Here is a 65,832-nt window from a genome sequence, read left to right on the forward strand (position 1 = left end):
GGAGCATTACAAATAAAGGCTTTAACACTCTCAAAAGCTGTCTGGCACTCTGAGGACCAAACATATTTGGCCTTAACCTTCAAAAGATTTCTGAGTGGCGTAACAACAGTGGAAAAATTCCCACAGACACACCGGTAATAACCAACTAGCTCAAAAAATGCAGGAGTCATCCATAGCCTGCACCTTTTCACACACCAGACACACTTTGCCTTGACCCCAATAAGAAACTATGGCCTTTGCAAACTCATGATCGATTAATAGTCAGATGTGCCAAGCTGCCAAACTTTTCAATGTGCTCAAGATGGACATCCCAATCATTAGGGGTAAATTACCACATTATCCAGATACATTAAGCAAATCTTCAACAACCCTGTTCATAAGGAGTTGAAAGGTTTGCTCGCGCTGTCCCCTAACCAAAGGGCATCACATTATAGGAATACAACCCTGTGGGTGTAATGCATGCAGTAATCTCTTGTGCTTTTGCAGACAATGGAACTTGCCAATAGCTTTTCAGAAAATGTTGTCTGAAATGGAGAGGTAACAATGGGAAACAGAGCAAACACTTGATCTCCTGGGGAAAAAAATATGATACCTGGCGATCATACAGGTTTTTCATCTTGCCCTCTATAGATGCTGACTTACTCTTAGCAACTGCCCGGGCTTTATAAAGTCTATACCTAAACAGCTGACATACTCAGCTAGGTTTTGTGGTGGTTTTGCCTGTTTCCAATTGTCCTGCAAAAGTGACAAGGGACCTCGCTCAGTACAGCCAAACATGAGGTTGTTAGGGCTAAATCCTGGACAACCTCCCCTGCAGCTAACAACAGCCTTTTATCGTGGTACCAGTGAGAGTGTCCTGACAGGTTGTATCACAGTGTGGTTTGGCTCAGGACTGCAGACTACTACAAAAGACTTTAAACCACCACAACTTCATAACATTCACACCATTCACTGCAAAAGGAAATCCCAAAACATCATTAAGGGCACCAGCCGTCCCGCTCGTGTTCTGTTCTCACTCCTTTCATCTAGAAAATGTTACCGGAGCATCAAATCACACACCACCCGTCTCAGTAACAGCTTCTTTTCACAGGCAGTCAGGCTGCTGAACAGCCTACGCTCATGCAAATGCACCTCACGTTGTTATTGTAATGTCACTGTGTACTGTATATTGTGTTTATAATGTATACATATGAATGCACTGTGTACATAGTCTTTGTAGGTCTGTAGTGTTTTCTGTTGTTGTTTTTTTTGGATAATGTGTAATTTATGTAAGGGGCAGGTGGAGCCAGAACACAGAGCACAACTATTCCATTGTATTTTTAATATACATGACAATAAAGTTGAACTTGAACATTTACTGCATATGGTGTCAATGTAGAGTATTTTTAACCCACACTCAACCAACTGTATTTCAATCAGGAGAGACAAGTAAATAGAAAGATATTTATTGTAAATTTATAATGAACAAAATCTTAGTAATGAAAAAGTCTTTGGCGCTTGAACTCCATGAGGAATCATCTCTGAACGGCTGCATATATATATGTAGATCCCCCATGAAGTCCAGACACTGGTGATGGTGATTGCTAATGAGACTGAAGAGAAGATGGCAGATGGGAATAGACTGCAGATCCTGTAGAGAATGGCGGAGATGGGGAGGTGGTGGGGCGCAGGAACAGCTGTATGACTGGACTGAAGCAAAGGGAGAGAGGCACATTTAAACGGACCGCTACAGGATGATAGGCTAAGGCTGAAGTGTGGCGATTTGCTATTGGTTACTGAGATTGACAGGTGACTAGCAACAATTGAAATAACGCCGTAGACATAGAAATCTAGGTAATAGATGAGCATGCTTGAAGGAGGCAGAAGTTACCAGTTATGCCTGTATGTTTAAGAGTCTTCTGACTGAACTTTCGCTAAGCTTCATGAGTGTGATGTGAATGCTTTTGTGATCTCTACCATTCATCCCATATGATGTGAACACAGTAGAGGTCTAATCAGCCCGAATAATTGAAGAAACTTTTTCCATCTTTATTAACAACATATTTTATTGGAATCAAATTGTTATGCTGTATGTTAATGGATTGTAATGGATGTTTTATTTTAGCAGTTTGGTAAAAAAATCAAGAGAGACAAAAAAATTGCAAAATTAAGAACATTTCAATAAATGATGCATCCTGATAAAGTCGTACTTTTTTGTTGGATTTTTTGTAACTTCAATTAAGTAAAAAGTATTGGTACATGCATTCAAGAATATCAGAAAAATGTAGTACAGACATATATGGTACATTTATTTTTATTTTTTTTTTTTCGCACTTTAAGACCATATTGAAAAGGCACCTTTGGATGTGATACAGTGACATACCTCAAACATCTAAGATATCTGTATCAGGACTGCTGCCCAAATCTGACTGACCTGTTGTAATGTCACATGAAAGGTTGCTGGGATTTAATTACCTCTAATCTTTTTCTTGAAGCTAATTTGGCAAAGCTTGTAAACAGTAGAGTAGTTGTGTTTATGGCTGGATTTTAGATGTCATGTGTCAAGTGTTGCTGTCCAACACTGTGACTGATTACCCTTACTGCTACCCTATTATGGATCCATCGCCGTGACTGAATGATAATGACCCTGATAAACAATTAAAATCTGTATTTGCAGCAAGAACACAACAGACGTCAATGACAGTGAAGGTTAGCTTATATTATTATGCTGGTGAAACTCTATAAAAGGACTCAATAAAGGATGAGCCAACAACTACCTCGGCTCGGGATATGTTATAAAATTAGGGTTACTCAGACGTCTTTCTGTAAATCAGCTCTACAGGTTTATGTTGTGAAGCCAATCATTGATACACACCCTTGCCAAGAAGACTCACGGAAGCCGATCATCACTATAGCAGAGGGTGAGCAAGAACACACACTTCCCGTCAAGCCTGATTGACTGATTAACTGACTGACCTGTAGGACAATCACCCAGAACTACCATTAAATCCTCATCCATCATTGTCTGCAGTTCAAAAAGGTGGTTAGTGAAATTGCAGACACAAGCTAAGACTAAAACATTCCTCATACAGGTCTCACTTGATGCCTGATGCTGATGAATTTGGCACCAGCCATCAGTAATCCACTGACCTTGACTGCAATGCAGCAGGTAAACATTACAGCTGAACGCCGCCATGCCACAGCGCAGCGTGACACAGGCTGGTATCTCAACACGACAGGTGTTTTCTGAGTGCTAAGCAGGGACTAAGCAGGGAGATACTGAGCCTCATATAACGTAATGTAGCCTCTCGAGAGCTGCATCCCTTCTACTGAAACACTGCATATCAAGTCTTTCACACAGTGCAGGAAAGAGATGCAGGGGGACCACAGTGCGCTGCAGGGGGGATGGGGGATTCCTCTCAGCGTTCAAATGAGGGTTGGCATCTTTCAGGTGAACCAATTCCCTGACTAAACCAAGTCAAAGTAATTCTTCAAGGTGAGATTATAAAAAACAGCATCTATTCTGTGCAGTGTTTGTATTAACTGGACACAGATCCAGGATGGCTCTCATATACTATTTTTTGGCTTCAGGAGATAGCACAGGAGCCACGAACTTGCTCCTGATTTTTTTTTCTTAGTTTTTTTTGTCCCATTTTCTCTGAAAACATTTTCCGCTCAAACTACAATGTTGCCCTCTCTGTGGAATGATCCCTCTCTCCCAAAGCAACCAGATCAGGAGCAACAGGAAGCCGGGGATGAAACCGGTTGAAATTCCCATGATGGCCAAACTCTTTTGAAGCTCCCTTATCTGCCTTGAAGGAGCTTCACCAACCGGAACTGTTCATGATGAAAACAATGACACTCGAGTAACATCTGTTTTAACCAATGCTGAATAAATTACACTGATGGTTCATGATCAGCTTTATCTTCAGTGCTTAGTTTGTTTGCATGCACTCTTCTTGTCCTATAAAATCAGGCGGGGAGTTCTGGTCCTCTGAAATGAGGCGAACGCGGAAGTAACTTAAAACTGCATTCTATCAAAAGGCCACCAGGGGGCGACCGTTTTGGTGTCAAAAGGACTTCCATCTCTATACAAGTCAATGGAGAATTCACCAACTTCTCACTTGATTTCTAACCTCAGTAAACATTTTCAAAATGTGTTTATGGTCTCAATCGCTAGTTTAAAGCCTTCTTCAATGCAGTATGATGTTCATTTGGGACATTTTGGCCTCCCTGATTTTATATTTGACAATAAAGCAGGGTCTGCATTAGGGCGTGGCTACGTCGTGATTGACAGGTTGATTGGTTCACAGATTAAGTAGAATCCGTGTTTTTATTTTTCCCAGCATGCACCTGAAATTTTAAAGATGGCGCTGCCCAGATCCGAAACTATTGGCTTCCGAGCAGCAGTCCACAAACCAATTGGTTTGGTTTACTTCACTGTATAATCTATTCTCAGTTTATGTGCACTTGAGGCTTCACGTTTCCACACCCCATTTCTGTAAATTGTTCACCGAAACTTTCCACTTTTAGCAGATCAATATGAAAACAGCCTTCTAGTAACAAACTCTGCACATACATAATTCTGCACTGTGAAGCTCAAACATACACCAACACCGTTTTGAGTCAAGGAGGACTTTAATCGAGGCTAAAAAAAAGAGGCACTGCCCTATTTTGCAACACTACACATACAAATAATTCATATTTGCATTTTTGTTACAGGTGTTACTAATCACATTAATGATAGCTCTGCTCTAATCAAGTAGCCCAGTAAGCCATGACAGTGTGACAGTTTGCCAGCATGCGCAATACCAGGACCCTCAAAGTGAAGCAGCTATGGACCAAAACCTTTTATTGTTTATGCCTGTGCTTTTTCTACTGTGATATGTCAAAATGTCTTATGTTAAAAAGTCTTATGTTGAGTCATAAGTTTGAGTCATTTCTTAGTATTCTTAAAATATTCACCCTGTTTTCCATTTGACTTTAGTCACATCAGACCAGAGAAGGCCTGAGGTGCAAGGACCATTTTAAAAAAAACGTTGGCCTCATTTAAAATCAGTAATCAAATCAGGACTCTCAGGGGCGGCATAACCTGTACCAGATGGGGCGACAGAAATTCATAATTACAGGTTCCTGTGCTCCATCCAATCATCACATAGTCTTCTGCAGTATTAAGGGTACCACCTCTGTGACGCCCCGCATCTACTCAATATTCTCTCTTTAAAGGTTTTAAACAGCTGTCCTTGCTTTCAAAACATATGCATATCACGTACTATATCTACTGAGTGAAATATTAAAAGCCAAGATGCCAGTTTTTTTAGCTCTCTCATTCTTCCAAATGGAAAAATCTTCATCTGTCATCATCATTTTATGCTTACTTATCTCTAATTTATTGCAACATATTTTGCTTTGCTGTGATTTTTATTTATTTATTTAAGCGCACTGAGCTTGTATAAAGCTTGAGCAGATAACATGCATTTCTAACAATCAACCTACTGAGGGGTCAGTGAAGTCGAATAGGTTAAAACCCCACTTACTCTTAATTTAAAATCAAAGCAAGTAGTTAAGATATTGGCATTCAGAAGCTACGGGGCGTAAATGTCCATTATTGTCTGATTACATCTAAGGTCAAAGCACTGGACCTGAATCCTTGAGATCTGCAACTCCAGAATATACAATATGGTTCTTATTGTCAGCAATCCCATGTATGACCTTTCCACTTTATTATTATTCATTCACCATGAAATCAATGGAAACTCTCCATTAACATTATAGGGTGTAAAACATTTCCTGCACTTTGTATTCAGATAACAAATAATTCTGATTGACAAATAAGACATTACTGTGCATTGTAGATTAAAGCTCATGGGCACAACTTTCACACACTGGCTATGAGCTGCCTGCTTAACAACAAGGCCAACATACCCTTCACCAGTATGCTTTAGAAGAGAGATAGCAGCCAATAAGGCAATCCATTAAGCCACAGGATCAGCACACTTATATTTTCTTGAGGGTTGCAGGAGGAGCAGGCTAACTGCAAATGTCATACAGTCAGTGACAGAATAAACCCAGCTCAGCCTCTACTCTTGTTTGCTGTAGCTTCAAGGAAACACTGCAGGTATACATATGTTTAATTTTGTTTCCTTCAATTTAAAGCTAACATATTTGGGGGAATTTTGAAGGGGACATATTTAGTCGGTTCTCTAAATACACAACAAAGGCAAATAGTGTTTTTTTGCTGATGATGTTCCCCCTCCAGCTTCATCAGATTGTGACCCTCGATGTTCACTTTGAAGCTGAATCTGAGTGTGTGGCTCAGTGTAAACGAGAAGGGACCAGGTGCCACAAGTGCAGGGGTTCAGGTGAAGTATCGTAAAGCAATGATACAAAGGATTGTGAGACTGATGATCAGTTAAAGGCATCGACCGGCGGGGCAGACTCTAGTGGGGAAGTGAAAGCTGAGCCATGAAGCAAAACTCTCAATTTATAAGACATTCATATCATTCATATTCTCTATGATACTATCAAAAGCTTTGAATAGCGACAAAAAGAATGAGATCACAGATATGTGTGACTGTAATGAGGTTTCTCTGCAGTTAAAGAGAGCTCAGTGATTCTGGAAAATGGATTCTAACGTTTGCTCCTTTGCATTGCGAAAAGCCTGCCGAGGTAAATCATGCTTCTCATGAAAATGTCAGAAGCTATTTAAAAGTGTCTTCAGGCATGACCAACTGGGAAGACACTCCAGAACATACAAACCCTGGACATGCTCGAGGGATTACATCTCTGATCTGGCCACCCCCAACCCTCCAAGAGGAGCTGAAGGAAGTCATGGGTTTGCCATTGTGTGAAAATGACTAAAAATCTAATTTAAAAGATAGGTTTACTATTTCTCTGTGCCCAAATGACGTTTGAAAAAGGTTTTTTCTTGCTGTTATCATTCCTCCTGTTCATACTGACCATTAGAAGATCCCCTTCAAAATGTACTTTCAATGGAAGCGATTGGGGACAAAATCCACAGCCAAAAGGTTTATCTGAAGATAACACTGTATGAGGATTTAGCTGTCTCAGTTAGTCAAATAAAGGGGATATCTACCACAGTTACAGTCTTAGTCTTAGTAAAAAAAAATCCTTCTTTGTATCTTGACTGACAGTGTTTTGCTTTTCAGCTGCAGTGAAAGAACCGTAACAAAAAGAGGCAGTTTGGCACTAAAAAGACAGTAACTTTGAAAGATTGACTTCATTTGAATAATTTGGTAGGCTGAGGCTTCATGTTAGCTTCAAATAAATATTAAAATACATTTTTGCTCAGAGGGAAGGCTGTGGATTTCATCCCCTATCACTGAACAGGAGGAATGATTACAGCAAGAAAAAAACATGTGCCAGTGTTCATCTGGACACCTGACTATTGTTTTACAAGAGACTTTGAAAAATTGTGAAACCTATCCTTTGAGTCTGTTGATCATGATATAATGACTTTTATGTTTCTAAAACTTTACTAACAAACTTTTAAACCTTTCACCTTATCACTTTAAACTGTAAATTAGCTTCGTCTTTGTCTTCCTGTACACGGCTTGTACCCTGAAATTGATTTTTTCTGTCTGGAGATCAGAGCCCTGTCCATGCCTCTCTGCAATCCCCTCTCTCTCCTTTTTCTATATTGACAAACCAAGGGCAAAAAAACCCCCCCACACATCTCTGTCCTTTTATGTGCTATCATTATTTATTTATTGCACTGGAATGAGTAACAGGATTAAGACGACTCCAGAAACATTGTCATTCAAAGGGTCCTCCTCACAGTTGGACACAGAATCTAAATTAAAATATTTTTTCTTTTTAGCGATACAGGCAGAGGGAATATTCAGCTCGAATCCTTCTCATGAGATACTGTAATTATTTCTCACTCAATTTTCAGCACCCCACCCACGCTTTCTGGATGTTTTCACTTTAGAACTGGGTCATCTCTAAAGTGATGAAAGTAATTAACAATACCCAAACGAAAAACTGGCTACTGAATCTTATTTCAGATCCTTTAATATTCATGTATAACATGCCATGTGAATGTGGAATGGCTATTCATACATTTGTCATGCACTTATTTAGGAATTTCTGTAAAGTTTTAATGTGAAACAAATAAACATTTGAGGTAACACAGATTGTTGCCTCATCATCAGATTCTTTCTTTTTGTCTGTAAAAGTGTAAAAAGCAATTGTACAATGTTATTATCACATACAGAGGCATCTCTCTTACACAAGTTATGGTGACAATAGAAGTAAAAAATCTTATATTGTGTGATTCCCAGGCTGTGAATAAAATTATTAATCGGATATTTGTTTTTTCTATCCTTTGCTCGGGGGTGGAACGGATCGACAGCTTTCACATAAATTTCATAAGTAACCAAATTACACCAATGCAAATTTTAAAAATTGGGTTTTTTTACACAAAAGGCTTGTCTTCTCATATTTCTGTCATCATCAACAGGGGAAAAGAAAAGAGGAAGAACATGACATTACCATTGAAACGCTGATAATTATTCATCAGGAATGCCTTTCCGAGTAGAGAGCAAACAACAGATTCCATCATACATCGAGCAATACCTGGTTTATTTTGAGTGTTTTGTTTGAGCACAGGCAGCCTGCCAATTTCTTATGAATCTTGCAACCCACATGCCCTGAGGTGTGTGTGTCATTGAGAAAGAAATGTGTGTGTGTGTGTGTGTGTGTGTGTGTGTGTGTGTGTGTGTGTGTGTGTGTGTGTGTGAGTGAGTGAGTGCAGGGAAGGCGGTGTGTTGCACAGCTTATTTCTCTCTCAGTGAAAGGAAGAGGCAGACAGGTGAAAAGAGAGATGGAGAAAGAGCGAGACATGTCGCAGCACCCTCAGGATGTCTCCTCTTTCTGAGCAGCTGTTGTCTGAGAGCTGGAAGCAGCACTGCGGCGCCCTGTCAACTCCTTCTCCCACAGAAGCCCCTGTGCATGCAAAACAGGCACAGTCTGCCCTCTCTCCTTGGCCGTGCTTTTCCGCCCCTTTTTTTGTCTCTGTATATAACAAACACCTCCTTATTTTCTCCCCCCCTCTCCCTGAAGCAGAGCCTTTATTCAAATCAATTTCAAGCCATCAAACGTGGTGGATTCAATAACAGTTACAACACCCACAACACGCAGCAAGTGAGACAATTGTAAGGGGAAAGAACATTTGAAGGGCAGAAACTGATAAAGAAAAGAAAATGTATTGGGTTTTTTCAGACATGATTGATTCCATACTACGAGGTGCATCAATTCCCCTCCTGCACAGAGAAAATAAATGAAGACAATGATTTGGTTGGCCTCTTTCGACCACGAACATCTACGTTTACTCTCAGCTGTCAGAGGCAAGTGGCTTTACAGGAAATTCAGTCATTTTAAACTATTTTTAAGCTTTGAGATTTTATTATTGAGAGTGGTTGAAAATAGTCCAAAATTGAACAAAAACAGACCAAAAGAAAGTCAAGAATACATATGAGATAGTCAATTATCAGCAGTGACTATAAAGCATCACCTATGACTCTGTTCATAACCCTATTTGAGCTAAATTCAAAGATATTATCACATACGTAATTATCTGTGTTTTCTGTTATTGTGCAAGACAAGCCAGGATTACCAACTGGGCAAATTGGGCAACTGCCCGAGGGCCACAAACCCATAGAGGCCACACAAGCCCTATAGATTCACTGTGTGTTGATTGGTTGTTGAGTCATTCTGCTGACTTACACATAGAAATAATGGGGCCAGGTAATGCTCCAGCAAAGGTGTGATTGGTTTCTGGGTCTCTGGATTTGATGGTGTGGGGACCTCGGAGCCCTTACCGCTTTAACCCAGTCATGGTGCAAGAACTAATGTTTGACACAGCATGCATCCTTATCAGATTCACACACTCTTGGCCCAGAAAAGTAAAAGCAGCTCTCACATATATGAACTTGAAGGAGGGACTGTTATTAACCAAGTTGTATCTTAACAAGTAACTTCCCAAAGCTCTACATATAGTGCCATTCTATTACTGCGTCTTCTTTAAGTTTAATAATTCATTAGTGTCACACCGGGCATCCACATTCACAGTATAGACTGTTAATAAGGACACAGGAAGGTGGGAAGATCTGTTGAGTGCTTGAGCCTCAAACATGATGAATTTCCTACAGCCTTCGAGTGTGGATACAGTATTTTATAGGAGAGAACTAAAGCTTTAATAGTTTTTTGGTTGATTTGTGAGATCTACCTGGATAATGATGTCTGGAAGGAGTGCAGACCATTTCAGGAGGCTAGTCTCTATTTTACATCACTGTCAGTTAACATATCAAGTGTGCAATGGGAGATAGCTGAGGATAAATTGCGTTATTAATAACTGACATTTCTCTATAAACTGGTGTTATATTACACACTTGATGAAATGCTGCCACCATGTGGTGCACATTAGTACTACATAGTTTTAATGTTACTTGTTGCTGGAGCTCTTTTCAGTTCCTCCTGCAGGATATCTGGATAACAGATAACAACACTCCCTACATGTTGTGTTTGAGTTACTATAAAGCAAGTGTTCATGCTCTCAACAATGACTCACAAAAGTCGGTACCTGCTACTGGCTGATTTGTGGTTGCAAATATTCAAACACGATGAACCTCAGGCCACACCCCATGCAAAACCGATGGTGCCAACCAGCGACTTCCTGCGTTAGGTTTTCATCTTTAATAACTGAAGATATAAATGTGTGAAATGGCTCAAAAAAATTTAGAGAAGGAGGGAGTCCATTTTTGGTCTGGTTTGACAAAAAATACCATTCATTTCTAAATATTAACTATAATATAATATGACCGTACATGTAACCTGGGTGTATGAAAACAATCATGCAATTGTTAGTTTGCTTCACCATCTTTATGTTACAATTATTAATCTTACATAGTCACAAACAGATGCATGACCTCATCGAGCTATGTATAAAAAAGAACACAAAATAGTATCAAAAGTAAGTGACTCTTTCTTCCACTCACTTCCAAAAACACATGCTGGCCAAGATCTTTACAACACGATGCAGAAGTGGTCTTCATCCCAAAAAAACACTACCACTTTTGTCCACAGGGGGCGTTAAATCAACACAAAATGAAATTACCTTGTGCCAACTTTAAGAGCACTAATGCATTCTGTATATTTTCTGTGAATAGCAGAACGTGGCAGGTGTACGTGTCTCCATTAAAAACTCACATGTAGCTTGTATTTTAGTATTTCCAGTATTAAGATAGGAGGGCCCTAAATAAGTGGGTGGAAAAAAATTCATTTATTTTTTTTTCAAACACTATTTAGACCTTCAATTTGGAAAATAAAATTTAATTGCACAGTTAACTGACAGAACAATATGAAAAAAAGGTTTGCAGAAGAAAAACAAATTACAACATTACTTTATTTTACTAATTTAAAACAGTTTAAATCATCACGTAACCAAAATGTCTGTCACGAGAACTGCTCCATCCTGCACAAAGGTCCCAGTCAATAGTGGCAGCCTCTGAATGAAAAATAAAAAATAAAATAAATAAAAAAGTCTAAATGAATAATTGAAACTGCAGCCTGTTGTGTGTCGTCATCAGCAGTCTGTAGTTGCGGAAATAGAGTGCGTTGTGTGCGTTGTGTGCGGAGGATGATGAGAGCAGCCTGGTGATCGCACAGGGAGCCTGCATCTTGCTGCACAAACACTCAGGTGGAGATGGATGATTCCGGAACATAATATTGTGAGATCCGGTGCAGTTTTAACAGTTTGTACCTGTCTGGGGGGCTACCCCGGTTTAAACTGGACTTGTCGTGCTTTTTTTTCTTTTTAGAGGTATGGGCGCCTTACAGTCCTTACCTGGCCATCAGGAGTACATTGATCTGGCGGAGAGGACGGGCTGTGAGTAGTCATTGCTGTTGTTTTTGTGTTGGCTTTGTAAGCGTTTCTGTTGAAATGACATCAGACACCCAGGATGTGTGTAAACATGAGCTCACTGCACCGGAAATAAAGTGTAGTTCAGTCTAATTTTATTGATCTTAAAGGGGAAACCCGACCTTTTCAGTCATGCGTAAGCAAAGAGATGACAATTATTTGCCCACAGTCATAAATACGCATGTATCTACATCTCTGATTCGAAGGAAAACCGGTCTGTTTGGTGCAGTAGCAATAAATAATTTAAACTGCAAGTTAATGGAAGAGTAACTTCTCGGTTTACAGAGAGGTGCAGTAAATAATAGATTAGACGTTGTTGGCCTGTAGTTGAAAGAGGAGGTTGTAATATTGCACTTTCATGATTATTGATTTTTAACATTAAACTATAGTTAAATTTCACCTGTAGCCTCTTGTGAAAGAGATGAATGTGATAATAAACCAAAGTGTTTTACATGAAATATGAATATCCAAATCTGAGGCCTTGAAAGCTTCTAACACTTGTGAAGGAAAAATGAGTTGTTACTATCAGAGTCAACAATGTATTTATAGGAATTGTAAAAATGATTAATTCCTATTTGATTTTAAGTGTTTACTCAAGTGTCTACTTTGTCTGCCGGTTAATGTTTGTTTGCATATGGTTCAGTTGGAATTTATTTTGATCTTATGATGCTTAAATTGTCTTCAGATTGTCTTTTTACTGTTTTCAGTTTCATGTGAACAGATCGGAGTCCTCCATAAAAGATTCAAGCAGTTGAGTCACAATGAAGAAACTCTGCAGTAAGTAGATTTTTGAACTTTTCAGTGTCACTTTAAGGTTTCTGTTTCAATGTGATTTATTGTTTTGAAGCTCCTGACAATCAGCACTCAGCCTGACATTTCACCAACTTTTTTATGGAAATGCAAACCTGCTTAACAGGTCATGTCAACAGTTTGCAACCTGTGACAGTTAAGTATTATATGACACAATGTGCCGTGCCTTAAAATCCTTTCTGTTCTTCCAGGAGAGATCACTTCAACGAGATCCCAGATCTGGCGTGCAATCCCATCCGTTCCCAGATTATAGGGGCCTTCTTTGACAGAAGGTGCAGTGATGATATCTGAATGTCTGAAATGTTTTAACAATAATAATGCATTATATTTAAAGGCTCCTTTCAAAGCACTCAATGACACCTTACAAGGCACATAAAACACGACAACAGTACATCAAACAAAGATAAAGAATAAATATGAATGTGACTATAAAGTGCATCAGTACAATAAATAAACAAGAACGTGATGCATAGTTAGTGTGAGACAGAGTATGCCACTCTGAATAGGAGCGTTTTCAGGCGGGATTTAAAGGTGGAAACAGAGTCAGAAGTGCAAATGTCTGGTGGGAGAGAGTTCCTGAGGCGGGGGGGCAGATCGGCTGAAAGCTCTTGACCCCATGATGGTAGTTAAGTTGGCAGATGGGGCAAAGAGCTGGTTGGCAGAGGAGGATCGGAGAGTTCGGGAGGGTGTGTAGATGTGAATCAGTTCCGAGAGACATGATGGTGCCAGGTTGTGTTTTTAACTTAGTATATGTAGCTGTATCTCAAACAACTTTCTTAATTTAATTATGTGTGGGATGACATCTAAGAATTTCATTTATTATAAAGTTTGCTTTGTGTGTATTTGTTCAGAAACTTTCGGCAGAATGGGGAGGGGACCATCGAGGAGATCAACTTTGAGGAGTTCTTGGTGGTCATGTCCCACTTCAGGCCCCCTTCACTAAACATGACGGAAGAGCAGCGTGAGAGCGTCAGGAGGGAGAAACTGAGATGTGTGTCTCACAGTAAATATCACATGATTACATGCTTGACATTATCTATGGCTGACACACTGCTGTTAAACTGACGGTTCTTTTGTCTCCGCAGTTTTGTTCAACATGCATGACACAAACAACGATGGAACAATAACTCTCGAAGAATACAGACATGTAAGCTTCTGCTCACCTCTACAGACAAAACAATTCTCCATCTTTTTATAACTGGTGAAGATTACAGTCATCTTTACTCACAATATGGGCAAATCATGATTGAGTCTTGAACACATCACAAAATTCTCATGTTTGTGGTTTGGCTTTTATCAGTTTATCAGCATCATTTGAGCATTTTAAAGGTGATTTAAAATGAATATTTTGCATAGAGGAAGAGTCAGCTGCCTTACTGAAACCATAGACTGTATATAAAATGGACGTAACATCCGTGACGTCACCCATTGGTTTGTGGACTGCTGCTTGGAAGCGAATAGTTTCGGATCTGGGCAGCGGCATCTTTAAAATTTCCGGTGCATGCTGGGTAAAAAAAAAACACGGATTCTACTTATATGGGCATCAGGAGGAGCAAGAGGCGCCCTCCTGAACCTGTGAACCAATCAACCTGTCAATCACGACGTAGCCACACCCTAATGCATACCCTGCTTTATCGTCAAATATAAAATCAGGGAGGCCAAAATGTCCCAAATGAACATCATACTGCATTGAAGAAGGCTTTAAACTAGCGTTTGAGACCATAAACACATTTTGAAAACGTTTACTGAGGTTAGAAATCAAGTGAGAAGTTGGTGAATTCTCCATTGACTTGTATAGAGACGGAAGTCCTTTTGACACCAAAACGGTCGCCCCCTGGTGGCCTTTTGATAGAATGCAGTTTTAAGTTACTTCCACGTTGGCATCATTTCAGAGGACTGGAACTCCCTGCCTGACTGAAACACATTTAATTTAATAATGAGGGAAGGAAGGAGGCATTAAAAGTACATCAAGCCTTTTAGTCATCGTAGTAATATTTTATTTGTCTGTCTAGGTTGTGGAGGAGCTGTTATCTCGCAGTGGGGCCCTGGGGAAGGATACAGCCAAAAGCATTGCTGATGCAGCCATGTTGGAGGTGGCCGGTATTTCAATGGGCCACATGGTATGTAAGCGATAATATCTCAAGATAAAATTAACTTTAATTCTTTGACAGCCTCAGGGATTTCACTTTTTTTACACACAGGAACCTGATGAATTCTATGAAGGCATCACATTTGAGCATTTCCTCAAGGTGGGTCTACGGAATAAGCACCATAGTATACAGTATATACTGTATTTTGAAAGTACATTGTGCCAAATAAATGATATAAAATTTTCTTCTGCAGTTACTGAATGGCTTCGAAATTGAGTCGAAAATGAACATTCGTTTTCTGAATATGGACACACCAAGTCTATGCAAGTAAGGTTGGTACACTGAATGATGTAGCGGGGAAACTCTGAGGACACATACTCATGCTTTCACAGCAGCAATAACTATCTTTTGTTTCCTACTAGGGCCTGACCAATACTAGATTTTTGGGGCCGATACTTATATCATGGAGTAAAAAAAATTCTAATATCGATATATCAGCCGATAAACGGTCGCCCATAAAGTTGGAATAAAATATTTTTTACCTCTTTCCATATGATGATTGTGACAATGTGATTTATTCTTGATAGATAAAGTGTTTATATTCTCAAAATTGTATTGATGAATCTCATTGCACCTGGTCAAAGGTGATTACTGATGTGTATAAATAGAAAATAAAAAGAGGAATGTGTCTGAAAACAAAATTATTCCAACTTTATGGGCGACCGTGTATATACAGATATAAACCAAAACACACATTTTTTGCAGTCAAACACACATTTGGTCCCTTAAATGTGGTTATATAATACTTGTGACAAAGATATGTAATGGAGGCATGATATGTTACAGTTTATGCACTTATATAGTAAAGGTGAATAAATAATAAAAAGGAACAAATGATACATAAAATGCTTCCAATATGAATTCAAACATAAAAAATACACATATAGTAAAATATACAACATTGACACTGATATATCTGTGATATATATATCTGGCTGAATATCGTCCAGGCTCTATTTCCTACACCAATGTTTGTCGCTTATATGGAATATATGCCTTGCTCATGTTTGAATAACTATGCAAATTCAGAGAAAATACATGTGGATACTGTGGATGTGTTAGTCGCACTTTATTTGATTGTAAGCAATAATATGAGATAATCAGTTAAAGAACAATCAGCCTGTAAGTAGTTTGACAAAGCAATAATAAAATGACTCCATGCATGCAGATATGTATGCCGGAATAACCTTTAAAACTGTTAATGCCATAAATCAATAATCAGGGATATAACTGACTTTGAAATGTATGTAGATGTGTCTAATAATCAAGGTTTGTAAGTACATAAAGAATACAACTGTGACACATTGCAGCATATTTAACATGGTGCATGCTCTGCACACTACACGCACAATGAAAGACCTCATGGAGCAGAAATCTGACAGGAGTTTCATGACGAGTACTTCTGATAAAAAAGGAAATGGGAGTGCTGTCATGCAAGATTAAATGCCTAAAGGCGGTATCTGATTAGTTCTAATTTGAGAAGAAGGGGACATTTTACCGTAAAGCATAAGTCTACTTCACCTCCCAATGGCCATAACCTTTTAAAACATTCACAAATATGAATTTAGTCATAGAGACAAAAGTATAAATACACTTTAGCACCCACAGAGAGTAAATGACTCTCATTCACATCATGGAAAAAACCTTAATGAACTACTTTGTTTGTTGACAATCGCAGTCCAATAAGTTTATATTCAGGAGCTTCTCTTTAATAATGTAAGGATATCATGACATGTTTGTTATTAGAATATGTAGTTCATTTAGTTTCCCATTAGAAGCTAAAATGACTATTTAACAGCCTTCAGTGTATCATAAAATGTGTATTATGTCTAAAAAAACCACAAATCCTATTATTCTCATTGAAGATAAAACTGAGAACAAAAAAAAGATTTTACAGTTTCATATCAGGTTTGACGCTTAATTTAAGTTATAAATCATCTCAAGAGCGATTATTGGTCCTATTACTCCGATTTGTGGTGTCATCTCTTTTTGTAAACACATAAATATAAGAATTCAAGTGTATTGAAAATGGCTAGTCAGAAACAAAAACTGTTTTCTTTTTAGAGGAAGAGGAGTCTTACAAATGTTTTTCACTGTTTTATGAAATGCTGTTATTGTTGTTATATAATCTTTACCAGCATGCAATGACTTTATAACCTATAAACTTGCATGCTTTGGACATTTGTTCAGATCCATTTTTTTTTATTATGTCCTCAGCTTTTGGTGTTATATGGCACAGACATGATATTGACTCTTTTTGTGGTGTGTTGGATGTAAACTAACTGCATCATTTAATCTGTGAATGCCAATAGACTGTCTGTCTAATGCCCAAAGATACCCAGCAGCACCTTTTAAATGCACTTTGACTTCATCTTTCAGTCCTCGGTGTATACTGCCCTCTATAGGTCAGAATATGAAGGGCATGTGAAATCATAATGAACTTCCACCTAATTCATTAATAATGTTGTAATGATGTTTTTATAGTGTCCCAGATAGTAAAACATGGCTGATGCAGTGCTTTTTGAGGGATTGGATCTGTCACAATATCTTACATCCAGTGACATTGTATCATTTAGGCATGTACTTTTTAAAGCTGTGCACGTTTTGCAATAAAATATTAAATATTAAAATTTTGGTTCACATTTATTATTGTCAGTGCCTGTGCTCAGTGCTGGGTCTGTTGTGGGTCTATAGAGAAACGTTTATGCACATGAACTTCAGGATTCATTATAAGACAGCTGGTTAACATTTTTTTCCATTTCTAAAAAGCCCTCAAAGTATTTGGGTATATAACATAAGGTGAACATTAAGATTTTTAAGTTTAAGTTTAAGTTCTAATGTACCTTGGGAGTCACTCTAATACCATACTAATAGTTATTTAAATTGATTTAATAGCTGATTGTATTTTTTTAACTCATAATTTGTTGAGTCATTTTTTCTTTCGCAAAGCCAACGCCCTGCAGAAAATGACATGGCAGTTGAAAATGAAATTCATTTATTGAACTGTTTCTGGATTCAGTGGGGTACCAAAAACAAAAGTTACAGTTGAACAGAAGCAGACAAATCATCACATGCTTGTACTGTAGATTGATGACAGGTGGGTCACCGCAGTTACATTAGATCCTGGGGGGTTTGCATTGATATTATTCAGGTTTTCCTTCATCAGGTACCAACACTTGTAAGTCAAAGTAGAGAGTGTGTCACAGTCAGGACTTCAGGTGTTTCTACATTGTCACTACAACTTGCTAGGATAAACTTCACCTACTTCTGAGGTCCTGAAAAGCACAAAGTGGGTAGTGAAAACGAATGAATAATGTAGACTGTTGCCCTGAGGTACCCTCTGTGTTGGTGCTTTAAATAAAGCGCAGTTATTAGAGGGAACTTGATATATGACCCAGAGTGAATCCCCCATCTACTTCCAGTTTCCTGAAAACTTGTGATCTAAGGAAGGTTTAGTCAAGCATTACTTCATTTCAACAAAAAAACCTTTATTAAGCTATTATTCTGTATGTATGTGTAGGTGACATGTTGGCAGGGAGTGACTGATGTCTTTTTTTAAATGGGTTTTTCTGCAGAATTTCAACTTCCCTGTTTTCCCCTCCCCACCGTACACTTGCATATCCAATCTATATGAGGATGCAACACTATTAACACATACAGTTATCTGACCCAGACACACCCACACCTTGTGACTAGCCAGACAGCCCGCCAGTTTCATGAAATCTTTCCTATCTGATGCAGCCTTGTGTTGAACACATGCGTCATTCTGAGCTGATATCACACAGTCAGCGTCTCAGCAGCTTCCTGATTTTCTTTTAACTTGTCTTCATGCACTAATTCTGTGCAGAAAACAACACATGATGCATCAAGCACCAATTATGCTGCTACTTGTCTAATGCATAAAAAATCGGTCAAAATGAGTTCACTTTTTTTAACAAATATTTGGGGGGAATTCTACTGCCATGGTTTTGAAAGTGTGCATGCAGCACAAATAAATTAAATATCACAAAGAAATATGTCAGAAAAATATTTTTAATGATTTAACGGTTGCACGTAGACATACATAACATTTAGACATCTTAAATATAACACAAACACAGATAGAGAGCTTTTTTCCACTATTTTCTAATTTTAATTCACTGCAGAAATAAATATTAAATAATATAATATATATATATATACATACACACATATATATATATGTGTGTGTATGTATATGTATGTATATATATCTATACACAAATATATAATATTCGATCATTGATGTGCCAGCCACCTTTACACTCATTACCATTTCAATAGTCTCTTTTAAGTCAGTGGTTGCAAGTGTTACAGGTTTGAAATCTGCTGTCCCAGGCCAGCCTTTGGTCATACTCAGAAGAAGATTGAGTTCAACTGTATCCTCCGTCTGCACAGTTTGCTTTTTAGAGTTCTCAGTTCTCTGGAAACATTTGACAGGAACTCCTTGTAAGTCTTCAGGACCACACAGCCATAGACTTTTTGCTGGAAGATGTTCTGAGGTGGAGGTAGTGACGTCGGCCTCCCTGCTGGCTCCTGTATTGGCAGGTTTGGGAAGACACTCTGATAAAAGTTGTTTAGCTGAGCACCCAGTGTACTGCTGCGAGCACTGACCATGGTGAGCTCGGTCAACAGCGGGCTCGTGGGTGACTGTAAGTCTGTCTGCTGCTCGTATACACGCTTGAAATGCGGGAAGAAGGCTTGGAGGTGTGTGTAGATGCTCAGTAGCCTCTCCGGGGGCTCCATACCGGAGATGTTGGGATCAGGGACATCACTCACTGACACCTTGCAGAAAAGCTCTGACAACTCTCCTTGGGAGGCTTTCTACAAAGAAGGAATCAGACTCTTAATTAAGCTGCACATCTTAAAGAGGGGCATGAGTAGTCAGCATGTTATATATATAGGTAAAATACTGAACAAGCAGATGAAGATTTAACACAGCAAAAAAAACAAGATTCAGATTTATGTCCGTACTCACATATCTTTTGATGAGGTCGACAGATTCCTTATGTGCGAGTCTGGTCAGCTTCAAAGTCTGTTGCAGAGAATTCCCACACTGCTGGTTTCTGCTTGCTGCCACAGTTCTTGTTGAATCAACAGCCATAAGCAGCAGGAGAGAGAGTAATGCTGAGGAGAAAGGAACTGGTCAGTTTATCCTACATCACATCGATTAAGGGGAACTCCATTGTAAAGCCACAAGTGTAGGTGTAAAAATAGATTCTTCACATGGCAAACATTTAGCATAGACGTCTGTTATATTATCAGTGCAGGCATTTTATACAATGATACAATGCATAAATACCATTAAACATTGTCAGTCTCTTTAAACATTGGCTCCATACAGTTAAAGAAGTCATTACTTAAATACTACTACTTCAATAATACACTCTTCCAAAAACTTTGAAGCACTAAAATTGAATCTAAAACTTCAAAGTGTCAAGTGTCACAACAGTTGTGTAAAAATAGTCACAAAAGCGCAATGCACAATGGAAAGAAAAGATGCTTTAGTGTTTTAAAGCTATTTCAAGCTATTTCAATTTTTTTAGTAGAAGTGTAGCTGTAATCAAACTTACTTGTTGCTGGTTCCATAAACTGTTGAAAATGCATACTCTTTACATGACCATTCATTCTCCGCTCAGTGTCAGAGTCAAGTTGCTCTGACTCGTCATAACCACACTCTTAAGAGACAGAAACCACACTGGAAATGACGTAACCAAATTTCCCAGAATTTCCTCTTTTTTTTCTCTTTTTTTCTTTTTTTCTGTTTTTTTTGTTTTACAGATGTGCAGTTTTTTTTGTTTTTTGTTTGTTCTTTTTCTTTTTTCTTTCCTCTTTCATTAAACAAGACTGGGCAATGTCCTTACATGCCTGTTTACTGAGCAGGCATGTAAGGACATTGTCCAATTAGCCTGCCTTGCCCTCTGATACAGTTCACTCAGATGCTTTTCCGGCCATCTAGAGAGTGTGGGTAAGAGGCTGAGAACCTGGTGGGTGCTGAAACAGTAAAAGTGAGCTCACCACAGTACATAAACCTGCACAGATATGGTGTTTCCTTTTCATTACCCACATTATAAAACACAAATGTAAAGTTACTTGTATCCAACTGAATGCAGTCATGGGATCTTTGAGAATAAAATGCTGTAACAATCTCATTGTAATTCAGCACCAATTAAAGGATTCTTCACATGACTTGTATGTTGTATGTAGTTGTAGTATTAGTAGTATATTTACCTTTTGCATTCAGCTGTATTCATGTTGAATTTTGCAATATTTTCATGCAGAAATTTGCACAGGAAGCTGGCAAGGTCACCGGATAAATGCATTTCTCAATCAGAGACTTTTACATGTGCGTAACAGGGTGGACCTTCTTGGCCAATGTAGGGAGAGTTTTCATGACAGCACAGGATGAAGCTTCTGACCGGCGGTGCTGTTACTCAATGATGATTTCATCATATCATGACATGTAATGCTGTTGCATCTTCCTTTGAGTTGTTTTGGTGGAATGTGAGGAGGAACCAGCCCACGGTATGTAGTATGACAATAACACACACTGGATTTTTTTATATTGCTTATCTCATCATAGTCACCAGGACTTACATCAAAGGATGATGGTCACTTCTGCTTTGTAGAAACCCTATGATGTGTTTAGCCAGCATTCTGCATCATGGGGTTTGTGAGAGGTCAGACTGCAGGAGCAATACATTCTGCTACATGTGTAGGTAGAGTACAGCTTATGTTTGCACTGTGAAACTGAAACAGCTCACAAAAAGCTGACGTGTTCACCATGTTTTTCGATGGCAGTCAAGTTTTGTTTTCAAGCATCCACTCTAGGTGCCATTAGGGTGCCAACAAACCACTGACTACTTGAGAAAAAACGGGGGGAACTCAATGCACCACAATCCTGTCAGCACAACGTCAGGTAAAGGCTAACCACTCTTCTGGCCTCCTCGGGGGTTTCCAGTTACCCCAGGGAAGAGTAGAGGGGTTGTGGTGAGAAAGGCAACTGCTGCAGGCGGGACCAACATTGCCGCAGACAATTCAAGGAAACTACAGTTGGATTCCTGCCAGCATATACTGTACAGAGGCCACCAAAATACCCAATTCAACACCTAACTCAAGCAGGTTACCCTGAAGTGTAAGGAAGCTTAGAAAACAGTGGACGCTTTACAGTTCAACTTCCCTCTCACCTCTTGTTACCATTTCAAGGTTTTCATTTAGTTACAGTAACTGTGACCTGCATGTTTGGTGTGTTGTATCCAACAGTAAATTACAATAAACAACTTGTCAGTGTGAAATGTAGGTTATGGAGGTCATATTATGCCAAAGAAAAGTGAGAAGCCCCAGAACACAGGCTTTACAAGAACACACAACCACAAACAACAAGCGCTGTTTTGAAAATGCAGGATGTGGATTGAAAGTCCTTTTTTTTTCAACAGAATCTCTTTTATTTCGTCTTTGAACTGCACAGGAAATGGTGAATAAGGTTGTTAAGGAAAGTCCCCTTTATTCTAACTAAATACATCTTTCTAGTAACTTAAAATTCACATAAATCGTAAGGTTTGTTGCTGTTCTGAAGCTCTCAAGCAAACCTTATTCAAGACACCTAAGCACCCCAATAGCACTTTTTTTTATGGAGCCATTTGTCCACAAGGCTTGAGTAATATATGACCAGACAAAAGGCCTTACTGCATATGAGAAACGTTTTCATCAAATTTCAGAAAGTTTGTGAAAATGTAAAAGGCTGAAAAATCTAGTGGAGCCATTCAACTTCAGAACACACTCATAATTTAGATTTTTTTTTCTTTCTTTTTTTTTTTTTTACATTTAAAACAAGAGCATTTGAGTTCTATTGCCATCAGAAATTATATTTAAATGTCATTGTATTCCTCCATTTTGAATACTTTGTTAATTCAGTGGATATTTTCCTCCATTCAGCCCTGTGAGGAATATGCTTGACCATTAATACAAGTTGTGGCTCTGAAAAGAAAAAAGAAAAAACCTGTCAAAACATAACAGGGTTGCATTCAAGACCACCACATTAAACAATGTTTCAAAAAACTGACCCGTGATAAAATAGTATTTATTTTTTCCATACATATACTTCATTTGGAGAGGGTTTTCACTGCATGGGGTACTCTAAATATGTCATGAGTGTTTGAAAAACTTAGTAGTGTTTTGACTCAGAGGGGTTTCAAAATGCTTCACTGTTACATTTTGTAAAAATCAATCGTCTCTCCAAGACAAAAAACTACAAGGCTAAAGGTGGTAATAGAAATTAAGCACCAAACAATTCTCTTTCCATTTCAGTATAAATGGAAACATTGTGCAACCTGTTCAATGACCATTATGAACATGGCAAAAAATGTGTAAATCTGATCATTAGACACTAATTACTCAAATGCAATCCGCACCCACGTGTTGTTGTGTTTGCTTTTAGTAGAGCCACTGATCCAGAAAAGATCATCATACTGATACTGCAGGAAGTCTGTGGTTCCATTTGCCAGCATTTATACAATCTGAGAGTCTAGTGATTTCACTTAGCAATATATTGAGCTATTGTATGACCATATCTCTATATAATATAAAACAAAAGTGAAGCAAAATCTTTATCTTAAGCTCTGTTATCAGTAATAGACCAGTGTCTCTGTATGCTCTAGCTATATTCTCAAGTACAAATATTCATATCAAAAGTTATACAGCACAATTCTCACCATTTTCCTTTACAAGAACTTTGATTAGTGAACATTAAATGATTCACAAGTTTAGATGAAACCAAAGGAGAAAAAAAATGGTGCCGGCCTCAGTAAATAAAATATAGATATAACAAACACGTAACTAAAATCTGCTTCAGGCACAACTTAAATAAAGGCATTTGTGAAATTATCATATCAAATATGGCGCTTATGTCCAGTATCCATAGGCTTAAAACAAAAAATGCTATGACCACTTTTATTTACAAACAGCTAAAATCTCTGACAGATTCATGCTTCACTTCACAACCTGAATTTGTCCTTAAAGTGCATGCAATAATAAGCAGTTTTACCAAGTGGGATCTTGAATTGTGATAAGATAAACTGGGTTGATCAAGCTAATGCCAATTGATCCTACATATCAAATGAAGTAAAGTTGAGAACTGTTGCCTTAGAAAAGTGAGGGACCACAGTATACTGTATGCATAAGCACAATATGGAAGTATGACCAAAACATTTTTTAAAAAATGAATAAACTCTGACTTTATCCAGTGACCCCATACAGTAATATTCACATTCTGAGTAAGTAAAAATAAATAAAACAAAATGAGATAAAAAATAAATAAATTAAAAAAAAGACAAAGCAGCTTAACACCACGGGGGAGTCCGCAGCTCACATTCCACAATGTCCCTCCATGTAACACACACATTAAGCATCGTATGAACATGATGGGTTTCTACTTAAACATATCAAAGTGCCCATTTTACTAAAATTTCCTGATTTATTCAATTCATACCAAAAGGAGAAAATGGCATGGAGGAAAGAGTCTGTTATTTTTAAACACATAAATTTTGAGTTACACTGACTAGGTTTGAATTTTTACTGACATGTTGTTGTAGATTCTTTTGTTTTGCTTCCCCCACGCCCCCCCCCCCTCCCCCAACCCTTCAAGTTTCACAAAAGAAGTTCTCATTGCACGTAACACCTCGATTCAAAGATGCAATATCTAAGAGAGAAGAAAGCAATAGAGAAAGTTATCCAGCTTCGTCACCGTGGATGTGACAAACGGCCAATTGGACATGAAAAGGGCACGGATATGTTGTCCTCTAAAGATAAATCCACTTTCATCTGTTGTCTTCTTTGGGGAAGTCCAGAGATCCCAGGCTTCCAAAGCCGAGGCTTCTACTTTCTGTGTCAAAAGCATTAATTTCTCTGTCCTGACGTTCCAACAAGTGCTTGACCCTTTCAGTACGTTCCTTCTGAAGTGCTGCCAGTTCCTCTTCAATCTGTAATGGAAAAAACGTATTTCTTCATATGGTCACAACATTTTTGTTTGTGTTTTGCCCTACTTGCAACAGAAGATTATTGGTCAGTAACACTTTGGTTCACAGATGACGCAAAATCTATTCTCTAGATTCCAATAAAATGTAGTGTTCATGCATTTAGTATTCAAGGTTCCCAAAGGATGGATCAGACTGCCAGTGGCTGCACTGACCCTTTTTCTCCAAAAGAAAACTGAAATAATTCCAAGTAGTAGATTGTGTGTGTTCAAATTCAACTTCAAGACAGGAAAAAAGCACCCAATACACAGCCAGTGAAATTAGGAAATTAGGTCAAAATAAACATAAAAAAATACGTGTTTACAGTCTGGATTTGAAAGTATCACAGAGCTTGCCTCCTGAATGTGCAGTGGTATATTATTCCAGAAAAGCTCAGCTTAATGGCACAGACCACAATGAAATGTCCCTGGTTCAATTTAAGCTGAATACCTTTGTTACATGTTGTTCCCAATAACTCTCTCCTCATTTCCTGCCTCTATTGACAACTCACTAATAGAATAATAAACCATAAATTACCCCAAAAATAAAGCTTTCCCATGCTCCCTAGTGGTTGTCACACAAAAGGAATATATTTTCATTCATGCATATTGTATCTCATATGTAGTATGACATGTGTGTATTAACAATGCTTTATGTTCATTTTGTCACCTTCATCAAATGTGCAGGCTCAGTTTGTGGCAGAAGAAAGGGTTACTGCTCCATGAGTTAACATTGAACTTATCAGTACTGCCTTCCCATTCCTATTCTCATCCCATTGGATGAATTTTAACTTTTAATTTGGGACTTCTTTTTAACACACACACACACACACACACACACACACACACACACACACACACACACACACACACACACACACACATATATATATATATACGTATACGGTCAAATTTACACTGTGAGCCATACTAAAGGTAAAGTCAAAGAATAGGAAAATTGTGAGTTTGTTGTTCTTTGCAACACTTTTGTATTTATGGTTGTAATGAGCTTTTCAGCCTCTAGGTGTCACTAACATGACACTGAATTGTAAAATCTCCAGACAAAACTGCTACTGTAATAATAAGCTCTCTTTCTGGCCATGTATCTATCTACTTGTCTATCGTCAGGTCTTTAGGTCATTTTTATACAGTATGGTATTATGGCGCATACATTAAAACAAATGAGTATGGCTTCAAACTCAAGCCTACCTTCTGTTCAAGGTGGGCTCTGCGTATGGAGACCTTCTGCTCAAGTTTCTGCAGCTCTCGCTCATGTTGGGCCTCCATCTGTGACTTGGTTTTTCTCTGGTAGGCATCCAGGAGCTCCATCTCCTGCTTCAGCTGCTGCTTCAGAGCTTGGCACTCTGTTTCCTGTTCTGCATCTAATCGCATCTAGAGACCAGGCAAGACAGAGGCAGTTACAAACACATTGACATCAAGCCACGGTTGGGAAACACTGTGGTATTAAAGAGATTTAAATGTGTAAATCTTTCAATCTAAATGTTTTAGAATTTGTAGATAAGTCTTCTATAGATGGGAGAATAAACCTACCATTATACTCATGCAACAATCAGCACTTATATTAGTTGGAGCTATGAAGGGAAGTGTAATGAGTAGCAGATCGGACCAAATCTATTGAGGTGACTTCATGTTGATAAAGTCTTAATAGAGTCTCGATATACTCTAGACTTTTGGTTTTGTGAGAAAGGGGTGTAGCCCTTTAATTATGTTATCTTGTATGTGAAGTTCACATTTTGGCCTCAGGCAGGCACTGGAGAAAAGATCATGGAGTGTCAAATTAATAAATATAACAACTTGTATTGATATAATTTTCTCCCTTCAGAAGACAAATGTGAAAACAGCCTTTTAGTGTCAAACTAAAAACTACAAGTTTTGAGTTGAGACAAGCGCAGTCACACGTATTGTCTCTGTTGTCGGCTGATGTGAAGAGCAAATGTGTTGCACAAGTAAACACACAACATACAAATGATAAATGAGGCCCATTTGTGCTATTCAGGACAAGATGGTTCAGGATGCTCATACCGCTTGTGATGCCATCATCTCGTTGATGCTCTGCTCGTACTGCTCGGCCAGTATGGCCAACTTGCGTGTCTGCTCCTCTTTCAGGCTCTTCAAAATGGTCTTATGGTCGCCTTTGGGGGAGACCTCCAGCTGATGGTTTCTAAGAGCTTTATACTGCTTGTTCTGCACCTTACAGGTATCCTGGAATTGTTTCTTGATCTGCATCTCCAGAGCCTACAGAGGGTTAAAAAAAATCATTGCTACTAATTCCCTGTTCTTTCATGTCACAAATCTAAAGTCAACCAAATATGGTATTAACCAGATTTGGTGCTGATTCATTTGACTTAAACATGGTTGAAAAATAATTATCATCAATAGTAAAGCAATTAAAAAGTAATACAAAGTTAGTTATATGACTTTTTCAACATATCTCTTAATTTGACTGTTTAATTTTGCCTGTGTGCTCTGTACATGAGACCTGCACACATGTTCACACATGTTCTCAAGCTACCCTCTCAGTGTAGAGAAAATCATTTTAAAAAGGGGTGAAGTGATATAAAGAATTTGCTCATTAAGCCTTTAACTGTTCGGTTTGCATAATTGAGCTTTCACTTATTTCCACTGTAGCTTAAACTAAAAAAGTACTGTGAATTAATAAATAACAGGAAGGGACAATATTTAAATATGAGACTAAATGGATATCACAGTTATGCTTTGGAAGAAGCAGTTCTTATAATAAGTTATTTTTCTAGTTCTCTATTGGGCAATTTAAAATAATACTACAAAGAACATTTCAATCTTTCATCTCTATTATGCAATCCTCTCAAATATGTCACATTACTCTTATAAACAACATTTTAAAACCTCTTAAAAATAAGTTTATTAGATATCTACTCACAAAATAACATTCAGCAGATGAATGACAAGTCAAAGTGAAAATTTCCAGGCACCTTGAGGTTTCTGGGCTGCTGCCGCTGCTCCAGAGTGTGTTTCCTGTGTAGTTCTCTCTGCCGCCGGCCATTGTACTCCTCCTGGTTTTCAAGCTCAGTTTGATGCTGCAGCCGCATGAGTTCAATACGCAGCTTCTGCAGCATCTGCAGCTGCCTGCGCTCCAGGTCCTGGGTGGACTCATCCTGCCGGATCATCAGGGCATGTTCCATCTCCTTCTGGGTCCTTTTCTTGTTCAACTCCTGGGAAAAGAAGTTTGATGTAAAGTCATTTTTATAGTCCAAAACATCACAGACTGATTTATAGCATTTTGCAAAGTTGGTTGATTTCCTTTGTGGAGACTAAAATAGTACCAGCATCATCATCATAGAACATATAACATAAAGAAAATGGTAATTAGAGTTAAGATTGCTGAATATAAAAGTTGGAGGCCTTTTCTAAAGTATCTAGGGTCTGTGCTGCCCTCATATGGTTAGGAAGGCTGTTACACCTGCATGGAGGAGCAAGCTGATGGCACATCTGAAGGTGCAGATTGAGGTTTGTAGTATGATCAGTTCATGTAGGTATGGGAATGCATGTCTGTTGATGGAATTGTGAGTACCAGGAGTTTGTAGGCAACCCTGAAGGAGACATGGAGCCAGTTCAATTAAAATAGAATTGGTGTTATTGTACATGTTTTTGTTTTTGCACTCTCATCGGGATCCTGGCAGCACTGTTCTCAATGGACTGGAGCTTCTGGATGCTCATGCCAGGGATCTCTTTGAAGAGTGCATTGCAGTAGTCCAGTCTTGAGGAAATAAAGGCATGGACAAGTTTATTTGCATCTGACAAACTTAGAAAGGACAGAGTTTAGAGGTGTTTTTGAGGTGGTAGGAAGAGGTTTTGCATAGATGTCATCAAAAGTCAGCAGAGGGTTGAACCTAACACCCACATTAGTGCCTCTCAAAAGAGAGGAAGGAGAGCTTCAGTTTTGCTGGTGGAAATTTGGTGGAAATGTGTTCTCCTACAGGCCTTTATCTCCTTAAAATAGGTGTTGAGGTGTGACATGGCTGCAGAAAGGCTTGGGGCAGTTTTGATAAACAGTTGGGTATCATCAGCATAGCGATGAAAAGACATCCCAAGTCTGCTGATGACACATCCAAGGGGAGAACCAATCTTTAAGGAACACCACAGACGACAGGGAGTGATCTAGACCTGCATCTTCCTAAAGAGACATACTCAGTCATACCAGAAAGGACTGAAACCACTTAAGTGCAGAGTCTGACAGCCACTGGTGGGGTGGATGTGCTCTAAGAGGATAGTGTGATCAAAAGTATCAGATGCAGCGCTCAGTTTAAAGAGAATCAAGAGAAAAGAGGACCCTGCATCAGCTGCCATCAGCAGGTCATTCACAACACAGCAGAGCTGATTCAGTGCTGTGTGCTGAATGAAAGCCTGACTGAAATTTTTCAGATAGGTTGTTGTGGTTAAGGTAGTCTTGAATCTCTGAAGCAACCACCTTCTCCATCACCTTGGACAGGAAACAGGGTGGGCCTTTTGAGGAAGGGCTGGATGACTCAGGGGGCTGAGAATGGGGATGTATCATTTGAGCAGAGCTGTGAGGATGGGGTGCAGGATTTCGTCTTCTTGAGGATCTTCTCAATATGGCTCTGCCTGATGCCAGTAAAATGGAGAGGGACAGATAGCTCCCAGACAGAGGGTCGATGAAGAGCTGGACATATCAGAGCTCAGATGCTGATGACCTTGGCTCTGAAAAAGCATATGAAGTTATCACATTGGTCTCCTGCAGCCTCAGTTGTGGAAGATGATTGCGATTTCAGGAGATGGTTTATGGGGGGTGAACGATGCTTAGGGTTGGCAGGATTGTTATTAATTAGATTGGACTAGAACTGTGACCAAGCATCTTTAAGGGACTTTGAGTAGGTCCTTTGATGGTCACGTAAGGCCAGTCTATGGTCAGCGAGCCAAGAGTGTCTAAATTGTCAGGACATGTCCAGCTGTTGTTATTTTCTGCAGGTCAGGAGTGAACCAGGGAGCAGAGCTTGAAAAGTTGTCCTCATGCTTATTGACAGAGGTATAAAGATCAAAGACACCGCTCAGAGATGGATTGCAGAGTACCACTAGTTCATCCACTGGTGCAGGAGCTGGGCAGGTGATGTGCTGGAGGTCTATAGTCATGATGGCTGGGTCAGTGCTTTCCCAGTTCTAGAAAAGCATTTGATGATTCGGTTTAGTGGGGGTCGACAGGAATGTCAAATCCACTGATACCACCTTGTTGTTAAACACACTCAGATTATAGACCTGTAGGTTATTGATGACCAGATCAAGTGTGTACCTCCTGGTGTGAGTTAGGACATCAACATGCTGTTTCAGACCAAAACACTCAATATGTATATTTATATCACCAACAATGACAATGTTGATTGACATGGAGCAGAGTGAGGTGAGGATTCGTGTATCTCAGGGAGGAAAGATTAATTTGGTAGGGGGAGGGGGAGTCTGTGAAAACTCCTACTAGTACAAATGTCCCTCAATACTAGTGTTAGGTTATCTTCTTTTTAACTTCAGAAGCTTTTTATGTAATATATTCCATACATGTAGGCTACTGTCTTTCTGGCTGAAGGCCACCATGTTATTGCCTTGTTCAGGTTCCCAATGTGAAGTTTTGCTGTTTTTACTATGTTATAATGAAAATATTTGTTAGTTGCAGACTTGTCCCTGATATTTTAATCAATCAGATTCATCAAAATGAGGGAAGTTTTCTGATTAATAAGGTCTTCGTATCCTCACTGACAATGATAATTTGCCAAAATGTTCTGATGTCACAAAATCTTCTGAATACAGTATTCAAAAATCTGCTGATTGTGTGGCTTCTTCATAATCTTGGTTACTCAGTACCGTATGTTATGTAATGTCAGGAAATCCCATTACCTCTCTGAGTTGCTCCTGTTCAAACTCATGCCTCCTGACTAGACTCCGGTGTTTGAGGGCCCTGCAGCTCCGGTCATAGACCAGCCTCTGCTGGGCCAGCAAATGAGCTTCCTCCTCAGCCTGAGAGCGCTGCATTGTTTCTTTGTGCCTGGACAGACGCTCCTGCTTCTCCTCCTTGGGTGTACAAAGGTCTTCATTCATTTCCTAAAACAATCAACAAATGAAAAACAAAAAAGTGATATAAACAAACAAGGTGGATGAAGTCTGTATTTTCATACTGAATACATATAATGTAAAAGATAATAAACTGTAGTAATTGTACATAGCATAGTAATTGTGCTTCACATTTACTTCTTTGATCTTGTCTTTGCAAAGCCTGTACTCCTTCTTCTGGTTCTCTAAGAAAGTAGTCAGCTCTTTCTTTTGCTGGGCAACAATCTGTTGCTGGATCCTCCTCTCTTCAGCTGCAACTGACTTCATCTGTGAAGAGACGTGAAAAAAAATCACCCTTTGTTCATCTATCTGCTGACAGAAATGCCTATACAGACACTGTCTGGCTTGAAGTGAATGACATCACTTCTTAGTTTCAACTTCATTCATAAATAACACCTGCTGTTGAGGCGCTACCTCTTTGTCTGTTTGAGCAACGTGGCGTTTTGCCAGTCTTTCCAGCTCAATGTAAGTGTTGTTCGCATGTGTCTCTAATTCCTTCTGCAGCCGGAGCCTATGCTCATCCATCTCGGCCTTTAGCCTGTTCTCCAGGGCGATCAGCTGCTTCTGGTGCTGCCGCCGCATGCGCTTATACCCAGACATCTGCTCCCGCAGCTCAAAGTCCTGCTCATGCTCCTGGATCTACCTGATGACCTAGACAGAAGAAATCAGGAAGAAGGAAGTAAAAGAAACAGAGCAAGCAGAAAGAAAAAAACTGCCAGGACTGATACACACACACACACACGCATAAAAAACTGGAAAAGTCAAGGGCCATGGCCTTGTGTAAAAAGAGACCACATTCAGAACAGTGGGAAACAAAAGAAAACTAGCACCCTTTGTATATTCCAAGAACTTAACAAGGGTTAAGGATGACACTATCAGTGCTTTTTCAGCAACACTGTCACACAATAGAGGTGAATTTCATCAACATAGAGGCTCTGCTGCTCAGTTCCATTTATATCCTTAATTAGAATAACTTACAATGCCAAGCAACATGAATTAATCAATCAATTACCTCAGTGCCATCTCTAACAGGCATGTATCATCTATATAATGTCAATTTTAGGTTTAAGACCAATCTCTGCAATAACATTTTAAGGTGCCTATTGAGAACATTTGTGGAAATGCACCTTTAATAATCTATGACAAACACAAAATCTCACTGATGAAATAACAGGCAGAGATTTACATGGAGTACATATAAATGCAATGCACACACACATAAAAGCAGGCAGAGAGGGAAGCTGAGGATGGGAAAAAAATGACATCCATTAACAGGATCTGGTTGCCATGACTACAGATGTACAGCTGAGAACACAGACACCCCTTCCCTCTGCTCCTCACCCCCCTGCCACCAGCACACACGCACGCACGCACGCACACACAGACACACACGCGCACACACACGCACGTACACGCTGTCACACAGACACACACACACACACGCGTGCGCATACACATACGTATTTTTATGCAAATGGTGGAGAGAGGGAGCTGCGTACCAAAGATGCTGATTTGATGGTGGCAATGTGTTCACTGATCTTGCAGTCGAGAGACCGGCTCTTGTGAGAAGTAGGCCGCAGCTCTGGCCTGGTGTCCCTGTGCACAGCCTCATCCCTCACGCAAGCATGGTCCTGCAGGGGGGAGGAAAAGGAGGAGATAGTGGGGCTGGGTGCTACCCAGGCCCTCCGCACTCGCTGTTTCTGCTATAGCTGCTATTACTGCCGAATCTCCCTGAATGCAGCACACATCCAGCGTTAAATGCATCCTTCCTCTGCTTGTTCCCCCGCTACTGTCTGCAAGTCCTTCCTAAGAGAGAAAAGGGCATTGCCAAACAATTGCAGGCACCACCAAAAAGGCAGCTACTGAATGTAGTCGGGTTTTTTTTTTCTGGCGTCCCCCTCTTCCCAAAGAGGAGGAAACAAATGGCTCCGGTGGATAAGGGTGAATTATGCAATGCCTACCATTGATAATCGGAGAAAGATAGCACAGGGATGTATTTTACTGCCACTCTTCTTTTCCGTTTCAAAATGCAAGAAATGTTTGGGAGGAAAAATACTTTTCCTGTGTTCCCATGATCGCATGTGGTACCATATTTAAAAATAATAGAATCAGATAAGGCACATCCAAACATGGTTTTCCCTCGAATATGTCGCTTGATGATCCGTTTGTATTCCACTCGAATTTCTGTCCTACATTTACAGCGCACTTGGTCATGGTAGGTGGTTCTGGTGCCTTCTATTCATCTCTTTTCTCTGTCCTCTTCTACACTCCCCCTTCCTTTAAAGAGACACCGCAATACTACAGGCACATCTGAACAAGCCTAAAGTTATTAAGCATCATCAGATTTTTAGAAATAGTAAATATTGATAATGAAATTATGATAAGAACGACCTTCACTTTGTGTTAGAATGTTTTTAAATACCATACATAGAAATCAGTATTCATAAAAATGTGTCAAAATGACATCATCAGTAGTTGTGGTAATAGGTACAGTAGTAGTATGGATTAATAGTACGGTTATCTCATTTCATTTTTTAAATAATATTTGCATAATCATTATTAGGCCCCGTGACCAATTTTACTGCCACTTGCGTTTAAATGTTGTTTTTTAAAATCCAAATAGGTCATTATACTTAAATATAAACTATTATACGTGCTATAGGCTACTTTCTAAGACAAATTCTTCTTTTGGTTTTCCTCTTATTTTCAATGATGGAGAAATGACCAAAAGACTCAACATAATACGTATAAATGTTTTTTTTCCTGTGTGGACTGGGAACATTGCCTGTCTTTATCGATAATGATGACATAGGTAGACTTGAAGATGAACTGCTTAATGTTATTATCCCGTCGTTACTTCGTGTGACCGCTAGATGGCATTAGAAAAAATAATTTAAATGCAGCCTAGTGTCTCTGTCCAAGGTGCCGAAACATTAAAATTCTGCTTCTCTGTGCCTCTCTCCATGGTGCTAATGTATCAATAAATCCAATGTATTGTCATCACTGCTACAACTACCTACACTACCACTAGCATTATTAATACTGACACCTGCGAACACAAAATACACCTTAGCAACCATGTAGTACTTCACCATGACAACCACCTGATCCTGCATACCAGTTTACTTGAAATCACCTGGTACACCCTAGCAACCACTTAGGAACAACTTAGTCCAAGCCCAACAACAACACTGCAGATCAGACTAGCAACCACCTAGTAGCAACCTGGAAATGCCCTGACAACCCTCCTAGAAAGTACATTAAAAGTATCATAGCAACCTCCTAGCAACAGTCTAATGATACCATAGCAACTTGCTCAAATTTTTAGAGCAACTCTTGAAACATACTAGGAGCCATGTAACAACCACCTAGCAGTCCCCTACAAACCACCTAGAGTAACACCGTAATTAAATCTTAATTTTGCCTAAGCTGAAGGCCGATATCTTCATCTTGCTTTGCTGTATTATATTTAAGCATTTAAATGTATTTTTTGAGTCACTCAAATCTGTAATTTAACATTAGCATACATCTCAATTTAGCCTGTACATCTTGAAGACTTGGACTGTAATACTGTGAATTTCAGTCATAAGGAATACACTGTAGGTGTTGTTTTGAAGGCTTGAAAGTAATGGGGTGATTTTAAACTCTTTCAAAATTCTTTATTATCCATACTAACTCATGATTAGTTAAGGTTAAGAGCACATTGTAGATCAGGAAGGAAAAAGGGAAAACGAAATGAATGAAGGAAAAAATGAAAAAATATCATCCCATATAAATCTATTATTACATTTCCACCGAACTGGCTTTAATGTTTATTGACAAAAGCAAGAACAGGAACATTTCCACACTTAAGGCCCGAATTCCTAAAACGGACAGATTCAGTGTGTTATAATAAAAATCCAATAAACCTCAAAAGATTACCGTGAGGAGCCTTCCTTAAAGTATCTGTTCATCTTTCTTCTATGTCAGTTTGAAAAGATATTTATCCAGTGTTACATGGATAGATTATCTCTTTAAATCCATTAAAGGAGCAACTTCTATTTACTACCACCTACTTTGCTATGCTAGACAGTACAATTCAATCAATCATTAGTTACTTCATCAAACTGCTCTTCAGTATTTGCATATTAAAGCCAACGATTAGTTGCATAATCAACAAATCATGCCAGGAAGGTAACCATTAGCATGATTGTATTTCAATCATCTGAGTTTTTTGCTGTGTTGTCAACAGTTATTTCAATTGTTGCTTTACTTCAAATCGTGACATACAGTAGATACAGTAACTTAGTTGCATTACTATTTTTTTTACCCAGTTCAAACACTAGATGTCACTGTTTACCTTTAAGTATCATGGCCTTGATAAGATCAACTCAGCACATGGTTTTTATTTGTGCACCTTTCAACTTCCATTGCATTTCCAGAGCTTAAGATCTTACTGTAAATCAGTTCAGTATAGTTCCTTTTTTTAAATTATTATTTCCAAATCACAACAAAAGTTATCTCCAACCACTTTTCACATTGAGCAGGTCTAGCCCATACTCTTTCATTTACCAACATCAACAACAACAACAACAACAGTGTTATTTCCAACTTACTAAATATCATTTTTTACACCCAGCTTTCTGCTAATGCTGCTACTGCTGTGAATTTGCTTTGAAACTTTACATCACTCCCATGATGCACTGAGCTCCTCTCTCTCTATCCATCCATCTATATCCATTAACATTCATGTACTATTAATGCATCAATAACCTAAACTTCTTCCCCGGAGTTGTCTGTGCTTTCTCGTCTCACAGGTAATCTGGGCCTGTAGACGTCCGGACGACAGATTCCAGTCCCGGACCTTCTAGCTTCAATGTTTATTTTCTATGTGCTTCTCTCTCTCTCATATTCTTGCTCTCTCTCCCCCCTACCCCAACCGGTCGAGGCAGATGGCCGCCCACTTTGAGCCTGGTTCTGGTTCTGAGGTTTCTTCCTGTTAAAAATGAGTTTTTTCTTGCCATTGTTGCTAAGTGCTGCTCATGTGGGAATGTTGGGTCTCTTTAAAATTAAAACCTGAAGAGTTTGGTTTAGAACCTGCTCTATGTGTAAAGTGCCTTGAGATAACTTTGTTGTGATTTGGCGCTATACAAATAAAGATTGATTGATTGATTGATTGAAGTCATGTGGAAGACCACATTTAGAAACTGTACTACATGTAAAGCGAGTTTAAAACACATTTTTTGGAGCAATATATAATGTTCAAAAGTAAATGTAAATTTGCAAATCTTTTAGGATCTTATATGATTTGGTGTGGGGAAACCTCCAACACCTTATAAGAAAGCTCTTGTTTGTGTAAAATATTGATAAATGTTTGCATTCAAAAGTAGAGAAGTAGATGATTTTATAATCTGCCCTGCAAAAAGGTGTCAATAAAAAACACTAAATAAGAAAATAATATTAATGTTTTTATATGACAAGAACTGTTAAACACATTTGATTATACAATATCATGAACAGCTTCATGTTATTCAAGACATCAATGTACAATTTTCACTACAAACAAAAAAACAATTCATCCACAAATTTGCTGTCTTCGACTAAATTCAACCCGATCGATTTTTCTAGCTTTCTGCCTTGTTATACAGAAGTCTGATACATTTCAGGTCATACATTAAAATAATCTGTTTAAATGTAAATGGTCAATAACTATCCAGGACAATAAAAAGTGTTATCATTGTCCATTTCAGGCTTTTATGTTCAGCCATAATCTCCAAAGCCTCATCTTCCAAAGTCACATGGGTACAGTATGCCCACGTGAAAAACTGAAACTGAGCTAATCAGGTCTTATTTAGATGTCTAGCTGATTTTTCATTGTGTAGCTCTCTATGATAAAAAGTCAGTCGTAGAGCTAAACCGGGTAACTGTGAAATTCATCTTCAGAGCACATCTTAGAATATAGTATGAACAACAACTTCTGACATGTATTTTTTATATATAATGAAGACATTAAAACCCATGACATATGAAATAATAATAACAAATGCTGACAAGCTATAATAATTCCTTATTTGCTAAGTCAGTCCTGTATTTCATGACTGAGTTGTAATGTAATTGTGACATGGTGGTGATACACTACAGTGTTAGATGTTGTCTCATAGCAGAAAAACAGGCCTGTTATTACAGTGAATCACATTTAGTCATTTATACCAAACTAGTTTTTCTTTTTTATGCCACTGCCACAAAGGTTTGCTCTACACAACCTGGGCTACATCTGATTGTAATATCAAGCTTTGCTCTTTTATTTCACTTTTCATCATCCTGCTTCTGTTTCATCTGAACAGGTATGACCATCTCATTGGCTGCGTCGCTGATGGGTGTCCCAGGGACGGGGGCCTCTACAGACAGGACTCCATCAGCAGACAGCGAGGAGCTGATGTGACGTAAGTCCACCCCCTGTGGTAGCCTTAAAGAAGTGAAGAGAAAGTGTATCAACAACTAACACAAGCAAATACCTGTCATTTTAGCAGAGCAGACCGATTTCATTGATCATTTTATACAGACTTAAATAATCTATTCTTGCTGCAGGACACCGTATCATCTGTGTTCATGTTGATCTCTACCCTTCAATGTTAGCATTAGTTGGACAGGTCACACATAGACGTGCATAAAATTGATGCTAAATCACACATAAAACATTTCAGATTTCAGTTTTTTAAAATTCCTCATATTCTCAGTGACAACCTACTTGTATTTACGGGTGAAGCATCTTGAAACCAATCCATGCTCATCCTGCCTTTCTTCATGATTTCCTTGGAATGAAAAACAGAAATTATTACAAAATTAATCATATGGCATAAAATGTTTAACTCAGTACATTTACAACACATAATAATATTTTCACTTATGTTTGGCTATACATTTTTCCTCATATCTTACTTGTAGGTATATTTGGCCAATTGCAGAAGCACGCGCAGCATACCTGATATTTGCAAATAACCCTCCTTGGTTGTGATTGCAATCTCCTCAGGTGAAAAGTGATTGACGTCCAAGTTAATCTTCCAGCTGTCCTGACCTGTTCTGATCTCTGACACCCCACTGGTCAGCTGTCTCAGACCCTTTTGGTTTAACGCTGCAGGGTGCTGACCCCTGAGTGGTGGCAGAAGAGGGGTCTGTGTGTACCCTGGCCAGGAGAAAGATGCCAGCCTCCTCTTCGCCCAGTCTATCCAGTCCAGATCACTAGGCTCCAGGAAAGGAGGGAGGCCAAAATCCTGCGCAAAGATGCGACTAGGCTGTGTCCAGTTTGGGAAAGGATCCCAGCTCACATCTCGGCGGAAAATGGGACGGGATAATTCTTTATTTTGATCACCCATAGCCTAAGAAATAAGCTCAGAATGAAGGAATGGGATGTTGAAGCTGCAAAGCCTGAAGCTCCGCCCTAACAAACCAGTCTAGATTGATGACCAGGTTACAAACAACAGGCTAGCTGTATTTTTACTCAATACTTCTCAAATGCAATCATTAAGTGCGCAGGAGTTCAGAGGAAAAGGCTGCTTTGGCATCTGTAATGCAGCTTTCGCACACTTTATATACCCAGCTGATTCATTTTAACACTTGTCCTGCAGTAAATGTGATCTAATAAGGGATGAGAATGACTTGGTATGTCATGAGCTGGGGGTGTTACTCCTCCGTTGCCCCGGGACCTGAAGAGGATAATGCAAATTATCTGTATTTATATCTCTTGAGTGTCTGTGGCAAGTTGTTGGTGAATGACTCTGAAAGCAGAAAGCAGATAGTTTACTGAGCAGTAGCCTCTGCAGTCTTGTCACATACTGGTGCTCTTTGTCCATAGAAATCACAGCCTTGTGTTATGTGAGGGAACAGCACGTACATTCAGAGTCACACAGGGAGTGTAAACAACAACGTTGCTGCTTCCCGTTTCTAAGCACAATATTGAAGAAAAAAAGTCAAGACCAAACAAACACCATCATGTGATGAGTATGTGGGGCAGATAATATAGAATATAGATAACATATTGCAACATTAAAGATTACGTCCAGTACGTGTTTACGTCCAGGACAAAGTGATTGACAGAAATACTGACGCACTCGCGTTGTGGTGTGGAATTTTACGACAGCTACATCTTCATGACTCTTATGTTGAACAGATAATGAACCGGGCTTTAGAGGAATAAATCAATTTGGCATTTGCTATCAGAGAGGCATGGTATTTATCAATGAGGCAATATCAGTTACCTTTCCATTTGAACTCTTCCAAAGCCAGGGCTAAAGGTATTAACCGGATAAATGACGAGCAATACATAGTAGAAATAGTCAGTCAAGTAAATACATAATACTTATTACCTGATTTATTCAAATTACTATTATCAAAGCATAGACCCTACATAATAATAGCCCGCAATATTGGCAAGACACAATATTTGTGCTATTTCTGAGAATAATAACAATTATTATATAGTTATATCTGTGATTATGGTAGGGAATTTACTAAAAAAGAAAAAAGACAGAGGCATATTTATGATTTCAGATATTCAGTTTTATTCAATGAAAATGTAGGAGCAGGTAGAAGTACAGGATGAGGAAACACAACAGGCCTAATCAGCCTAATTGATGCAACAGAGCAATCAGTCAACATGGTATTTGTTAGCCGTTGTCTCCTGATAACATTTTCCTAACATTCAGTTTTTATTCAAAGTCTTGACGCCTGATAAATAGTAGGTTTTTTCCCCCCAATTTGCTTAATCTGTCATAGGTGTTGGAGTCATACAGGGGTTTTACACTGAGAGGAAGCTATAGTATATTTTAGTTACTTAGTTTGTCCTACAAGTTAGAAAAATAATTTAAATCAGTTCAGAGTTCATTGAATATTATAGTTTTTTTCTCCTGTAAATATACAGATGACCTGAAAAGTTGAACAAATATTTTAATAGTCCTCATTAAACACTTGAAACTCTCCGAAGAGTTTCATTTTATGACATTAACAATAATTGAGTATTTACCAGGCGGGGAGTTCTGGTCCTCTGAAATGATGCGAACGCGGAAGTAACTTAAAACTGCATTCTATCAAAAGGCCACCAGGGGGCGACCGTTTTGGTGTCAAAAGGACTTCCGTCTCTATACAAGTCAATGGAGAATTCACCAACTTCTCACTTGATTTATAAACTCAGTAAACGTTTTCAAAATGTGTTTATGGTCTCAATCGCTAGTTTAAAGCCTTCTTCAATGCAGTATGATGTTCATTTGTGAAATTGTGGCCTCCCTGATTTTATATTAGACGATAAAGCAGGGTATGCATTAGGGCGTGGCTACGTTGTGATTCTACTATGAGATCCGATACTATTCGCTTCCAAGCAGCAGTCCACAAACCAATGGGTGACGTCACGGATGTTACGTCCATTTTATTTACAGTCTATGGTATTTACACAGGGAGTAGGTGGCACTCTGCTTTGCCTTTGACAGGAGTTTTATCAATAACTGTTATTGAATAAATTGACATTATAGTAAACATAAACCTTCATCAGTAAAGTATTACAAACTTAAAGCAGAAGGTTGTAGCACAGAAAGGAGTGCAGTGATGTTGAGTGTTAGTCAAAAGTGCAAAACATGACAGTTTTTAACATATAGCAGTCAGCTGTCAGTCAATACCGTTTGGCTATGGAGTGTAGTTACTCTTTAACTGTTAAAGGACCTTTGCCCAACTTCACCCTTATATACAGTGTTTTAGTCTGGACTGTGGCCAGTGTACCAAAATCATATATATTTTTCTATGTTTATCTTGTACACACTTTGTTAAATTCAAATGATAAAGGTATAATGTAAGGTGATAATTCTTTTGGAAGATATGAATATAAGTTAACCATCAAAGCTTGTTAGAAGGCTTCACTTGACATCCCTTCTTCTGGTGCAGAAGCTGCACAAACTTTCCTGAAATAAAAAAATAATAATAATAAATAAAAATACTGACGTTCATTGCATAGCAGAAAACTACAACACACATATGTCCAAATGACCTTATATAAAATAAATGCATTAATGGATTTTAGAAATATTATCCAACAGATACTCTACCGCACCTTTTCTGTTTCCTGGAGTGGAGTACGATTGTTGTTATCATTACAATTATTGTTATAGCTCCAATAACTGAGCCAGCCACGATTCCTGTGAGATTACCTGAAATATGACAAATATGTTTTTAAACCAGGAGTTCCTTGCAAAGCATTGAAATTTTGATGAGATAGTATAGATGCAGACAAGAAGAGAGAGAGAGAGAGGTATGACATGCAGCAGAGGTCCCGAGCAGCAATCATACTGGGAACATTGTGATTATTTTAGCATGAATCTTCACCAGGATGCCCAAGAATGAAGAAGTTTCAACTCCATTACGCACCATTGTCATAGTATGATTGTTGTAATAGGATGCAGGAAGGTGTTCATATTTATATTTTAGTTCAGATTGTTTTAATGTTGTTTTTTTTTTTTGTCATTTATGGAGATAATCGTTTGTGATGCTACTAAACATACTGAACATTTGTTTAAAAAAATGAAACTAAAGGACTTTATTGAACGTATAATTAGCGTTATTTTTGAGTGCATTTAGTTATTCCAGATGAGAGAAACCAGAAAGGAAAAAGCTCCATCCTTGTCTGTGATGATACTCCACTATCTTGGGCCCTAATCGCTATGTAGGTAAGTTTAAATCTAGTCTAAGGCCATGTGAGAGTGGATGATCTTCAGTATTTTATCAACATTTTTTTGCTAACACCACAGGGAAACTTGTTTGATGCAGTTGCTATAATAATTCTCTCTCTGTTTTTCCTTGTAAAAAAGTAATGTACAGGGGACCAATGGCAAGGAGCACAGCCTATAGAAGAAAGTTTCTGTTTAGCTGTATTCCTTATCATTAATTTACTTGATGTTTTCTTATTCTAGGCAACACAAGGAGGAGATTTAACTATATTAAACCCATAATGTTATAGATTATAGGTTCAGGATGGGCCTATATTGTAGTTTAACAAAGAAATGGCTCTCCTTACAGTGATTTGCAGAGCAGGTCAATGCAGTTTTTGCATTACAACTTCTGATTTTATTAGGGTCAGTAGTCTTGTATATATTTATGTAAAATGATAAAAGTGATTTCTTTCTTTCTTTTCCTTTTTTTTGTATTTTAACTCACAGCTGATTCGATGGATCAAATGACACACACACACACACACACAGACACACGCATGCATGCTCAAATACAGACACTCACACCACTGATGATTTGTGAAGTTTAAATCATTGGACAAGACTGATTTCATAATTTATTCATACTGGGAACCACGCAGGTTGTCTCCTCTCCAAACCACTGGCCGTTCTCCTGGCACGTGCGTACTGATGATCCCTGGAGACTGAAGCCATCATCACAGGAAAGCCGCACCTTCGCTCCCTGTAAATATGTGGTCCCCTCCTTCTTTCCATTAGTTGGTGGTGAAAGCCAGCCACAGGATATCACTGCACGGTACAACAATGACTAACACTGAGTATCCTTAGACATGATAAACACTGGAAATGTTTTTAGTTTTTTTATCATTTACACTCACCTCGCTTCAGATCGTCCACAAGAGAAATGTGACTCTGGTAAGAAACTCTGGTAGCATTGCCCAGACTTGGATTACGACCTACCAGGATATCATACCTACAGTACAGAGGTAAGAGTTTTTTAATTGAACCGAATTCATTCTTACTGAAGTGGCCTAAATGCCATATAAGGTTTTTTCTGTATCTGACAATATTCAGTTAATTCATTATTATAAGTAAAATAAAATAATAACATTGTAAAATTAGTAATGTGTTTCTTGTCATACCTACAGAACTGAGAGCCCTGTCCAGAGCAAATCTCAGAGACTTGATTGTAAAGCGGATCATCTGGATTTTCGGGGACAGAAAACACTGGAACAAAACTAGCATCATGTCTGTGAGCGTGGTAATATGTCTCTAAAAGATGTGTTGAATCATATGTGAACAAGGCAGATGTGTTGGATATAGCCCCTGTAAGACAAAAGAAACACAAAGTTACCACTTACCATTAAAACCCTCCTGTCGTCCTCCCGGGTCAAATTGACCCCATCTCTTTTGAGATTCCTTCCTTCCTTCCTTCCTTCCTTCCTTCCTTCCTTCCTTCCTTCCTTCCTTCCTTCCTTCCTTCCTTCCTTTCTCCTTCTTTCTTTAATTTTTTCCTTCGTTCTTCCCCTCCTTCCCTCTTTCTTTGCTCCATCCTCCTTCCATACTTCTTTCCTCACTTCCTTCCATCCTTCCTTCCAGCCTTCCTTCTGTCCTTCCTTCTTTCCTTCCTTTCTTTCCTTCCTTCTTTCCTCCTTTCCTTCCTTCCTTGCTCCTTTCCTTCCTCCCTTCCTTCTCTCCTTACTTCCTTCCTCTTTTCCTCCCTCCCACCCTCCGTACTCCTTTCCTTCCTTACTTCTTTCCTTCCTCCCTTCCTTCCTTCCTTCCTTCCTTCCTTCCTTCCTCCCTCCCTCCCTCCCTCCCTCCCTCCCTCCCTCCTTACTCCTTTCCTTCCTTCCTTCCTTCCTTCCTTCTTCCTTTCATCCCTCCCTCCCTCCTTACTCCTTTCCTTCCTTCTTTCCTCCCTTCTTCAATGCTTTCTCCTGTCCTTCCTTGACCTGAGGACAACAGGAGGGTTAAAGCACTTAAAGATGTGCCTATATTTTATAAACCAGCATCAAAGGAAATATAAGATAAATATGTTTTACAGGGTAACATGAGGAAATACTATTGCTACTGTGAGCATGATTCTTTTAACTACAACCAAACCTGGTCTTCTACTGTAGTAGCCTCAAATAATTTGCTACAGCACCTTTTCACACAGTAAACACCTATATATAAAATTAGGTTCACAACAGAAGAACCCATCACATGAACTTCAAACATCACAGATTTCTCATTTCTAATTTCTTACAGCTTGCCCCAAAGTTGAATAACTCCTGTGGATCACTGTTATTCTGCACAAGTTGTCCGTTGCTTAAAATAAGGTCATCTTTGGCGTCACCGTTCAACTTCCCCAACAATCCCAGAGTGGAGTCTTTGAACCCCTCTGGCAGGAGCACAGTGGTTGCCATGGTTCCCTCTCTCAATCTCACTTCCACCCCGGCACCAGAGGGGAACATCACAGTCACATTTGTAGAAGTTGGCGAAAATACAAAAACACCTAAAAAGAGAGATTTGGATGTGAATTAATGTAATTCTAGTAGTTTTAACAAGATGAGGCCAAGAACTCCTGAAATATTTTATACTGCTTCTCATACTGCATGTGTAGGTATAATTTTAATGGTGTAAAACTTTGGTTTTGTCATAAATATGTCATTACAACTTGTAATCCAATACTTGATCATGTACTACAAGGTAAATCCGAGTCTCACCATCCAGGTCCATCCAGCTCTGCTCAGTAAAGGAGAGAGCTTTTTGATTCAGCAGCACTTGGAGGCTGTTGTGACCGCTGAGCAGCCGCACCTCGACGACATCAGAGGCCGCCTCTCTCATGGCTACAGCTGACAACTTTGTTGCTTTTATCATGTCTCCTTTGAGCAAAAGAATCAAATCAAGAGGAAAATGAATTATTGTAATAGTTTATTATAATAATTTCTGTATGTGCAGTGTATACTCGAAAGAGATATTTGTTATCTTTCTTTAGTTGTAACTTTTTTTTTCTTCAGTAGCTCACCATTCACAGGCTCTGTTCTGCCTTGGATTGTCAGATTTTTGTCTGCTGACGTCACCAAACTGTATTCCCCTTTCCCATTGAAGGAATAGCTGACACCGTCAAATGTTATGAAGTGTGGATCTCCGAAGACCACAGCTGGTGATGCACATCAAACTTGTTGTTATTATAAAAATGTTATATGATGTAATACAAAAATATAATACGTGCACTGTACCTTATAGTGAAGAATAATTGACACACCTGAGCTGGGCGACTGGTAACGCCTGCAGTCACTGGAGGGCCGATGTTTGAAGTAGTAGTGGCAGTTGTCAGACCACAGGCAGCAGTAGTAGAAGCTGAGGACGTCATAGACCCAGTGGGACTCTCCAGGCACTCGAGGGGGTTTCCTGTAGGGAGGTGAGCCCCAGTCATGTGCTCGGTCTGGAGTGCTCCCCCCAATCGAGTCTGCTGTCAGGACCTGAGCGCCGGTGCTGTCATAGCAACACTGCTGCCCTGCTGCATACTTAGGACTGGAGACACATTTGCAAAGTATTGTCAGTTGAAACAGTAGATTCTGTTGTAGCTAAAAATATGATTGAAATTTACCCAAAAAAAGCATATTTATTCATTATTAATAGGGTTATAAGTTGTTGCTAATGACTCTTAGTGGTCTAGCAGTTGCACATGCAGAATTTAATACTATTTACCTTCAATAGTGTGGGCTAGGTGTGGGCATGTAACTGGGGTTAAAGATAAGATTAAAGATATAGATAGGCGGACAAAACTGGAACTATGGAACTGCAGGACCACAAATTTCCCAACAGGGACAATAAAAGTTTATCTTATCTCATCTTATCTTATCTTATGACCATACTACAAGATTGGCTTTCTCTGAGTCCTTAAGTTTACAAGTATTTGGCTACAGTATTCCCTAAAATATGCATGACCAAAACGTTTTACTCAGATGAAATTCATTCTATTTTTTACAGCATTTTGATGCTGTATGTCACAAAATACATATATTAAATTCATAAAGTTTACAGGCACAAATGTTTCATGAAAAAAAAAATAATGACATACTACATAGATAAGTAGAGCACTGAAAAGCCATCTTTATAAAATGCAGATCTTAATGGTTATTTTGCTCATAGAAAGTGAGTACTGCATACATATTACTCCATATTAAACTTGACAGAGGGTACTGGAGGTTGACCCCTCTTTGCTAAATGTCACAGATTCAGCCAAACTGATTATCAGCTGCATATATTTACTGCTAACAATGAAGTGTTGAGCTACATAGCCATTGTCTACGAATGACTTGAAGATATGCATTGCTAATGGTGTCAATGCATCTTAAAAAATGTGAATATAATGTTTTTAAACACAAAGTTGTCTGGACTCACCTGGCTTGTATAGCTCTTACACAGTGAACACTCCCAGGGTGATAGGTGCACACACTCCCTTTCTCTATATCACAGCCATAGTCAGTCTAAGGAGAGAGATACAAGGTCTGTACTGTATGTGCTTCTCTTTGTTCATTTAGCATATGAACTGCAGTTCAAAGGCACAATAGTGATAATGCAACAGCCAGTCACTTTTCAGTCTGCTTGTCCACTATTTGACTACAGTTAGCAACTAAATGCTTCACACTGCTCTAATCCACTAGCTGAACACATACAATCCAAACAATGTATTTGTCACTAACCAGCCAATAAACTGAGGCAATAAGATCTATGATAATATTGTTCAGCTTGTAAAAAAAATAAAAAAGCTATAATAAAGAGAGGCAGCTCTTTGACATTGATAGGCAAAACACTACGGCAATTGCCAACATCAATAAAGACATAAAGTAATTCCACACTACTATTTAGCAAGCACATCATATAAAATGTCTAAATTCTTAATCTATAAAGTAATGGTGTGGATCACACAGTACAGGATTGTATCCCACACAAGATTCCCCACGTGCCTCTTTCAGCCGACACACAAAGGTGCAAACATGCTCCTGCGACACATATAAGTCTTGTCTGTTTTATCATCTGCTAAACAGCTATGTTACAAGTCGGCATCTGACAAGTAGTTCATTATAATATCTATCATGTTTTCTTATTGTTTCAGTTGATTCTTTATAATTCTACAATCCAAATAAGGGTATTAGCCAAGATGACCCAGCTCAGGTTTTCTTTGTGATTAAACATTTACGTTGTCTCACATGAGTGCAGCCAAATCAAAATGAGTGACTCTTCACACTTACATGAAACCTCCCTGTATCTGCTCTTGCTTGAGCCAGGGTGCAGGGGCAGTCTATGATCTCACTGAGGAAGTTGGGCAGCTGATTTTCCAGCTGGTCCCATGCTAAACATTTGTCCAGGGCCCAAACTGCTGAGTCGTCCCTGAACTTCTGCTCTAGATGCCAGGCTAGAGCGTGATCCTCTGTCCACACAGCATGCACATTCCTACATGAAACACGTGACAAAACATAGTCGCTGTTATCTTTTTAACATATTAATTGTGCATTTTCACATGAGTTTTCATGGTGAAGTAGATAGTTGTGGTGTAGATTATGATTTTTTTTTAAAAATCATAATTGAGTTTTATAGATATTGCAGGAAGCATTTTTACATACCTCATGCCATCAGGGTTGGTGCTGGAGCTGACACGTATGGCGCCAAGCTCCCAACTTGAAAAGCCGTTCTCTGCTGGTTTGGGTAAAAAGTCAAAGGAACCATCGTTTGGATGATCCTTTGCAAGTGAGTACAAATACTCCCACTCGGCCTGCCAGTGCTCTGAATATGGCTCTCCTGTAAGAAAATATTTATAGAATTCAGCATTTACCCCAATCAGCAGATTCATGCAACCTCAAAAAGTGTATATACCATACAGATGTACTCACCTGTCTCTCTGTATCCCCAGAGCTCTATATTGACCCTCTCCGCTCTGACCAAAGAGGTATTCCAAGCCATCTCAAGAGTGCCTCCAACATTCGGTGTACCATAGTACTGCCATTTCGTTGAGTTGTCCAGAGTTGCCTTGAACTTAGAGTCTAACTTGCCAGTGTGTACTGTTGCAACACATTGAATCAAATAAATCATATATTTGGAAGAAATGAAAGGAAATGGTATGGTAAGGAAATCTGTATTTAAAAAATTGTGTTGAGATCTCTCGTACTGTGATACATAAGATGATTGTACCTGATAGCCAGGCTCCAACTTGACTGAAAGTTGTGCCATTATCTGAGGAGATGTGCAGAGGAACCCATCCAGTTTGATACAATAGTGGGGAGATACAGTGGCCTTGACCATTTTCATCCACATACCCCAAAGTATTGGTATCACTGTTGAACCTGCCGTTGTAAAAAAAGAAGAATAAGAAAATATAAGATCAGTAAATGATGATTCTGTACTCCAACAGTATGATGTTGAAACAAGTGTTATACTTGAGTGTTTAACAAAAAATAAGACCATGAGATACTGCTGAAATAGACCTTCAGGGTTTTTTTTGTTATGTGTTACCAAAGAGCCAATGTTTTTTCTCTTGCAGGGCCATCAATCAATAAAACATACATGGGTCAATGACGTATAAGGATTTTCAACAACTCAATTTTAGAATAATAAAAACAAGCATATCTAATGCAGTAGTTCAAACATTCAGAATGTTGTGTACCTGACAATTCATATTACAATTTGAAAGTGATTTTAGTGGGTTTTTCAAGATTAATTGGCACTGGCCTGAAAAAAAAGTCATTTGGTGCGACCATGATTCATCTTGAAATATCTTTATATGAATAAAAGATCATCATTTACAAAAATTAAAAAAAAAAAAAATGCAAATACTTTGTTTCCAAACACTTTATATTACTGAAAACTTGTAAAAAAAAAAATAAAAAAAAAGATGTGAAGCGTGTTAAGTAAATTAATTTATTTCAAGATGAATCATGGTCGCACCACATGACTTTTTTTTCAGGCCAGTGCCAATTAATCTTGAAAAACCCACTAAAATCACTTAATTTCAAATTTATAATATGGATCTTCAGGTACACAACATTCTGAATGTTTGAACTACTGCATTAGATATGCTTGTTTTTATTATTCTACAATTGAGTTGTTGTAAATCCTTATACGTCATTGACCCACATACCAGATCCAGTTTAAGAACCTGTAAGTACCAAGGTGTAAAAGCAAGTCTTACCTGCATACTATGTTGGAACTTTCATTGAAACTTGCATCAAGGATGACAAAATCTGTCCCACCAAAAATGGACCCAGAATATGGAAAGATATCCACACAGAACTCTTTATAATCTGCACAGCAGCTGCTCAGAGACGTGCATGTCGAGTGGCACGAACATGTGTCTAATTGTTTCCCACAGTTTCCCTCACATGTCTGTCCTGTAAAACAATAAGAAAAAATAGATATGGAGTCTTAAGTGTGCCATTGGTTTTATTTTAAAATTGATGGATTAAAAAAAAGGAACACAATGTTAAATTTAATGATGCATACAGCTATTTAATTTGCAAATTAATACATCTGATAATTCTGTCTTTAAAATATAAATGGATAATTTAATTTTTAATGTACTTTTTATATTTTCTGTCATTCAATTTGCTATCTTTATGTCATTATATTATGTTCCACCTCACAATTCAGTTGTTTCTTAACATTTACAATCTGTTTAGTGTTTCAACGATGATTTACAGTGTATGTTAGATGTCTAATCATTCTCATAACATTTTTTGATATACTATTTAGAAGTTAGCAGGTACTTACCAAATGTGCTGCAGATAGATGAAACCACGAGGACAAATATGACTACCGTTAATCTTTCCATAATGACAGAGTGTAAGTTTCACCCTCTGAGCTGCTTCTACAACTGCTGCAAGCAGATGTGCTCAGCATTCTTGTAAACCTTGGCCCTTTGTTCACAGGCATTTACAAACATCAGTTTAATCATCAACAGGAGGTCATAAGGATAACAATCTCTGCTATATTTACCCTCACATGATCACCTTTGAACATCCTTCACGTCAGCGCCAATCAGCTTGTTGGTTTTAATAGATTTAAGATTATATATTAGAACATCATCCTGGCTCATGCTTTCATACGAGAGACTGCCTTGACAAATAATATCAGTCGACAATGATATCAAGCTAACAAGCTAGGCAAGCATGTACTCAATGCTAACATTGAGCATGTTGAACTCTCTGAACTGGAGGTTGACATTTGAGACGGGAAACCTTCACACCCATAACTGTGATACGGTCATTTCATTTTTATATTCTGTCAATCAGCATGTGCCTTCTTGTTCTCAGTATGTGCCAAACATTGATTCATAAGATTAGAAGTAGTCGTTTAGCAGACTTCTTGGCCTGAATAGATGGCTGATATCAGCATGCTTTTCCCATGGGATAAAGTTTATTGACAGTTTCAATATCTTCTGGAACTGTAAAAGTAGCTTAAAACGTGATGGGGTTCATCGTAATATCACTGAGACTAGACTACTTGGTGCCAGCCTTCGTCTTGCCCTCGGGATATCAAACCCAAACAAAAATGTGTTGATAAGCACGAAGGACAGTGCACTCAACCAGTCTGCTCCCTCCCTCCTCGCCAGGATCTCCCCCAGGAACCCCCCCCCACACACACACCCATGGTACATACAGAACAGTGCACACAGGCAGACAGTCTGTTCTCCCCTTCCTGTCAGAATCCCTCCCCCTCTGCACCAAGCTCTTCTCTTCCTCACTCACAGTGCACACAGGACAGTGCTCCCCCCCTTCACCTGACCCTCTGCTTAATATAACCCAGGGCAACCAGAGCATGTCTCTGTCCCAATCAAAGACCCACATATGCCACGACCCAATGACCCACCAAGCAAAACACTTCCCCCAATTAAGGTTATAACTGTAATTTCCCAGCTTGGGATCAATAAAGTATATCTATCTAACTCTTATTCTCGCCTGTTTTAACATACTGGAGAGTGAGGGTGAGAAACTGACTGCCAGTCATGATGCCAGTTTTATGCATTGTCTGCTGATTTCACCTCTTTTGTCTGGATGTGATTTTAAGAGATGAAGGTGTGTGCAAATGTCATTCTCTTGATGACTAATCACCTGTACCTGTAGAGCCTGTAGAGCCAGTAGTAGACCAGTGGGAGGAGCTGCTGCCTCGGGAATCATCCCAGTGCTTCATGTTAGTGTGTAGATTGTCAAGCATTCATATGAAATATACTGGTCTGTTTTCAACTGATGTCCAAAGGATATAGATACTTTATAGAAGTGTCATGGTTAAAATGTTTTAATGTATAGGTAAACATGGGTGAGGTATTATAAACATTGTTACATTTATGGCTTCACACGTTAATGTTTTTCTTTATTGCTAACATCCAGACAGCATGTGAGGTACAATACATTCACTTAACAATGATGACAAGTGCTTCTATTGATATTAAGGATGGTACAGTTTATGTGTATGAATCTGAGGTGGACTGTTTAATTCACACAGGGATGATTTATCTTCTAGACATAAGTAACAAGCAGACCCACTGATATTCTGGCTAGGCTCTGCTCTGATCAAGTTGTCCACCCTTTACAACTAAGGTATTGGCAATGACGGTGTGATAATAGCATATCCTTCATTGTGTAACATTGTCATAAAGATGCAAAAAGTGAAAGTCAGCTGACATATAACACAAGTTATTGGCAACAGCCAGAGCGAGCATGGCTGTTACTAAAATGTGCTGCTCTGAGACAGAGAGGAGCAAACATCCCGAATCACCAGCGTCATCATCTGGACTTTGTTCTTGTCGATTCCTAAAGAAAAAAATATATTAGTCAATTGTTAAAATCAATAATAATTTGACATTGTCTTAACCCTCCTGTTGTCCTCGAGTCAAGGAAGGAAGGAAGGAAGGAAGGAAGGAAAGATGGAAGGATAGAAGGAAGGAAAAAAGGAAGGAAGGAAAGGAAGGAAGGAAGGAAGGAAGGAAGGAAGGAAGGAAAGGTTGGAAGGATGGAAGGAAGGAAAAAAGGAAGGAAGGAAAGGAAGGAAGGAAGGAAGGAAGGAAAGGTTGGAAGGAAGGAAAGATGGAAGGATGGAAGGAAGGAGGGAGGGAAGGAAGGAAGGAAGGAAGGAAGGAAGGAAGGAAGGAAGGAAGGAAGGAAGGAAGAAAAGGAGGAAGGAAGGGAGGAAAGGAAAGAAGGAAGGGAGGAGGAAAGGAAGGAAGGAAGAAAAGGAGGAAGGAAGGGAGGAAGGAAGGAAGGAGGGAAGGAAGGAAGGAAGAAAAGGAGGGAGGAAGGAAGGGAGGAAGGAAGGAGGGAAGGAAGGAAGGAAGGAGGGAGGAAGGACAGACGGAAGGAAAGAAGGGAGGAAAGAAGGAACAGTCAAAACAGACGGGGTCAATTTGACCCGGGAGGACGACACAAAGGTTAAACACTCACCACCATCAAATGGCCATTCTTTGCTCTGTAGACCATTGACTCCTGACCACTCTTGAAGTCAACAAACCCCTCTCTGCCAGGCTGGATGTCAAATCGCACACTGCAGATAATAATAACATGTTTGAATTGGATCATTTGTTGGTCATAGTGTTTTAATTTAAATCTAGTTATATAAAATCCTGATTCTGTACCTGCCCTGGACCACTTTGATGTAGTTCTGCTTGTTGGCAATAACACTCAGCTTAGTCAGGGCTTCAAACAGGAAGTCACACTGCAGGACCAGATCTCCCTGAAAGAACAAAAGTTATCAGTCCTGCAAATGTTAGATATAATGATTTATCAGTTAACCCTTAAATTTTAAACTGGCAGTTTAGAGATTAAAAAAGACAAAACACTGGCACTGTAGACACCAGTCTGTCGATCCACCCACCTTTTGCTTGATGTCATCGCACATAACGTGAAGGATCAAGAAGTTGTCACTCAGGTTGCTGACCGACACACCTGTAAAGAAGGAGTCTTCTTTAACCTTTGTGTCGTCCTCCCGGGTCAAATTGACCCCGTCTGTTTTGACTGTTCCTTCTTTTCCTCCCTTCCTTCCTTCTGTCTGTCCTTCCTCCCTCCCTCCTTCTCTCTTTCCTTCCTTCCTTCTGTCCTTCCTTCTTTCCTCTGTCCTTCTTTCCTTCCTTCCTCTTTTCCTTTCTCCCTCCCTCCTTCTTTCTTTCCTCCCTCCCTCCTTCCTTCCTCCCTCCCTCCTTTGCTTCCTTCTTCCTCCCTTCCTTCTTTCCTTTCTCCCTCCTTTCCTTCCTTCTTCCTCCCTTCCTTCCTCCCTCCTTTCCTTCATTCTACCTCCGTTCCTTCCTTCCTCCCTCCTTTCATTCCTTCTTTCCTCCTCCCTTCCTTCCTCCCTCCTTTCCTTCATTCTACCTCCGTTCCTTCCTTCCTCCCTCCTTTCATTCCTTCTTTCCTCCTTCCTTCCTTGACTCAAGGACAACAGAAGGGTTAAAAGCTTAAAGCTTACATTTCAAACTTGTGTGTAGCTTTCCCTATAGATAATGATATTTGTTACCTTTCAGAGAAGTGTAATCTATCCGCTGCTTGATCTTGGCCTCTTCAACCAGGTACACGGCTTCCTGGGTGAAGATGAGCTGCCGGAGTCGAGGCCTGAACCCGTTCCTGTCGTACTTCACCACCGGCACACTGTACTGTGGGAGGGAGACACACAAGTTCAGAGTGGATAAAAAAAAAAGGACAAAGGAAGTGTCCAGTGTTAGTTTACCTTGATGTGCTCGTGCCGAATCATCTGAAGTACTTTGATGCTTATGTCTTCCACACCTTAACAGAAAAAAACATATATGATATATATTATTAGGATAATGTAATTTTCCTCATAAATAACTTCATAACAAGATAATAATCCTGGAGGCTTGCCTATCCTTGTGTCCAGGAATGGTCTGCACACACTGAACGGGTAGTTTTCTTTTTTTCCTTTGAACATGGAGCTGGTCTGTTCTTTTAACAGAAGCTGGAAACAGAGACAATATGACGATGAGATAAGATAAACTTCTTCCTGAAGGAAATGTATCTGGCACTGAAACATTGCCCACAAACTACCTCCAAAGTTAATTTAACCTTCGTGTCGTCCTCCCGGGTCAAATTGACCCCGTCTGTTTTGACTGTTCCTTCCTTCCGTCTGTCCTTCTTCCCTCCCTCCTTCCTCTCTTTCCTCCCTTCCTTCTGTCCTTCCTTCCTCCCTCCTTCTCTCTTTCTTTCTTCCCCATTACCTTCCTTCTTTCCTCTGTCCTTCTTTCCTTCCTTCCTCCCTTCCTCTTTTCCTTTCTCCTTTCCCTGCTTCCCTCCTTCCTCCCTCCTTTCCTTCCTTCTTCCTCCCTCCCTCCCTCCTTTCCTTCCCCTTTACTTCTTCCCCCTTACTTCTTTCCTTCCTCCCTCCATTCCTTCCTTCTTCCTCCCTCCTTTCCTTCCTTCCTTCTTCCTCCCTCCTTTCCTTCCTTCCTTCTTCCTACTTTCCATCCTTCCTTCCTTCCTTCCTTCCGTCCTTCCTTCCTTCCTTCCTTCCTTCCTTCCTCCCTCCTTTTCTTCCTTCTTCCTCCCTTCTTTCCTTGACTCGAGGACAACAGGAGGGTTAAATGACTTGGATGTATTTTGAGTGAATGCATTGTAATTCTTATACTAATGTTTGTAACTTTGTGTATGAAAGACGGGATTTTACCTGTGCTTTCCTTTGTGGAGTGATTCCTCTAACGTACTTCTGTACCATGTGGCGAATGTAGAGCTTCTTCAGAAAATGGGAGGCCTACAAAAGGGTTTTACATGAGCTGTTTGATTTTACACTTTTAGAGAGTACAGACATTACCAAACATTTGCCCAATTAACCTGAAAATAAAGTGTCTCACACCTCTTTCATTATAGGTGGAGGGGTTAGCCAAGAGTCCTTCTCCAGGACTGTTTTGGGAAGGTTTTCCCTCAGCCGAGTGAGGTAGTTGTGCCTCACATACGCCAGGTACTCACGGTTGTCAGTGCACGCTGGCTGATTTCTGGTTATGAAACCTTTAATGAATCTAGAACAGATCAACAACATTCAACAATCAACCGGTAAACTCAGTCTCAGTCAAACTCATTGTCATCACTTCTCATCTCTTAAACTTACTTCTTGATGACTTTGACAGCCCATGCCCTCTTTTCTCTCTCCTTTCTAGCCATCATACCTCTCCAGCAGTTCTCAATCTTAGTGGCTGTTAGATAATGCAAGGTAACAAAAAGTAATCACGACATGTAATCAAGAGAAAGCTTTTTGCCTATAAACAAATTTGCGTTTTGCATTTTAACACCAACCTGCCTCTCGCTGTTTCATGAAGTCTCCTTTCACCCTGTAACCTTTGTACTTGGCTTGAATTCTTGTTGCTGCAACAATGATAGTGAACTAGTGAATTGTGAAGAGTTATATTATAGTTTTCCAACATTTCAACTGAATTTACAGAGCCATGCCTCACCTAGCTTATGTTTGCAGACCTGAAAAGCATCCTCTGTTGCAAACAGAGTTCTGGGGTGGCGGATGAAAATTTTTGTCCTTAAAGGGGAAAGATACAAACAAGACAATGGTATTAGAATCTATTCCAGGTGAATCAGCACCTATATGGCACCAATCCATTAACATCTACCTACCTGCCCATCTTGTACTCATCAGGTTTGTAGCCCAAGTGTTTGATCAGGCACCGCACACCTTCTGCAGCAGTACCTTTCCAGTTGGGCCAGGTGTCTGGACACAGAGGCTTGTACCTGAGCACATTCAGAAGACCACACAATCAAACACAGCAAAGTGCTCAAGGCAAAAATGACAAACATGCCAAATATCTTCTGCAAGAAATGTTTTTTGTGCATTTGTGGGATGTTTGATTTTCTACCTCTGGAGGAAGATCTCATATTTGCGGCGGTAAGCAAACCCAGCACGCCTGACCCTCAGGTGTTCCATCAGACCCAGGTACTTCACCTGATGTCTCACCAACACATCATCAAATCGTCCTGCAGGAAACACAGTAGTGGTTCTGTTCATGTGCTTGCTGAACATACATGTATAGTATATATATTACTCGACAAAGCTTGGCTGAAGCTCAAATATATTTACAGAAGTGGAGAATGTCTATACAAGACCTCACCTGGCTGTTTGGCTTCATTGGGTTTAATGCAACGGACATACCAAGGCTCTTTTGACATTAAGATCTCGGTCAAGCCCACCAGACTGCTCTTGAACTGAGTCACCACCTGAAAATGGCAGGAATATGAGTACCAACTGTTTGTTCTTTGTATTTCTGTAAATAATAACATCATCAGCGAGTCATTTGAAAACATTCTTACAGTTTCAGGTCTCCTCTTGCTGTCTGGTTCAGTAGAAGGAAAACAGTGTTTGATAATAGCATTTTTGGACTGTCGCATGACCTTAAAAAGAGAAATGCATCCATTTCAGCAACTGACAATGTATAAAAAACAATACATCAAATTATAAAATGTTCAATTTATTATTTTTTTTTTCAAAGAATCGCCTTTTAATCTAAATTAATTGAAATTACCTCTTTTCCATTTCGATACAGGAGATCATTGTTTTTGTCCAAGAATCCTGAAAGTTTTGAAAAAAGAGTAACTTCATTTAAACAGCCACATATTATATATAGCTTACACTATAAATGTGGAGGTATTTAGGAGTATAAAAGCAACAATATTTGATTGTTGAAGTTATGTCTCACCAACTACACAGTATGTAACCTCGCCAGCGTAGTGTAACAGGCGGAAGTCTCCTCTGTCCAGTGTTTTCCTCGTTTTCTGATCTGCAAGTTTATGTCTGGGGGGGGGGGGGTTGTGAAGGTTAGTGTCTGTTATATGAGAGAGTCTTGCAGGTCTTGCTGCTGGGTCATATTCCTTCACCATATGCATGTAACGTATATTTTTTTTGTAAAGCAGAAGTGAAGAACTCACGTGACAAAATGAGGGTGACCGCCAATCTTTTCCTCCATCTTTTCCAGGAAGGTGAGATCTGTGGCCTCTCCGGGGCGTAAACATTCCTCATCCTAGAAGAGGACAAGCATGAGTAACTCAGCATTGTTTTTTTTTTTATTATTGTTTGTCTTTTCGAAGAACCATAACTCAATCAAGTCTTTACCAATAACGGTATGATTCCTCTGTGTTTCTCCTCCACAAGGTCACAGATTATCTTGTTGTTGAAAAATGGCACTGGTTCCCACTGTGTATGAAAAAAAAGGTGAATTATTACATTCTTATACCGCACGTGTTTATAGGATTGTGAGACCAAAATGTCAGGCAGTAGTGAGTAATAAAAATGCTTATTACTTCAATCCCTTCCATCTCGTACTCCTCCTGCTCGGACTTCAGGGTCAGCTGGATGAAAAGCTGCTGCAGCTTCTCGTTGCAGTAGTTGATGCAAAACTGCTCGAAGCTAAAATAAATCACAGGTGTTTGCCAGCGCTGGATTATTCATTTCACCATTGAAGAATCAGCTCATCTATATATAAGTTCTCACCTGTTCACGCTGAAAACCTCGAACCCATAGATGTCCAGTAGACCAATTATTGTCTTCCTGGAGGAATCCTACGTATAATTTACACAGACATCATACATTCAGGTTTTTAATTGTACATGGATTATGTGCAGGCCTCTCTGAAGAAATTCAAGCTCATGTTACTTTAAAACAATAGAATTACACTATGGAAAGAAAATCAGTCCAAAAAGCTTGATGTGCTGTTTCCAGAATTGGATTTTTCATACTCACCATGACTCAAATTGCTGCTTCAAGCTTACTAAACTCTAGATACCACACCTTTTTCCACTTTTCTATGAGATTGATGAGACAGGTTTGGCTGGGCATGATTAAAAAGATTACTTCTTTCTATATTGTTTACTCACCTTGTTAGCTAATGATTCATTGATCTTGTTCACCAGCCAGTTGAAAGTGCGGCCATAGATGGCTTTGGCAAGAGCATCCCTGGCGTATACAGCGTGGTCCACAGAGAAGGGACTTAACACCTTTAACATCAGAAAAAGGCAGATATTTAAAAAAAAATCAGCATAACAAATAACATATTTTATTACATGAATTAAATAAAAAGCAACCAAGTCACCTCCTCGGTTTTGGCCTCAATCTTCCTGTGGGTTAAGCCCTGTTGTAGCACCTGAGCAGGAATCCCCAGCAACTGCAAGGCAAAACTGGACATGTAACACCAGCTACCTCTCTCCCTGGCCTCCATCAGGAAGTTGCATGAAGATAGACAAACAATTTTCTTTAGTTCAAACCTTTGACACCCAGTGCATCTCTTGGTTGTTGTTGAGAGTTGCGTATCCTCGAGCATCTGCGTTAAACTTGACATTTCCCAAGTGGAGCACGCTGGCAATAATTCCGAAAAGCAGCTGCATTACACCAGGAGAGAAATAGTTTATGAATTACCAGTAAAAATGTGTAAAGGTAAAGGTTTTGTTTTTATTTTAATTTGCACACCTCACCTCAATATCACTCTCACCGAACTCAATGACAGAGAGGGCTTTCCGCACCATCTTCCAATCACTTTTATCATTGATGGAGCTCACTTTGGCACAATCGCCCTGGAGGAAACAAAGAATAAAATCAATTTCTGAAGGTTTTTGTTGCACCAGATAAAAAAAAGTTTTTTTCCACCGACCTGCACCAGGTAACTGTAGTGTTGGCAGTTTCTCTCCAGGCCAAGCCAGCGGAGTAGATCTTCCTCTCCGCCCTCCACCAGCTGGTAAAAGATGTGGAAGTTTCTCTCTCCGTGGTTCTGGTGGACCACACGTGACTTCTCCAGCAAGTAACTGAGGATATGACCACCAACTGCACCGCCCTGAGGGAGAAAGCGAATCCATAACCCGACTTCATATTGACATTGTTGTGCACATTTGTAATAATGAGGTTATTTCAGTCCACCTGGTGGTCGAATTGGATGTCCATGTATTTCCCAAAGCGGCTTGAGTTGTCATTCTTCAGGGTTTTGGCATTTCCGAAAGCCTGGAGGATATAAAAGAAATTAAATTTAACAATGGGCAAAAAACAATACACAGATCCATTTTTATGACGCTGACCTCAAGCACTGGATTGGAGAGAAGCAATCTGTCTCGGATGTTGTTGAGGAGTTTGGTGCTTGGACAGCTGACAGCATAGAATTGCAGGATTTTCTTGGAGGCCTCGGTCTTGCCGGACCCACTCTCCCCCGAGATTAGGATGAAGTGGTTGTTGAACTCAGACAGCATGGTGCGGAAAACGTTGTCTGCCAGCGCATAACTGGGAGTACAACGACGGGTCAAATTCAGTCTGCTTTTAAAATTCAGACTTTGACTTTGTTGGCATCTCACATCTACATTTTTGTCCAGAAAATACTGTTGCATTCAACATATACTCTTGTATGCGGGTCAATGACGTATAAGGATTTTCAACAACTCAATTTTAGAATAATAAAAACAAGCATATCTAATGCAGTAGTTCAAACATTCAGAATGTTGTGTACCTGAAGATTCATATTATAATTTGAAAGTGATTTTAGTGGGTTTTTCAAGATTAATTGGCACTGGCCTTAAAAAAAAGTCATGTGGTGCGACCATGATTCATCTTGAAATATCTTATATAAATAAAAGATCATCATTTACAAAACATTTTTAAAAATGCAAATACTTTGTTTCCAAACACTTTATATGACTGAAAACTTGTAAAAAAAAAAAGATGTGAAGCGTGTTAAGTAAATTAATTTATTTCAAGATGAATCATGGTCGCACCACATGACTTTTTTTAAGGCCAGTACCAATTAATCTTGAAAAACCCACTAAAATCACTTAGTTTCAAATGTATAATATGGATCTTCAGGTACACAACATTCTGAATGTTTGAACTACTGCATTAGATATGCTTGTTTTTATTATGCTAAAATTGAGTTGTTGCAAATCCTTATACGTCATTGACCCATATGCAACATTTCTCAAAACTACCTATTGCCCAAGCATAGTACTTTCTTCTTTTTTTTTTAAACTTACATATGAGGTGGCAGTTCAAAGAAGTTTACACCCATGTAGGTATCCATTTGCTTCTTGCTGTAGATGTCCAACTCTTTATACGGGTTGACTGACACCAGTAGTGTCCCTATGTAGGTCTGCAGAGAAAGACAAGAAAAGCAAGGCATCGTCATCACCTCTTGCACATGTGCTTTCCGGCCTGTTATTTCATAAATCATGTTTTTTTACTTCAACATTACATGGCATTAAAATAAGGCTTCCTGCAGTGTGGTATCTATGTATCACTCCACTGATATGTAATTTTGTCCTTCTTATCAAAAGCAATAAGTTTGGTTAATCACTTGTCATGACCTCACAGACAGCGATGACCTTTACAGTGCTCACTCTGCAAATGAAAAGAACAGGAGCTGCTGTTTCAGCAACACAAGGTGCCAGATTCAGCAGAAGGGAACACAGCATTAGGACCTTGTTGGGTTGAAGGTTGGGGGCACGAAGCTTAATTAGAGTGAGAGAAAGAGCGTGTCTGGTTATCCAGAATGATACCACACACACAGGAAAGACTCACGTAAATAAGATTCTCATGGAAGCGTTTCCGCAGGTTGTCCAGGAAGGCACTCTCACTCGTGTAGGCGTCCAGGAGAACAAAATCCTGGATGCCCACGCGATCCCGGGCTGTCAGGGAGGCCTCCATGTTCCTCAGGATCTGGTTACACCGCTCATCCAGGCTCTGTGCCCAAGCAGGAAAACATAAGTAACATGTTAAGGAAGCAAGGCATCAAAACAAAATTATGTACCAGGAAAAAACTGTATTATGCATTTTATGAGACCTTGATGGTGCAGATTAATTGCTCTTTCTGACATTTTTGTTATTTTTGGCCCAGTTCTCCCCTCTTTTAAGACCAGGTCTACCATTTATGTCCTGTTTTCCTCAAAAGTTATCTTTTTTTGTTGAGTTTGTCACCACCCATGAACACATAGAATATATATTTCCCAGAAGGCAACTCATTTCCTGCCTGTTTTCCCTATATCTGTTGGTGGCCTTGGCTACATCCTTTATGTTCATGACAAATATAAATTCATCCGGCACTATCTAATCTGCTTCTGTGTTCTCTAAAGAGCCATCCGTCATGTTTGTGACAAGGAAACAGAGAAAACACTAAATACTCCACCTGCACTCTTTTTAAATGGCAATTCATTCAGCAACAGGCTTCAACAGTCAGTGATACAAATATAAAAATTAACTGAGGTAAATAATCCAGAAGTAATCATGTTCATTATGCATAAACACAGGATGTTTTCCGCTATTTAAAAATACAACAACTGAAGATGTGCCAAGGAAAATAATCGGAAAACTCATTGCACTTTAATTACGATGCTATGAAAGGGCCACCCGGCATTATGCTTCAGTAGTTTGGCTCTCGTCACTGCCGAGTTGAGTGGTCACCAAGTTGAAGTAAATGACACTCACAGAAAATGTGTTGCTCTACCGACACAGCAGGAAATTTACAGCAAAATGTCACAATAAATCACATCCTGAAAACCCACATATGATCAATAAAGGGTGAAAAAAAGGGAAAAAGTGTAAAAGAAAGTAAACCTACCCTGAAGGTCCCTGACGTGTGTGTGTGTGCCTCAGTACCCTTTTCTCAACTAAACATCTGGTTTTATTGAAGGGGAAAGGACAGTATGGTATGACAGGAAACACTGATAGATTGCAGTCTCTACTTCCTTCAATAGGAAACCATTAATAATGTAGTGAATGTACAACGAAAGGAAGCAAATCTCATTCTAAAAATGTATTTGTGAATGTGTGTGTGTGTGTGTGTGTGTGTGAGTTGTTTTTTTGGGTTTGTAGAGATAAGTTAGATGTTTCCTGAGCACATACCGTACGTACAATATCCTTAGCGTTATGGTGTCTACACTTCACATCATTTTCTAATATGTTTTTTTTTCTTTTTTCAGAATAATTATTTTAAAATCAAAATCACAGGAAGGAAAATGTTAGGAATTAAATTTCCTTATGCAGTTTCCAAAAGGGAAATAGAGTAGTTTTTTACACACACACACACACACACACACACACACACACACACACACACACACACACACACACACACACACACACACACACACACACACACATTATTTTGCACAACATGTTAAGGGAAAGCTATTTTTGTTGAATCAAGAAACAAGAAATTACTGATCAAATTATGCTTAACACTAAACAACTAAATCACAATCACATCCACTTTAACAGAATATCACTATAAGGCTTCATGCCTGGAGGCCATGCCAGAAAAAAAGATTATTTGTTATTCTCCATGATGTTATTTTATGTAAAAACTATTTGTGAATACTCAAACATCTGCACTCCATGTTACAACTCACACTGTAATTTCATAAATAAGCCCAATATTCACTCTCCTTTTAGCTCTTTTTTGGTCTCCATCAACTTTATACTGTATTATACTGTATATACAAAATGTAAAAATCAAATGAGTCAGTTTTACATTCAGTGGCCAAAACACAATACAGATATTCCTGGGAGGCAAATTCATCAAATGTTAAGCAACAAAGGAGAGAACACCATTAACAGGAAGGTTGTTTCCTCCAAAACCTAAAATGTTGACTTCATAACTGTCAGTAAGTAACTGTTCTGACCTGGATTTTGTCGTCAAAGCCCCATGAATTGAATCTCAAACACTCTGGCCTCTTGTTGGCACGCTGTGGGTGTCTTTGTGAGCAGGCTATTGGCCGGGCACTGAGCACCGGGCAGAGATTTTCTGCCATTCAAAGGAAACGTGACCTCGGCTAAACACCTGACAGATGCAAAACAATACTATGCTGTAACGGGATGAACACAAGCTAAGAGGTGACTCTTCTTCACAGCATTTTCATTTAATGTTAACTTGACGGTGCAGTCAGCCTTTAAGATTTCATGGCAATAATAAGAACCTTTAATCCCCATAAACAAAACAAGGTCACACTTACAAAGTAACACACAAAAGTCCAAAATGAACAATTACAGCAAACATCAAATTTTGATGTCAGGCTGCAGCGGAAGAGGAAAGTCTATCTGACCCAGAGACCATCACCTGAGAGGGCGCTCCATTGTCCCTGTCTATCCAGTATGGTGCAGGATCCTGTTACGCAGCCACAAAGTGGCAGTTAGGCTCCTGAAAGAGATAGCACTCCTCGTGGGCCATTGACTGACACCATACATTACCCAGGGCAACACACATTTAGGGGGCTCCAGGTGTCTAGAGAAACCTGACCATCACAGACCTCCATCACACCAGTAGAGTACAGTACCTCCTTTGTTGCTACTGTTTCACACAAGCATACCATGATATGTTGATATGTTGGCTATCCTGATAATGGCCTAAAATGTGTTGCATCCCCAGTAAAAATAAGTTAGCCTTAACTTAGAGGGACTACAGTCAATATTTTTTTAATGATAAACATGTAATGAACCTGCAGAGAATTATCACCTGACTATGTAAAGTAGCTCCTCGTGGCTTTGTGAAGCTTATACCAAATTTCAGCTCATTGTCTAACTGTCCGGCTGCAACTTTAACGTTTTGGTTCACTTTCATTGTTCTCATAGTGTCATTTTCAGCCACAGCAGGCAGCTGTTTCAAGAGACAAAGTTCTAAAACTCACTGTACACTATCTATTCCACACTGAATGGCAAACATTTAGCACCTATCTGGTGAAAACAATGGAGCATTTAGCAGCTACAAAGCCAGATGTATCCCCCAGGTAGTGACCAGTAGTGACCAAAAACAAAGCTAAAGGAGAGTAAATATTGCACATTCATGAGGTGGACTGAAACACAACACAACAATGAAAATTTATGTTAATATTGTTCTGTAACTGCTGGATATGTAAATAATATCATTACAAGGTTTTGATATCACTGTAGTGTGCACTACTTGTTTCCCTTATGTAGCCAAATAAATAATAATGCAGGCTTAAAGCAACAATAATACATTATTGTGGCCAAACAGTTGCTTATTTACACATTCAGAAGACATGGATCATCATTAATAATTATCTGGAGTCATGGTTTTGGCTACCTGGCAAAGTAAGCCCAATATACACTCTCCTTTTAGCTCTTTTTTGGTCTCCACCAACTTTTGAGGGAGCTGCTTTTAGCTGCTTCACTATGTTCTTAAGCTAGGTGCTAACTTTGTCTGCCTGCTGTTTTGTGCAGGTAGCAGGTAGCATGCAAAACAGCATTGATGAGAACAGTCAGAGTGAACCAAAACACACAAAAAAAGATAACAATAAGCTGAAAGATGCAACGCTGAAGTTTATTTTTCTTTTCTTTTTTTTTCTTTTTTCTTTTTAAAAATGCAGTTTTAAATACAATGACACAATGAAACTGTAGCCATGATGCACACGAAATGTTCATGTAATTACCTCCTTTAATTCCAGAGCCTTGTGCGTCATGGTTGGATCTTGGTCATGCGTGATGAACCTGATAAATCCAAATTATTTTGACCTACAGACCTGTTGATAATAACTCAGACAGACATAGCCTGAGTTTTAGTAGTTGAGATGTTCTTCCATAGCGGAGCCTCTGTAGGACAGCAAAGATATCTCACCAATAATCTACTCTCACCACTTCTTTCCTCTGCTGTTCAGGTTTGCATCGGCTTCTGACTCATATACTGGCTCGGAGCAGGCCCTGTATAGCCTGGGACAGAGAGGCTGAAGAGGAGGAGGAGGAGGATGAAGGTGGCACTGCTGCTTCCTGCTGGTGTCCCTGCATTGTAGGTGATGAGGCAGTAATGAGCTATGTGGCTCTGGAGGCACCGGGCTGGTTAAACATTCATGGAGCCCAGGCAGCAAACGTTCATTCAGCACTACACCTGAGTGTTGAACAGCTATACCATGTGTTTAAGGAAGCAACTCAGTGTGTGTGTGTGTGTGTGTGTGTGTGTGTGTGTGTGTGTGCATGCATGTGTGTGTGTGTGTGTGTGTGTGTGTGTGTGTGTGTGTGTGTGTGTGTGTGTGTGTGTGTGTGTGTGTGTGTGTGTGTGTAATACAAGGATGTAGAAACTTTATCCTCACAGAGACCCATCTTCACCCTCCTCCCAACAAAATTACAGCACAGGTATTCGATTACTGATCTTTGATTAGGAAGATGCGTTTCAAACTAATTACTATTTGCTCATTAGAGCGAGAGCGATCCAACCCCCATTTGGGATTAAACTACTAAATATTCTTTACATTTTAAATAATATGGTCAAAATTATAAATTCAAACCAAATTCATCATGTAATTGATATCAACAACAGAGTAGCTTTCAAATAAAACATGAATGAATTTTGTAATTTTTAATATTTTTTTATTTGACCCAGTATATTCTCTATCAGCTGTTAGGAACATAACATAATTGCCACATTTAAAAAAAAAAAAAAAATACATTTTGCTGTTTTATCATTTCATCTTTTCCTTGTTAGTCAGTTGTGACAGGCCTGCGGGTGGCGTAATGTTGCCCTCTCACTCTGTTTAAAATTTAACATTGTGCTTCCTGTAATCATCAACAGAGGCATCTTACATTACTGACTGAAGGCAAAGCCAAAACACATTGTGAGTCATTAACATAAAGTAATCCATTATGCAAACACTGATGAAACTTCAGGATCCACTCAATCTTTAAAGAAGAACAACTGCTCTTAGAATAAGCCTAACACACACACACACACACACACACACACACACACACACACACACAAACACACACACGCATACACACACACACACACAAACAGACAAACACACACAGAGACAAACACACACACACACACACACACACACACACACACACACACACAGAGAGAGAGAGAGAGAGAGAGAGAGAGAGAGAGAGAGAGAGAGAGAGAGAGAGAAAGTGAGAGAGTGATACTTACTTACTGGTCTAAGGTGCATCCATCGAAAACCAAGTTCCTTTATTACTGCATGCATATCATTACTACTGTTCATGTTGAGAATAATTTGAGCTCTGATGAAAATACAATATAATAATAATAATTTACACGTGTTTGACAATTAACAGAAGGAACATTCAAATGCATAACTTATTTGTAGATGTTGGGTAATTAAAAATCTTGTGTTGTGTTTAAAAGCTACC

The 65,832-nt window shown here is 39.2% G+C and overlaps 6 protein-coding genes across 6 annotated transcripts; 1 reads left to right on the forward strand and 5 right to left on the reverse strand.

Annotated features, from left to right (window-relative positions):
• The first annotated feature begins 11,823 nt into the window (after positions 1-11,823).
• tescb (tescalcin b) lies at positions 11,824-15,825 on the forward strand. The gene is made up of 8 exons (XM_062434846.1): positions 11,824-11,887; positions 12,628-12,697; positions 12,922-13,002; positions 13,582-13,721; positions 13,816-13,877; positions 14,743-14,850; positions 14,932-14,979; positions 15,074-15,825. The coding sequence occupies exons 1-8, from the start codon at positions 11,824-11,826 to the stop codon at positions 15,149-15,151; spliced, it is 651 nt and encodes a 216-aa protein (XP_062290830.1). The 3' UTR covers positions 15,152-15,825.
• A 3,429-nt stretch (positions 15,826-19,254) lies between these two features.
• m17 (IL-6 subfamily cytokine M17) lies at positions 19,255-20,526 on the reverse strand. Its single transcript, XM_062435155.1, has 3 exons — positions 20,472-20,526; positions 19,877-20,025; positions 19,255-19,722 (listed from the first exon to the last, which is right to left on the reverse strand). The coding sequence occupies exons 1-3, from the start codon at positions 20,524-20,526 to the stop codon at positions 19,255-19,257; spliced, it is 672 nt and encodes a 223-aa protein (XP_062291139.1).
• Positions 20,527-24,713: 4,187 nt separating this feature from the next.
• On the reverse strand, positions 24,714-31,661 carry taok3b (TAO kinase 3b). Its single transcript, XM_062434669.1, has 7 exons — positions 31,436-31,661; positions 31,160-31,288; positions 30,809-31,012; positions 27,880-28,119; positions 26,951-27,163; positions 26,117-26,299; positions 24,714-24,875 (listed from the first exon to the last, which is right to left on the reverse strand). Exons 1-7 carry the CDS (start codon positions 31,619-31,621, stop codon positions 24,714-24,716), a joined length of 1,317 nt encoding a protein of 438 aa, XP_062290653.1. The 5' UTR covers positions 31,622-31,661.
• A 5,645-nt stretch (positions 31,662-37,306) lies between these two features.
• Positions 37,307-38,373, reverse strand: LOC133995449 (heat shock protein beta-1-like). Its single transcript, XM_062434843.1, has 3 exons — positions 37,983-38,373; positions 37,749-37,812; positions 37,307-37,466 (listed from the first exon to the last, which is right to left on the reverse strand). Exons 1-3 carry the CDS (start codon positions 38,371-38,373, stop codon positions 37,307-37,309), a joined length of 615 nt encoding a protein of 204 aa, XP_062290827.1.
• A 1,988-nt stretch (positions 38,374-40,361) lies between these two features.
• On the reverse strand, positions 40,362-49,605 carry LOC133995486 (sushi domain-containing protein 2-like). Its single transcript, XM_062434896.1, has 16 exons — positions 49,483-49,605; positions 48,905-49,103; positions 47,908-48,059; positions 47,610-47,777; positions 47,343-47,517; positions 46,971-47,172; positions 46,120-46,205; positions 44,978-45,246; positions 44,738-44,872; positions 44,436-44,594; positions 43,976-44,224; positions 42,867-43,050; positions 42,603-42,697; positions 42,334-42,513; positions 41,094-41,190; positions 40,362-40,944 (listed from the first exon to the last, which is right to left on the reverse strand). Exons 1-16 carry the CDS (start codon positions 49,541-49,543, stop codon positions 40,890-40,892), a joined length of 2,466 nt encoding a protein of 821 aa, XP_062290880.1. The 5' UTR covers positions 49,544-49,605; the 3' UTR covers positions 40,362-40,889.
• Positions 49,606-51,009: 1,404 nt separating this feature from the next.
• LOC133995788 (unconventional myosin-Ih-like) lies at positions 51,010-60,414 on the reverse strand. Its single transcript, XM_062435278.1, has 31 exons — positions 60,253-60,414; positions 59,709-59,824; positions 58,767-58,965; positions 58,612-58,692; positions 58,349-58,528; positions 58,173-58,271; positions 57,966-58,079; positions 57,794-57,865; positions 57,579-57,698; positions 57,196-57,263; positions 57,006-57,111; positions 56,818-56,898; positions 56,634-56,725; positions 56,405-56,499; positions 56,231-56,277; positions 56,019-56,099; positions 55,820-55,925; positions 55,568-55,685; positions 55,329-55,442; positions 55,157-55,233; positions 54,999-55,067; positions 54,814-54,898; positions 54,562-54,724; positions 54,376-54,459; positions 53,577-53,670; positions 53,425-53,480; positions 53,215-53,350; positions 52,579-52,649; positions 52,340-52,437; positions 52,149-52,248; positions 51,010-51,521 (listed from the first exon to the last, which is right to left on the reverse strand). Exons 1-31 carry the CDS (start codon positions 60,376-60,378, stop codon positions 51,495-51,497), a joined length of 3,075 nt encoding a protein of 1,024 aa, XP_062291262.1. The 5' UTR covers positions 60,379-60,414; the 3' UTR covers positions 51,010-51,494.
• Positions 60,415-65,832: the final 5,418 nt, after the last annotated feature.

This window comes from Scomber scombrus, chromosome 15 (genome assembly GCF_963691925.1).
Source record: "Scomber scombrus chromosome 15, fScoSco1.1, whole genome shotgun sequence".
NCBI classification, from domain to species: domain Eukaryota; kingdom Metazoa; phylum Chordata; class Actinopteri; order Scombriformes; family Scombridae; genus Scomber; species Scomber scombrus.

Bases quoted from the DNA above. Each gene is read 5' to 3' on its own strand.
- m17 (XM_062435155.1), bottom strand. From the start codon at position 20,526: ATGAATGGTCATGTAAAGAGTATGCATTTTCAACAGTTTATGGAACCA. The intron at 20,026-20,471 runs GTAAGTTTGATT...CTTTCTCCTCAG, and splicing joins GTTTATGGAACCAGCAACAA to CATTACTCTCTCTCCTGCTG. The intron at 19,723-19,876 runs GTGAGTACGGAC...CCTTCTTTGTAG, and splicing joins TCGACCTCATCAAAAGATAT to AAAGCCTCCCAAGGAGAGTT.
- LOC133995788 (XM_062435278.1), bottom strand. From the start codon at position 60,378: ATGGAGGCCTCCCTGACAGCCCGGGATCGCGTGGGCATCCAGGATTTT. The intron at 58,966-59,708 runs GTAAGTTTAAAA...TTGTACTCCCAG, and splicing joins TTTGAACTGCCACCTCATAT to TTATGCGCTGGCAGACAACG. The intron at 55,234-55,328 runs GTAGGTAGATGT...TTCCCCTTTAAG, and splicing joins GATGAGTACAAGATGGGCAG to GACAAAAATTTTCATCCGCC.
- taok3b (XM_062434669.1), bottom strand. From the start codon at position 31,621: ATGTCTGGGTATAAGCGCATGCGGCGGCAGCACCAGAAGCAGCTGATC. The intron at 31,289-31,435 runs GTAGCGCCTCAA...GTCTCTTCACAG, and splicing joins TTGCTCAAACAGACAAAGAG to ATGAAGTCAGTTGCAGCTGA. The intron at 31,013-31,159 runs GTAAATGTGAAG...TGATTGTTTTAG, and splicing joins GCAAAGACAAGATCAAAGAA to GAAATGAATGAAGACCTTTG.
- LOC133995449 (XM_062434843.1), bottom strand. From the start codon at position 38,373: ATGGGTGATCAAAATAAAGAATTATCCCGTCCCATTTTCCGCCGAGAT. The intron at 37,813-37,982 runs GTATGCTGCGCG...TTTCATTCCAAG, and splicing joins GGGTTATTTGCAAATATCAG to GAAATCATGAAGAAAGGCAG. The intron at 37,467-37,748 runs GTAGGTTGTCAC...CACTTCTTTAAG, and splicing joins TGCTTCACCCGTAAATACAA to GCTACCACAGGGGGTGGACT.
- tescb (XM_062434846.1), top strand. From the start codon at position 11,824: ATGGGCGCCTTACAGTCCTTACCTGGCCATCAGGAGTACATTGATCTG. The intron at 11,888-12,627 runs GTGAGTAGTCAT...TACTGTTTTCAG, and splicing joins TCTGGCGGAGAGGACGGGCT to TTTCATGTGAACAGATCGGA. The intron at 13,878-14,742 runs GTAAGCTTCTGC...TTGTCTGTCTAG, and splicing joins CTCTCGAAGAATACAGACAT to GTTGTGGAGGAGCTGTTATC.
- LOC133995486 (XM_062434896.1), bottom strand. From the start codon at position 49,543: ATGGAAAGATTAACGGTAGTCATATTTGTCCTCGTGGTTTCATCTATC. The intron at 46,206-46,970 runs GTAAGTGTGAAG...CTCTCTCCTTAG, and splicing joins CAGATACAGGGAGGTTTCAT to ACTGACTATGGCTGTGATAT. The intron at 43,051-43,975 runs GTAAGAAATTAG...TTTGTCTTACAG, and splicing joins ATTCAACTTTGGGGCAAGCT to GGGCTATATCCAACACATCT.